The sequence below is a fragment of the Peromyscus eremicus genome, chromosome 2 (assembly GCF_949786415.1).
Source record: "Peromyscus eremicus chromosome 2, PerEre_H2_v1, whole genome shotgun sequence".
NCBI classification, from domain to species: domain Eukaryota; kingdom Metazoa; phylum Chordata; class Mammalia; order Rodentia; family Cricetidae; genus Peromyscus; species Peromyscus eremicus.
Genome location: NC_081417.1, coordinates 12,508,572 through 12,580,660, shown reverse-complemented (window position 1 = coordinate 12,580,660; position 72,089 = coordinate 12,508,572). Strand labels below are relative to the sequence as shown.

At 43.8% G+C, this 72,089-nt stretch overlaps 2 long non-coding RNA genes across 3 annotated transcripts; one reads left to right on the top strand and one right to left on the bottom strand.

Annotated features, from left to right (window-relative positions):
* Window positions 1–13,674: 13,674 nt before the first annotated feature.
* On the bottom strand, window positions 13,675–40,824 carry LOC131903321 (uncharacterized). The gene is made up of 3 exons (XR_009377497.1): window positions 40,699–40,824; window positions 40,289–40,382; window positions 13,675–14,334 (listed from the first exon to the last, which is right to left on the bottom strand). It is a non-coding gene; the product is annotated as an uncharacterized LOC131903321 (long non-coding RNA).
* Window positions 40,456–53,381, top strand: LOC131903322 (uncharacterized). Of its 2 annotated transcripts, XR_009377498.1 has the most exons (4): window positions 40,456–40,746; window positions 42,938–43,107; window positions 47,532–47,737; window positions 52,526–53,381. It is a non-coding gene; the product is annotated as an uncharacterized LOC131903322 (long non-coding RNA). The 2 variants fall into 2 exon arrangements; XR_009377499.1 differs by lacking the exon at window positions 42,938–43,107 and having other exon boundaries at window positions 40,457–40,746.
* Window positions 53,382–72,089: the final 18,708 nt, after the last annotated feature.

The window sequence follows — 72,089 nt, the reverse complement described above, 5'->3', positions numbered from 1 at the left end:
GGTGGCCAGTTACATGAGTGTGAAGCCGGAAGGAGAGAGGGTGGAGGAGACAACCAGACAGACAGGCAGACAGAAGAACAGACCATCACACAGGCACTGGCTGATGTGGAAGAGCCGCCTCAGGCCCGCCCATCCTCCCTTCTGTAGCATCTGTTTAACGGCAAACAAACGAAAGCAACTGTTTTACCTGTAAAACTGATGTGAATAGTAACAGCTACTGCGGGAACAATGGCGCGCTCGTTATCTTGATTGTAGGGATATTTCACAGGTGTATACACATGTCAAAATTTACAAATGCACTCTTTATGGGTGCAGTTTGTTGTATGTTAATTATACTTCAATAAAGCTATCAAAACAATGATGATTGCAATAGCCCAGGCATTATTAAGAAACATGAGGGACAGCGTTAATAAACACTTAGAAGTCCTCATGAAGGAAACTCAGTAAGTACTTGCTGTTATTGGAAGATTTCATCAATGTTTTTCTCCATCCATTCCCTTCCCTTTTTCTTGCCCTCTTTCTTTCTTTCCTCCCTCCTTCCCTCCTCTCCTTCCTCCCTCCTCTCCTTCCTTGCTTCCTTCATTTCCTTTCTCGTCTATTTCAATCAAAAAATATTTTGACTATAAAAATTCTGTTTTCTTTCAGGGCTTGTTAGGTTTGTTGATGAGCAATGGACAAATTAAACTTGCTCTTTTTCAGTTGCACAAACTGATGCTCTGGTGTATGTATACAATGTGAAGTGCTGGCCACCATCAAGTGAATTACATATCCATCCTGTCACTTAAGCATGTAAGTATGCAGTCAGTGCATTTGGCCTGGCCTCTTAGTGAACTTCAAGCACACAATTCAGTACAATTCCTTATAATCACCATGCTGGACATTGCGTTCCAGACTTCATCTTCAATAACTGAAAGTCCACACCCTTTAGCTGGCATAGCCCCAGCACCCACCACCCAGCACCCACCACCCCTGTATCCCAAGCACCTGACAATACCACCCTACTCTCTCATTCTATGGTTTATGGTTCTTTTAGCTTCTACACATGAGTAAGAAAGATCATGTAGTATTTGTCTTTTGGTACCTGTCTTATTTCACTTGACATAAATTTCTTGAAGTTCATCTATGTTATTAGCTGACAGAATTGGGGGCTGGAGAGAGGCCTCAGCAGTTAAGAGCACACACATCTCTTGCAAAAAAAAAAAAAAACCCAAGTTTGATTCTTATCACCTACACTGAGTGACTTACAACCACCTATAACTCCAGCTCCAGAGGAACCAACACTTCTGGCCTTCACAGGCACCTGCACTTACATGCAGATACCCCTATACACACACACACACACACACACACACACACACACACACACACACACACAATTGAAAATGATAAAAACATATACCTTAAAAGTTTAGCAAACATAAATGACAGAAAAGCCTTCTTTTAAGGCAGAATGAGTTTCCATTTTGTAATGTAGCACATCTTGACAGATTCATTTCTTGGTGAACACTTACATTGATTCCACATCTTGCTCTTTGTAAATAATGCTGCCAAGAAAATGAAGGACTAGCTATTTCTTCAAGATGCTGATTTCCTAGTCTCTGATTGTTTGATTATATGGTAGTTCCACTTCTAAGTTCTTGAGGAAACTGCTTCCTGTTTTCCAATGATGCACAGGGCTCCTCTCCACACCCTCACCAAGACTTGTTTTGGTTTTGATGACAGCCATCTGTGTGAGGTGTCTCTTTGTCTAGAGATGTGTACTCCCTGATAATTAGTATTACTGGATACCACTGGCAGTGTTTTTAAAATGTCCCTTTGGAAGAACGTCGACTGAGGTCCTTTGTGCTCTTTCAATCAAGTATTTTTCTTACTATTGAGTTGAGTTCTTCACACATTTTTGAAATGACCTCCTGTCAGATGGATGGCTTACGAGCAGGGCGTCTCTTCATTATGTACACTGTCTCCTTTGCTGTACAGAAACTTCAGATTGAAACTCTCTCATTTGTTTCTCTCTTGCTTACCCGTGAAAGGGATGGTTTTCTTAGTCAAAACACTGCTCAGACCAGCATCAAGAATAGTTTCCCCATACTTTCTTCTCAGCTCTTTTTAATGGCTGGTCTTCGCTTAACTCTTCCACCACTGGAGTTTGTGCTAATGGGTGTAAGACATGGGTCCAGTTTCCTTCTTCTTCACAAGGATATCAACACCTTCCAGCCACCACTGACTTTTCCATCTTCCTCTTCCTATACCGTTGTGTGTGCTTTGCACCATGACCAGCAACATGCAGGTGTATTCCCACGCTTTGTATTTGGTTCATTGACCTACACGTACGTTTTTGTCTGGCACCTCACTGTCGGGTTACTATAGAATCCTGATGTAGATTGAAAGCAGAGATGGAGAGAGCTGCAGCCTTTGTGTTGTTGTCTGGCTTGATTTTTTTTTCCTTCATATTTTGAGTTGGAAATTCTGGGTCTTTTGCAGTTTGATACAAAATCTGGGGCCTTTTTTTCTGTGTCTGTAAAACAGCATTGACATTTTGACAGCAGTTGCCACCTGGGTTAGTAAGGACATTTTACTATACTCTGTCTCCTAATCAAATGTCCACTAAGAAGGACGTTTGTTTCTGTCTCCTGTGCATGGTGTCTATTTCACCTGAGGGGAAGAGAGAGTGGCAGAGGGTCGGGAGATGATTGAGAAGCACAGTCCTTGGGAAAGTAGACTGATACTCAGAGACACTGAGAGTAGAAATACAGGCTTCTCCCTCTGCCCTGCTGCTAACGCTCCTGAGATCAGGCCTGCACAGCTCTCCTGGGCTGTTCTCCTCGGCAGGCAGCCAGGAGGGTCCTCTCCAAGTTGTTTTTGTTTAGTGGTGCTGGTTATTTTGTTTGTTGACTAAATGTGGATTCCTTTGCAGGGTAGGGAATCACAATGGGAAAATAAAGCTAAAAGAGAACAAATGCGTTCTCTTCCCACAAACTGGATGCTGTCACTGTCAGTCAAATGGCTGATTACTATTGATAGCAGTTCTGGAGATACTGTCATCAATAACTGTCATCAACATAAAAGTGAAGGCTAAACTCCAGCTGAGCTGAGAAGTCACTCAAACAGAATCCTTCAGGCTCAGTCGGAGGCTGTCTGTCCTCTGCTCTTTCTCTGAAGCAGCCCAGATGACTGGAGAAGAAGTGGAAATGTGCTGCCCTTGTCCCGCTCACGCATCAAAAGTTCATCTTCAGGAAGGCCAGCCAGTCCTGGGGTCTGCGAAAACTGAAGTCTATGCAGAGAGCAAGGACAAGCAATGTTCCCACAAAATCTCTGAGAAGGCACAGGAAAGCAAGGGGTTCCCTGATGACCCAAAACTCATGCTGAATGAGGACAAAGGTTCCATGTGTCTGCATTCTGGTGTCCTCTGGGTTTTGCTGTGGACATAGCTCACTTTCTGTTGGGCATAGACAAAGTCCCAGAGGCATGTCACATCAGCCATTGTCTGTCTTCCTGGCAATAAATCAAAAGCATGAGGGCCTGATTTTTCTCTAATTGATTTAGGCCTGTGCCTGGACTGCCGCCATTTCATATTCTCAGCAAGCTATTTCATTCGTGACAAATGGCCAGGGTGCCTGGACAGGAAGTGACCTGGTGGGAAGGACTTGATGGTTCTGGAGGCTGAAGAAATAAAAGTGCTTTTCTCTGGTTCAAATGCAATTTGGCTAATGGAGACAACAAGCCATTGTCCAAATCTGCTCACCAGGGAGGAGTCACTCCCCCCCCCCACCATCCTTGCGGCGGCTTCTCTGTAGCAGAGTCTATTCAGCATTGTTTGCCAGTAATACCTCCCTTGTTATGTCCTTGCAGCTTGGAATTAACCATACCAGGCCCAGAACTAGCTAAAGTAAGAGGAGTTAAAGGCAGGTAAGGTAGATTAAGGTAGCAATGGCCCTTGCAGAGAATTCACTCTCCCAGGTAAATAGTTCTGCTCAACCGTTCAGTTGTAAGCATAACCTAGGAACACAGAGCAATGGTTGCTGTGGGATGGTCTGTATGTCAAGTGTGTTGCTGATTGGTCAGTAAATAAATCACTGATTGGCCATTGGCTAGGCAGGAAGTATAGACGGGACAAGGAGAAGAATTCTGGGAAGTGGAAGGCTGAGAGAGAGACACTGCCAGCCGCCACCATGACAAGCCGCATGTAAGCCACGAGCCATGTGGCAAGGTATAGATGAATGGAAATGGATTAATTTAAGATATAAGAACAGTTAGCAAGAAGCCTGCCACGGCCATACAGTTTGTAACTAATATAAGTCTCTGTGTTTACTTGATCGGGTCTGAGTGGCTGTGGGACTGGCAGGTGACAGAGATTTGTCCTGACTCTGGGCTAGGCAGGAAAACTCTAGCTACAAATGGTTCTTATTATCAGCACATCTTCACACACTATTGAATGCCTCTGCATTGTTCTCATCATCTGACATGGTTTTGATGCAGCTTTGGAAGCAGAGTTCTGTCCGTGCTACCTGTCACAGAAGCCAATGAGCAGACAAAGGAGCTGAATGTTAAAGCTGTGATTTATTCAGATGGCTCTCAGCCTGAGAAGGCAAGGGGTGAATATCCTTAAACTATGTCTGATCACTGTGAACTGAAGTTTCACACAAAAATGCTTCTACAAGGGCAATTGGATAGAGATAGAGTGGGAAAGGTACAAGCTGGGAGGCAGAGTTATTATGGCTCTCTTTGGTCCCCTTGACTACCATGTTTGCTCATCCTCTTGTGTGAACTAACATTGAGCCTGTCAGCAAATCCTTTTGGAACGAATAGAGACCCTTAGCTTCCACCAACCCAAAGGCTAAGCGTGCCATCAGGTAATGTCTAGAGCCCTTAACCGAGGTTTTCCGGCCTCACTGTAGCCCCTACCTGATGCTTCCACCAGTGTGTTTGAAAACAGACTTGATTTACAATTCTTTTTTCTGTTCTGTAACTGTAAAAATCTCATGAGTCTGTCACCATCCAGAATATAGGACTGGGACAATCTGAATCTGTCTCCCCTGGCCATGATCATTCTCACTTGTCTCTCTAGAGAACTCCTTCCCTTTGGAGGCAGACCTGTGTTTTCTGTGTTGAGCCCTGTCATCTTCAGCCAAGCAGACTGCATGAGAAGAAAGAGGAAGCAAAGGATGTCAGCCAATACAAGCTTCAGGCTCAGCCCTCTGGTCACATGGTCAGCCATGGTGTCCTTTCCCCGCCATCTCCCTCCTCTCTGCATAGAGGACTTTCCCACAGACCAAGGCCATTGCACTCTGCATTCCTCCGGGGTCCCGTTTGGATTATTCTAGATCAAAAGTTAACTCGGGGGCTGAGGAGATGACCCTGCGGGAAAAGTGCTTGCTGCACAAGAAGAGGACCTGAGTTCAGATCCCTGGAACCCATGTGAAAAGGCCAAGCAAGTGTGGCAGAACAAGCCTGCAATTCCAGTTCTAGGAAGCGGAGACAGGAGGATGCCAGGGGCTTACTGTCTAGCTAGTCTGGTCATCGATGAGTTCTGGGTCAATGAGAGATCCTGTGTCAGAAATAATTCTAAAGTGAAGCTCAACAGAGGAGGGCAGCCAACATGAACCTGCGGCCCCCGCTTGTGCACGCACTGGCACATGCAGCCACACACCACACACACCAACCCGGCACACTCCCACACAAAGGCTAATTCATCACAAACAAACCATTACCAAGGTGTACTAAGGGGGGAGCCTATGGTGATATTTTATTTGTACTGAAATGTGATTTTAATTGTATGTTAATAAATAAAGTTGCCTGCTGTGGGATGGTCTGTATGTCAAGTGCGTTGCTGATTGGTCAGTAAATAAATCACTGATTGGCCATTGGCTAGGCAGGAAGTATAGGCGGGACAAGGAGAAGAATTCTGGGAAGTGGAAGGCTGAGTCAGGGAGACACTGCCAGCCGCCACCATGACAAGCCGCATGGGAAGATCCCGGTAAGCCACGAGCCATGTGGCAAGGTATAGATGAATGGAAATGGATTAATTTAAGATATAAGAACAGTTAGCAAGAAGCCTGCCACGGCCATACAGTTTGTAACTAATATAAGTCTCTGTGTTTACTTGATCGGGTCTGAGTGGCTGTGGGACTGGCGGGTGAGAGAGATTTGTCCTGACCGTGGGCCAGGCAGGAAAACTCTAGCTACAAATGGCGTCCAACGTGTTGGCAAGAGTTTCCACCTAAAACCTGAGTAAAAAGATTCTAAAACAGAGCTAAAAACAGCTCCTAGTTGTCTCTTTCAAGCTAGCGGCAGCCTGCGTGTTTGAGCTACTATGGCGGGTTCCTGGCGTGCATGCTCGACCTGCAGTATGGCGGGAATGAGGCCTCTGCAAGTGGCACATTAAGCTATGTGGTGGATTTAGCCTTTGCTAGTACAAAAAAAAAAAAAAGAGATTTCTGGGCTACACGCTGCTTTGATAGAAGCATAGACCCACTATTTCTGAGAGTTGATGGCTCCCAGAACTGGTGGAAAACGTACCACCACCATGTTGGGAAGCTGAAGTGGGCGGAGCCAGCAGCCATAGCGCCAGCGCCCTTTCAGGCTTAAAAGGCTGCAGTTTAAAGCAATAGGCTCAAGATAATATAAAAAAATAAGCCACGTAAAGATGGCTACCACACAGAGAATCTGGATTATGTTCTCTTTGATATTCGTAACTGAAGAAAAACATTTGATTACAAAAGCTGTTGAGTTATGCCAAAATGTATATTTTAAAGGTACCTTGACTTCAAAATTTGGATGTAAGGATATGTTGCTTTGGAAAGGAGGCTCTGATTTTGTTTCCACAGAAAGCCAGAGGCTATGGATTTGTTCAAGATTAAGATACATCAGGTTTGACCAGCCAAGACCCCCTGAAAGGTCTCCGATGACACCATGGCCCTGATGATCCAACATCCAGAACCGTTTCAAGGCAACTGGCTCAGACGACATACCCTCATGGACTATTCCATAATTCTAAAATTTTCTTTGTATCCCCATAAGATACAGCCCCCCCTCCAGCAGGAAGTAGTAAGAGAAACTACGCCCAAATTCCCAAATATACCAAGCTGACTTTGGAGATATGTAAAGGTTAAAACCTTCCTTTTTAAGAAAAGAAAAGGGGAAGTGCTGTGGGATGGTCTGTATGTCAAGTGTGTTGCTAATTGGTCAGTAAATAAATCACTGATTGGCCATTGGCTAGGCAGGAAGTATAGGCGGGACAAGGAGAAGAATTCTGGGAAGTGGAAGGCTGAGTCAGGGAGACACTGCCAGCCGCCACCATGACAAGCCGCATGGGAAGATCCCGGTAAGCCACGAGCCATGTGGCAAGGTATAGATGAATGGAAATGGATTAATTTAAGATATAAGAACAGTTAGCAAGAAGCCTGCCACAGCCATACAGTTTGTAACTAATATAAGTCTCTGTGTTTACTTGATCGGGTCTGAGTGGCTGTGGGACTGGCGGGTGAGAGAGATTTGCCCTGACCGTGGGCCATGCAGGAAAACTCTAGTTACAGTTGCCCGGGGGTTAGAGCTATTAGAGCCATAGCAAGAGCATAGCAGTGGTGGCGCACGCCTTTAATCCCAGCACTTGGTAGGCAGAGCTAGGTAGATCTCTGTGTGTTCAGGGATACAGCCAGCATTGGAGACACATGCCTTTAATATCAATACCAACCATAGAAGACCTGGAAGTCTCTACAGACAGGCAGTGACGAGGCAGTCATGTGGTTGGGTTTACAACCAATGAGAAGGCAGAACAGAAAGACTATATAAAGACAAACACACACAGGAAGTAGCCCTCTTTCGGAGAGGTCTCTTGGCTGAAGAGGCTAGCTGCAGAGTAAGGCTCTTAGCTCTGACCTCTTGGCTTTCTTCTTTGCATTGGTTCTGTGTTTCTTATTTAATAAGACGGTTGGTTACATCCACAGGGGCCTGCTTTACAAAATGTACAAACATGCTCTTACACTGTGGAATACAGAGTGTGCCTATCTGTCCCCTATATCAGCTTATCTTTTCTAAGGTCTCATGTGTTGGAAGCTTGGTCCTCAGTGTGGCAGTGTTGACTTGGTGGAACCTTTAGAAGGGGAGCCCGTTAGAAGGTACAGTCTCCTGAGAATGGACTCATGTAGCTGCTACAGGAGTGGGTTAGTTCCCATGAAGGGTTGTAGATGAAATTCTAAACAGTCTTAGTAAATAAGAAACACAGAGCCAAATAAAGAGGAAATAGTCAAAGAGATCAGAGAAATAGCCATGACTAACTTTAGCTTACCACCAGAAGTAGCTTCCCCCAAAGAGAGCTTTTAATGTCTGACTTGTCTTTTTATTGCCTTTCTGTTCTGCCTTCTCATTGGCTCTAAACCCAACTACATGACTTCCTCATCACTGCTGTCTGTACAGACCTCCAGGTCTCTATGGTTGGTACTGGGATTAAAGGTTCTTGTCACCACGCTTGGCTGTGTCCTTGACCACACAGAGACTCTGCCTGCCATGTGATTGGATTAAAGGCGTGGGCCACCACTGCCCGACTTCTGCTTAATGGCTTGCTATGACCTCTGATCTCCAGGCAACTTTACTTATCAACATACAAATAAAATCACATTTCAGCACAAATAAAATATCACCATGAGGGGCTGTTTTAAGTTTCATCACCCAATACTTGGCTGCCTCTGCTTCTCTCCATTCCCATCCACTTTCCTAACTTGTTGCGATGTATCCAGAGGGCACTAATGAGCCAGCATGCCGGTTCTTGCCGTTTAGAACTCCGGCCACCCGAATTATGTCACACAAGCCCTTTTATAAGTTGCACAGCCTCCTGTGTTTTATTATAGCAACCTGACACAGATCAAGAAAGCATCATCACTCTCTCTTCCAAATCTATTTCACATGGCCATGCTGTATCTTTGCTTATCCCTGACAAAAACCCATTCGACTCCGCACTGCCCTGTAGCCAGGCCATCTGTCTACACTCCTTCTGTGTACATAGCCTTCCGCAGAAGCACTTCAAACGCATTCTTTACTAACAATGGCCATTTAGCTTCCTTCTGCCAGGCTTTTTATTGTCCTTTTACTGAGGCTGAACTTACTCACAGTAGAAGGCTTGCATCTCAAGTCTTCTGGGTCTTAACAAGCGCTATGAGAGCGTGCAGCACTCCCATCGCCCTGGAGTCCCTGCCCCTTCCGCTTGCTCCTCGTGACCCCGCCCCTGACCTGCTTTCCATCACAGAAGCAATCTCTTCTCAGGTAGAATGTTACATAGGTGGAATTGCCAGTATAAAGAAGAATGAGAAATTCAGTTTCCTTCACTTGGCACAATTTTTGCTTCTTTCCTTTGTTTTTGTTTGTGTGGTTGTTTTTGTTGTGGTTCTTTAGGTGGTTGACTGCTTGGTTGTACCGAGGACTTAACCCAGACCTCTCGACAAGAACTTCAGCTCTGACCTACAGCCTCACCCTTCTTCACTTTTCATTTTGGGACCAGAGATCCTTAAGTCATCCAGGCTGACCTTGAACTTGTGATCCTTCTGCTTCAGCATCCCAAGTATCGGATTACAGACCAGCACCACCAGGCCAGGCTTCAGCTGCCTTTGAGATGAACAGTTTGTCCCTTTTCGTTAGTGAGTAACATTTCATTCTGTACAGCTCTTTATTCATTCCGCTGATGGGCACACACGTTTTGGGTTGGGGACTCTGTATAAAGCTGCTACAGACACTCTATTTCCCTTCCTTTCAGATGAACATTTAGATCACAGGTTAGACACGTGTGGTGTTAAACTTTTACCAATGTGTTAAACGCGCCAAGTGCGTCGGCTCGTGCTTGCAATCCTAGCATTCAGAAGGAGAATGGATTTGTGAGTTTGAGGCTAGGCTGAGCTATATAAAGGGACCCTTTCTCATAAAAGCATACAAGCCAGCAAACAAGAAGTGGAGAAGGAGGAGGATGGGGAGGAGGAAGAGGATTGGGGAAAAGGAAAGGGCTAAGCTCGCCGGCCCCATAGCAAGAATGCCGGGCGCCCAGAGTTCTCTGGTGTAGCCTCCTAGAGCTAGAGCATGTGTGGGGTCTATCGTGTGGCTTTCCTGAAGGACACTGTGTGGCTTGCCATGTGCCTGCTGCTGCACACTCGCTTCCCAGAAGCCTTTGGGCCATCTGCCCGTTGTTGTTGTTGTTCCACTTTATCGTTATATTGTAATTGTTTGTACACCAAGTGACAAACATTTGTCACTATGCGAGTTGTGGGTTATTTTTCCAATCTTTACATTTCCTATATCAATTTTATACTGTTTTTAATTCACTTTTTTTATTTTGACAGCTTAATTTATCCATATTTGTTCTCTGGTGATTTGTGGGACCTATGTCCTGTACAGGAAATATGTGTCTTATAATAAAATGACTCTATGTTAAGACCAGTGGCGTTACCATCTTACTACTTTATTTTACATCCCAACTGCAGCTTTCCCTCCCGCCTCTTTTTCTGTTCCCTCCCCCGACCTCCTCTCGGCCTGCCCTATCCAGTCCTCCTCTGTTTCTGTTCAGAAAGAGGCAGGCCTCCTCATCAACAAAAATGGCACGTCAGGTTGCAGTAGGACTAAGCTCCTCCCCTTGTATTAAGGCCGGGCAAGGCAACCCAGCATGAGGACTAGCTTCTCAAAAGCCAGTAAAAGAGTTGGAGACAGTCTCCGCTCCCACTGAGTCATGCAAGAAGATCAAGGTACACAACTCTCACATATATGCCGAGGGCCTAGGTCAGTCCCACGCAGGCTCCCTGGGTGTTGGTGCAGACTCTGTGAGCACCTATGAGCCCCGGTTACTTGATTCTGTGGGTTTTCTTGTGACGTCCTTGACCCCCCTGGCTCCTACAATCCTTCTCCCCTCTCCTCAGCAGGATTCCCCGAGGTTGGCCTAATGTTTGGCTGTGGGTCTGCATCTGTTTCCATCCATTACTGGATGAAACCTCTGTGGTGACAAAAAAGTCAGTGTGATGATGCCTAATGATGTTCCACTATGCTCGTAGATTGGTGCATACTTCAGCATCACCAGAGAGTGTAGACGAATTTCTAAATGGTCTTATTAAATAAAAAACACGGAGCCAAATAGAGGGGTGAAAGCCTTAGAGACACCAAGAAAATAGGGAAAACCACCAGGATATCATGTTGTTGCCTGTGTGTAGATGTAACCAACTGTCTTATTAAATAAGAAACACAGAACCAATGCAAAGAAGAAAGCCAAGAGGTCAGAGATAAGAGCTAAAACCTTACCCTTCCTCCTACAGTGGTCCTACCTCTCCGAAAGAGAGCTACTTCCTGTGTTAAAGTCTTTATAAAGACTTTCGGTTCTTTCTTCTCATTGGTTGTAAACCCAACCACATGACTGCCTCGTCACTGCCTGTCTGTACAGACCTCCAGGTCTTCTGTGGTTGGTATTGAGATTAAAGGCGGGTGTCTCCAATGCTGGCTGTATCCCTGAACACACAGAGATCTACCCAGCTCTGCCTACCAAGTGCTGGGATTAAAGGCGTGTGCCACCACCACCCAGCTTTCCTATAGCTTGCTAATAGCTCTGACCCCCGGGCAACTTTATTAACATACAAATAACATTTTAGTACAAAATAAAATATCACCACACCTGTGTTGTGGAGATCCTGCCTCTTTGGGTCTGCAGGTCAGGTTCCTTCATGTGCTCCAGCAGATCATAGATGGAGTGGATGACGGGGAGAGCCAGGTCATATCCTTGGGTCTGGGCCTGGGCAGCTTTGGGTTGGTCCACCAGATGTGAAATGAGGACTGCTCTCTCGTGCTTACAACTTCAGGACTGGCTCACCCACACCTGCACCTCCAACTCTTACGATCACAGGGCCAACTCTCCCATTTGCCCAAGACATTGGTGGGGGGAGGCAACTCTCCCCTGCCCATGCCACCACAAGACAGATGGGTAATCGGGACAGCTCTCTCATGCTCACAATTTCAGACCTGGCTTGCCTACGCGTGTGCTAACAAGGTGAGCTCTATTGTGCTTCCCTGGCGAGGTGCAGGGCCTGCTCTGCTGGGTTTTGCAGCCGGTAGGGGTTGGGGATAGTTCTCCCACTCTTATGATCACAGGGCCAGCTCTCCCAGCTGTCACAGGTCATGCTGCCACAAGACAGGTGAGAAATGGGACCATCTCTTCCATGCTGTCAACTTAGGGGCTGCTCCCCCACACCTCCGCTGAAAGGCTTTATTGTGCTGCCTTGGCAAGTGCAGGGCCTGCTCTCTCTAGTGTTACAGGTTGTGGGGAGCAGGGGCAGCTCTCCCATTCTTGTTACCTCAGGGTCAACTCTCCCACCTGCCTTAGACATTGATGGGCAGGGGTGGAGTGAGGGCATCCCTCCCCAGCCCATGCCAGTGTGTGGGAGATGAGGGAAGGGGCTGGGTCTCCCACAGTCACTTTCTCAGGGTTGGCTCAACTGTTCTCTCATTAACAGGGTGATCTCTGCTGTGCTCCCCAGACAAAGAGCAGGGCAAGCTTTTCCGTGTGTTGCTAGTCAAGTGTTCAACTCCCTCACCATCTCAGCCCGTTCCCTTCCTCTCTCATCTCTTCAGATATGCCTCTGTCCAAAGGACCTGAACCATTCCCTCTCTCTCTCTCTCTCTTTCTCTCTCTCTCTTTCTCTCTCTCTCTCTCTCTCTCTCTCTCTCTCTCTCTCTCTCTCTCTCTCTCTCTCTCTCTCTCACCACCATACCATAACCTCTGCTCATGCCAATAGTATCCAGTACTGCGAGGTACCAGGTAGGCCCATGTTCTCCTCCTCTAACCCCCTGCCTAGCCTGGAGTGGACAGCTCCAGACATGCAAATAGGTCTCCTTGTCACACTCAGGTAGCCCTGGTGATGTGCTGGACCATGTTTCCTCATCACAAAGAGATCACCATAGTGCCCGGTCTCTGGGCACAAAAGGCTCCAGGTTGGTGTATTAGGCTGCATGGCCCTGAGTGGGGGATTTCTCTGGAATCTGACCAAAGGCTGGGGGTTAGGATGCCCCCATCTGGTGGCTAGGTAGGTCATGCCAACCCAGGCCACATGCCTTGCAGGATGAGGTGTTTCTCTGGAGTCCAGTAAGGGGCTGAGGGTTAGGATGCCCCCAGCGCATGGATTGAAAGCCTCATTGTAAGATGGGAACCTGTTCTCCATTAAGTTTCAGGACAGTCACATAAGCCATGGGGGGTACTGAGAGGCCTATCCTAGAGCCTCAGAGGGTGTCACTGAGGGAGGAGGATCTTCCTAGTGTCACCTTCAGATGTGGCAGGACTGAGTGATAGTTTGGGGGACTGGGAGACAGGAGGACTGTATGTGAGTTGGTCAGTTTTATTGTGGGGGATTCACCACAGTACAGAGAGTCCTGCAATGGAAGGATAGTTCCTGCAGCCACTTGCAAAGGACCAAGACGAGGAGTCGGTGCGATGTCCATCTTCCCACAAGATCTGGAGGTTTTTCTGAAGTGGCACTCCATAATACCTACCTAGTCTGAAGTACTACTCCAAGTAGGGTTTGTACAAAACCTATTTACATTTCTGACAGCTTCTGAGTGATCCTGCCTAGCCTGAGGTTCTCAAGCCTTCAAGGTACTTGAGCAATGTTGTGTGTGAAAGCAAATGCACAAGCATACAAACACACTCATACACCGAGAAGGGCAGGGAGTGGGCACTTTTAATGGCTTGAAGAATAATTCTCATGAGCTGGACTGGATGGCCCACCCTTTCTCTGGTTTCTGCATTCTTTCTTCTTCCAGAACTGGCTTTCCAAGGAGATGGTGAACAAAGACATTTGAGATTTGTTGGGCACGGACGCTGTGCCAGGACTTCACAGTGCTATGGTTGTCACAGTTCTTAAAGAAAGAGTTCCTGAGTTCTCACAGCCATCCAGAAAAGAGGACCCTGGAGGGAGATGAAGGACAGCCCCCAGCAAACACAGGGGGAGCTTGTTCATAGCTGTGGAGTGAATCAAGGGACTGCCAGACTTGCAGGTTTGCTGGGATCCTGCAGTCTGGACTCCAGAGCAAACTCTGGACTCTGACCTTAGGTCTTCCTTCCTCCGAGTCCTTTACCCAGATCAAACCACAAGTTAAAGCAGAGGTGTCCCCTCCTCTTTACCCCTCCTGCAAAAACAATACAGCATCTCCAAAAGCTGCAGAGCTACACGTTTAAGGCAGGACTGAGGTCGGGTCATCATTCCTGGTGTTTAAGTTGGAACGTTTTTGAAAATGTGTTACCTCCAGTGAATTTGATTTTGTGGTTGAAGAGTACCTCTTCCATTTTATCTTCATGCGGAGTAGACAAAATCAATTTCTGTCTATCTGAAAAAAAAAAAAAAAACCAAGTTCCTTTGGGAAACAAAAGTATAAAAAAACAAAACTCATCTGTGGTTTCATGTTAATATCACCAGCAGAGTCGACCACCAAAGGAAGGAAATCCCAACTGTGGGGAAGAGCAGAAAATACTGAAGCAAAGCTGCCGGGCCCCTGCACTCCCTGGCTCCCTTTGTCTTTTTGGCTTTCTTTTCTTTGTGGGAAGAAGGAAGTTGCATCTGATTTATAGATTTGTTTTCTGGCTCCCAGGAGAAAAGAAAGGAAAAAAGACAGACTTCTGAAATGCCTAGAAAGCTCTAGCTCTGCCTCTTCTGTGAGCCCCCTTCTCACAGGTATTGGTGCAGTTTTGCAGGACCAGTCTCATGACCCTGCCAGGTGGCCCGAATGCATCCCTCCTCCCACCATCCTTGAGAGTAACCCGAATCACAGACGAGCTAGGAAACCATCGAATTACAGGGACAGATGGATGATGAATGCGGCAGGCAGCACTCAGTTTCCAGGCAACCTCAGGCTTTTTTCCAAAGCCCCAAGGCCACGGGGCACCTTCATGAGGGATGCTGGGAGCTCTGAGCACCTGCAGCATCTTGGCCCAGGCTCTCAGTTTCTCCGTTGTGGCAAACCTGTTCTGTTTGCTTTTCTTCCTGTTAAGTACAGATTTTATTTTTCCGTCTACCTCACCAGCTGCCCAAACTCAACCAAATAGCACTCCTGGTTTTCCTCACACCTTTGACCCTGGAGAAATGCCTCACATGCAGCCACCATCTGGGCGAGCCATTTCCTTCATCTGGCTTTCAAACATTGTCGGGAGGCCTCTGAAGACAGCCATTGACACAGCACTGGGACAGCTTTTCTGCAAACACTGAGATTTTACGTTTTCATTGTGGCTCCTTGATTTGGGATCAGAAATTCACTTTGAACATCCAACCTGGCAATTCTGAAATGCAAACCTGTCTATTTCAGGGGCTTATCTGGGATAGTCCAAATGCTGAATTTGTCAATGCTCATTTGAAATTGCTCACACTTTGAAGAGGGCTGCAACATGGATGGTTCGTCTTGATTTCCTGTGTTTCCAGTCACCTATATAGACTAACTCGGTCTCCCTAAAGTTAATCAGAGAAGGCCTGCCCGCAGTGTGATGTGTGTGAGGGTGGCGCCCATGCGGGCTGCTGCAGATGTTTGTGCCTCAAAATTCCCTTGGAAACGTCATCCCAATGCCCCCCTTCTGGGGACAATTGGCTTGTGCACTTCGAATAGCTCCTCATGAAAGGGTGGAGTCATCCCATTTCCCACCATGTGAGGACTGAGTACTCTCCTTCTGCCTGTGAGGACTGAGGTAAAAACAGAACCACCCTCAGCACACACCCTGAGTTCTCTGGGTCCTCCAGAATTGTGAGACGAGTTCTTATTGTTTATAATTACCTGTTCTGTGGTGTTTTATTATGGAGGCACAGGAGTGATTAAATTTAGATGAGGCTTTAAGTTTGAAGCCTTCAGAACAGAATTAGCACCCTTAGAAGGAAAAAGAGGCCCGACCCTCCCTCCCTTCCTCCCTCCCTCCTTCTCTCCCTCTCCCCTCCCTTCTTCCCTCCTCCTCTCTCAGAAGGCTGCAGTCCACAGCCAGGAAGCAGGCTCTCACGGCTTGCACAACCTGCTCATAGCTTAAAGGACTTGTCTCCAAAACTTTGAGAAATAAATGCTTTCAGTTCAAGTCATGTGGTCTATGACACTTTGTTGTCTCAGCTGAAGCAACTAAGGGGTGTTAGCAATCCTATCCCACACTGGTCTGTAGAAAAAGAAGAAACAGAAAAGCATACAAAGGGGAGTGTGATGAAACAGCCCCCACCTGCAGCCACGATCTCCCTGTCCCTAGTCCTCTGGAGTATAAGGATCCTTCTAATTCCGACACTCCAACCAGTTCCCTCATCCTTTGAACTAGGAAGCTAATGATCTCAGCTCTGAAAACTGGTCAGCAAAGGGCCTTGTGCTCACCTGGCTCACCCTGGTGAGGGAAAAATCACAGGAGCTGGAAGCTACTGATTTCAGTAAACAAATAGACTTCAGGAGGCCCTAGGCCAGCCACCAGAGGGCCTCAAACCCAGGGTATCCAGAACTGGGTCCATCCCCTCCCTTCTCCCCTGTGGGAGTCACCCAGGCCTTAGGGTCACCCCTTTTCTCCCATCTCACATCTCTTCTGGGTGTGGTGCGACATGCATCTAATCCTGACACTGAAGAGGTGGAGAAGAATGGACCAGGGGTTCATAATCCTCCTCAGCTATACAGTAAATCCAAGGCCAGCCTGGGTACCTAAGAACCCATATCAAACAAACAAATGTCTGAGCAAACACGCCTCTGTTTTTTTCTAGCCGTGGGATCATGGATGTGCAACATCCATCCATTAAGCCTCAGTGTTTTCAATCACTAAAATAGGGATGAATATCAACTTCTGAAGTTTGCAAGCAGTTTTACAGAGATAATGTAGCAGTTAGCTCAGGCTCGGACAGGAACTAGTCTGTATATACTGGTCTCATCATTCTCACTTTTCCTTTGTGCTAGTCAGCTCTTCATTGCTGTGACAAAACACTGCAAATAAGCAGTTTAAAAAGAGCAAAGTCTTTAGGCTCACAGTTTTGGAGGTATCAGTGCGTGGCTGCTTGGCTCTGTTCTGGGCGTGGGCTGCACAGCACATCCAGGTGAAGGATGTGGTGGGGATGGATGATCTCCTGTGACAGCCAAAATCAAGACAAAGGCACTCGAGTCCCATTAGCCCCTTCAAGGGCACACACCAAAGACCTAACTTCCAAAGGTTCCATACATCCCAAAAGCATCAACAGCTGGTGGCCATGCCCTTAGCACATGGGCATTTGGGGGACATTTCAGACCTGAAGACCAGTTACTCTAGTTACTCAGCATCTTCTGGTCAGCCTCCCACCACCCAGTCAAAGCAGCTGTTTTCTAATCTGCCAGAGCTACCAAGGGTTCCTTTAGAAACTGCTTCTCGCTTCCCTTTGCTTTGTCGCCAGCCTCCTGTCATCTACGTAAGCACTCAGGAGCTCGTCCCTGCCACCACCAGCAACCAACGCATTCACCATCAGGGTTCCTCTCTCCAGAGACAGCTCTCTCTAATGGCTCCAACACCATCTGGGAAGGCAGAGAGTCTCACAGCTGAGGTTATGTCTTGACTAACGCAGGGCACTCCTCACATCAGCCATGGGCTCTGCCTCTATTTCTTGGTTCTGACTTCCTTTGTGAACTGGCCTTCTTCTCCTGCTGCAGGCAACTTATTGCTGATGGTCAGAAAAGAAAGCTTCTAGAAGCCCCAGATTCGTGTCCTCCCAGCACAGCGACCTCCATACAAAGAGAAACTGTCACCCTCACAGTCTACATGTCAGCTTGACATAAACGTAGACAAACATATCTGTCTGTCTACACTGTCAGAATTTATTAACAATAAAAACTTCCCGAGGTAAGGCACCTTCATTGGCAGCGGTTTGCCAGACACTTTCCTTGACCATCCTGACTGAGGCAAACACAGGTTTATTTAATTCAATCTTAATTGCTAATATTAATTCTCAGATTACACATTACACACCACATTTTATATATATATATATATATATATATATATATATATATATATATATATTCACACACACATCATATATTATATGGCAGGGTGGGTTATAAAGGGTTAAAGAGGCAGAGTTAAAGGAGCCTCATGGAAGTCTGAGGGGTAAGATGACAAAGCCAACCCACTGGAGAAACCCTGTAGTCAGACTACGGAGTTGAGCTGACCTACAGGAGTGGAGTAAAGCAAAGTACAGCACTGGGTCCAAGCTGATGATGGGAGTGTGGATGGACGGCTGACTGACAGGCAGACAAGCAGTGGACAGCAGGTCCAGACAAGCAAACACGAGGACTGACAGATAATTCAAGAGGGTCCCTCCAACAGCAGGAGCCCAGCGGTGAGCCTCGGGGACAGTCTGGAGTTCCCTAGCTGGCCGCCCCTTGATGCACACACCGGGAGGTCAGATAACAGGTCAGTGAGGCCATTGTCATCACGCTGTTAGGGGCCCAGATGAAGGAGCTGCCCCCTTCCTCTGCCTACATGCCTGCCAAGTTCTCAGGCCTGCTTTTCCTGACACGATTTTAATATACATTCGTGCCCTACAGTCTCAGTTCTCCCACAAAATTCATGGGACCCTTTCTACTCCCAGGAGTAAGCCATTTATCAGTCTGTGCTGTGTGTTGACAAACGGATGGTACCCTTCACATGTCCACCCAGATGAAGTTCTCCATCCTCAAAATGGAGTCAAATGGTGCTTGTAAAAGGTGGTCTCTTGGGGCAAGGCACATTCTGAAAAGTCACTGTTTTACTCAATGTGGAGTCACTCGGAGACAGTATAATCTCCACACAGCCTTCAGAGTGTCTCTGATTGGCACAGGCCGAGCCACTTCTGTGTGGGCCTCTGTGGTGAAGGGACTTCCGGTGGTACCACAGGAGAAGAAGGAGCAATCGTGACATCCCAGAGGGCAGGTGTCACCTAGGCAAGAGAACACGCGCCAGAGCCAGCATAGACCCCTAGCCACAGCTACGCACAGCCTCACAACGACAGCACCGAGGAGGCCTGCTGCCCGCGATCTGCAGTGAGAAACAACGGGCAGCTCCTGCTTCTCACTGGGAAGAGAACCACTGCCCGCTTCCCACGTGCTCCACACAAAGTGTGGGCCACTGAAGTGGACAGAGGCAGCACCCGGCCCGGGGGGATGCAACAGAGAGAAATGTGGAGCTACAGCTAAGCCACCAAAAGCCATTGGAAGGCCGGGTCAGCCACGTGAAGGCTTAAGCACCGTGACTCTGGTCCTTTCTGCCATTTTCTGCGCAACGCAAGGGCTTCTCCAGTCCAAACGCAGCTCGGGGGTTCCATGAGGAGAAGTGGAAAGCCGGGCCCTCGGCCACATATTCCAAGAATCTCCCCCTCACCAGCCGGGTACCCTGGCTTCCACCCTCACTCCTCCTCCGGTGCCTCTTTCTCTTTGCCCATAGGCACGCACACCACACACAGACACACACTCGTTGCCAAGTGCTATGGTGGGGACGGTTATCACAGGTGTGAAAGAGAATGCCAGGGTTATACAGGCATTTTGTTTTGAGATGTCTCACACCGTAGCCCTGAAGGGTCTGTTTCTCATTGGAGGCCCAGGCTGGGTTGGCCTTAAGCTCATGGCAGTCCTCCTGCCTTAGCCTTCTGAGCACCATGACTCCAGGCATGCACCTCCATAGCCAGCTTCAGAGTATTTGAGCTTTAATAAAAGGTCTTTTATCGTGGATCACAGGGGTACTTGCAAAATATTTAATTAGCTCTCAAAATGTGTCTGCAAGGAAGATGCTTGTGTTTTCATCCATAAAATGTGAACTAAACAAAAGGGTAAAAAGACTTTCCCAAAGCTCCTGAGAAAGAGTTATTGGCAGTGTGGCAGCCACAGGTCCTGAACCTGTCCTGCCTCTCCCCCACCTGCAAGCCCACGTCCACGAAGCTTCTGTTGATAAGGCTCCCATGCACTGAGGCATGTTGAATCCTACAGAGAAAGAGAAATGTAAAACATGGAATACGGCTTAACCCCAAGGTTACAATAAACTGTAGAGCTGCTTTGGTCCACCTCTCAGTCTAGTCTCAAACTACAACATTCTCTTGTACTATGGCCAGCTGGAAAGTGCTGCCACCAAGCCAGTCAGATGCCTGGAGTACCAGCACTAGGAACGTTGATGAAGGACCCCAAACTACATAATGAGATCCTGTCTCAAAAGATAAGCCAAACACAGCAGAAAGGAGAGTTTCTGGAAAGTACTGACTCCAACACCGTCAGGATCCATGCATATCTGCCTCCCCCCCTCTCCTCCTGCCTTCCTTCTTCGTAAAATATTTTGAAAACAGAATTTCTTTTCTTTTTTTTTTTAACACTGGATTTCTGAATATACTCCTCTGTATACCATGACCAGCCCCTTCACCATGGCTCAGGTGACAGTTTCCTTCTCGGTCCTTTCTGACCACCAGGGATTGCCCCTTTTGACCTGCACTAGACTCGTGATAACAGTAACAATGGTGCTTCTCTGACTTCTGAGACGTAGAACCGCTTATCAAACACGTAAAAAGCCTGTCGGCAACCAAGTCCTACCGGAGTGAAATTTTCAGATGTGCTATGGTGGTCTAAAGTCCTTGCTCATACTTAAAGCTTTCCCCACACTAGTTCAGAGAATTTCACTGAAAACACAATTCCCTTCTAGTCTTAGGCTGAGAACTCCAGCCTGCACTTATAATGTGCTTTCTGTTTTTATGCTGTCTGATAAGGTCTCCATCTTATAGAGGGTCCACTCGAATAAAAAGAGGTTCTACTTCCAGTATGTGTTAGGTAAGGACTCCTGTGAACATGGCCCCATCACCCCAAGGGTAACCTTACATGTGAGTTGAGTCTATCTAGTTCAAAAACTAAGATATGCTCATCTCTGGACTCCACAGTCATACTGATGGTTAGAAATGAGTTCCACGGGGTGTCAGGACATATGTGAAGTCTATATCTCACAATGAAAGCATTTATTACATATGTGCTTTTGTAGACAGTCACAGACCACAACTCACCTTCTACCTACTGAAGCTGTGGCCCTTCAAGGACAATTTTTCTCACTCAAGTATGAATATAGCACATGTTTCACCATGCTGTGTAGAGTTTCTTCTTTTTTTGTTTTCTTTTGCCATTTTGAATATTTTGCATCTCCCACATATTATACATGAACTCTATCATTGAGTTACATTCCTAGTTCTGTTTTTAATTTTATTTTGAGACAGGATACACTAAATTACCCAAATGGCCTTGATTTTGCTGGACACAGGGTGGGCTATATTAAATAGGTTCCTGTTGCTGTGATAAAGTCCATGACTATCAAACTTATGGGGGACGGTGGGGGGGTGGGGGGGACAGAATTGAGTGCTCAGAATTAATGGGCTCTTCTTTGGGAGCTTGCAAGAGGGTACTGAGAACAAGGAAGTAAGCAGCATCCCCATGACCTCTGCACCGGTTCCAGCTCCCAGATTCCTGCCTTGAGTTCCTGGAATGACTTCCCTGGATGATGGACTGCAAACTGTGAGAGGAAATAAACCCTTTCCTCCCAAAGCTGATTTTGGTAATGATTTTTTGTCACAGCAACAGAAACATAAGACACAAGCCTTCCTTGGGCTCATAACTCTCCTACCTCTGTCTGCTGAGTAACTGATATTAAAGGTCTATGCCACCAGACTGCTGTGGAGTTCTCTTAAATGCTGCACACAAATCTCTGGTTTCCTGGTTGGGAATGTGTGTCTTCTCTAACAAGAAGAGTGCCCAAGGTGTTTTTTTTATGTGTGTGAGGAGTAGGGGTGGGGGCATAGATAACTCACGTTTCCACCAACTTTCTCTCCCATGACAAGGGTTACTCGAAACTCTTTCTTGGAGGTTTGAAGACTACCTCACACTATCAATTTGAAGTGGAAAGATAGAGTCTGTGATCGTGATTCATAGGAAAGTTAACTTTGGGAGCCAGCAACTGAGAAAGACTTTCCTTTGGACTAGCCTAGGCTACCACAGGATTTGTGAACTCCTTCCCAAGAAACAGAAAAAATCCTCCAAGCCCAAGAAAGGCCCCCTGTAGCACAAATTGTTAGAAGGTCTTATTAATAAAAACAAACCTGGAGCCAGGATTTGGGGTGAATGCTGAAAGATCAGAGAGACAAAATAAGCCACAGCTTCCTCACCTTGCCAGTTCTTCAGCTGATCCTGTTTCCTCAGACTGGAAACCTCTGAGTCCTTATCCAAATGGATCTCAGCTGAACTGCTGCTCAGAAGCCTAAAAGCCTTACAGACTCTATCCTGGTTCTCATACCTTAAATATCTTTCTGCTTCCTGCCATCACTTCTTGGGATTAAAGGTGTTTGTCACCATGCCTGGCTGTTTCCAGTGTGGCCTTAAACTCACAGAGATCTGGATGGATCTCTGCCTCCGGAATGCTAGGATTAAAGGTGTGTGTGCCACCATTTTCTAGCCTCTATATCTAGCAGCTACTCTATTCTCTGACCCCAGATAAGTTTATTAAGGTGCACAATATATTGGGGAATACAATATCACCACAGCCCCTACCTTCAGAGAACCCCTCATTTCCTTGGGCTTGCTCTGCCCCACCCCGTGGGGTGTGCTCCCTGCTTTCACTCTCATTCCACACTTCACCACACTGTGTGTGTCTTGTTTGGTTCTCCATTTGAGACACGAAGACCCAGGCGGGACACAGTCTTGCAGAAGATGCCCTCCTGTAACCAAATGGCCCTTCCTTCTCCAGAGCAACGCTGAAACTTTACATTACAAACAAGGCAACAGGAATTTTAAATTCACAATAGTATCAGCGGATCTCAGGAAACTGAGTGAGGTCGGATGGACTTACATTAAAAGCCCTTCCTACCAACCCTGGCAGGCAGTTCAGGAATTATTGGGTTTTCTGCCTCAATTCCCTCGAAAGCACAGCAGTGTGGATAACTACTAGAAAGGGATAACAGGGGATCAAAAGGAATAAAGAAGGGGCTCCTCAGCCGGGCGGTGGTGGCGCACGCCTTTAATCCCAGCACTCGGGAGGCAGAGCCAGGTGGATCTCTGTGAGTTCGAGGCCAGCCTGGGCTACCAAGTGAGTTTCAGGACAGGTGCAAAGCTACACAGAGAAACCCTGTCTCGAAAAACCAAAAAAAAAAAAAAAAAAAAAATCTTTGCCGGGCGGTGGTGGCGCACGCCTTTAATCCCAGCACTCGGGAGGCAGAGCCAGGTGGATCTCTGTGAGTTCGAGGCCAGCCTGGGCTACCAAGTGAGTTCCAGGAAAAGGCACAAAGCTGCACAGAGAAACCCTGTCTCGAAAAACCAAAAAAAAAAAAAAAAAAAAAAAAAAAGAAGGGGCTCCTCAGTGGGCTGTACTAGACTCAGTGAGGTGTCCCACCTTGGAAAGTGTCAGGACATTAACCACATCTACTAACCATTTTTCTAGGAGTTAGGGGTACTTAGTGCACTGTTTAGATATGGTGGGAGTGGTAACGGGTGAAGGGACAAGCAGGACATTGCCCTAGGGACCCGGCCTGGCCACTGACACACTAGCAAGTCAAGGACCCTTCTCTGTATTCTCCAAAGGTGTTGAAAGCTGTGAACTTTGAAATATGAAGAGTTGATGAGATTTGGTACTCACCAAATTTGAAGCACAGCTTCCCATTATTTTAGAAAACCAACTGCATGTTAATGGATTTTTTTTATTTAATTTAAATATGTATTTTATATATATATATATATATATGTATGTATATACTATTAAATATTGAAATGGTGGCTTCAAGTTTGTCCTGATGAGTGCAGTCGGGTTTTTTCCTTATCTCTGCTTTAGGATTTCAGGCAGCTGGAATCTGGAGCTCATGATCCCCATGCAAAGTCAGGCTGAGGGTGACTGAGAGGCTGGAACCTGGAGCTCATGATCCCCATGCAAAGTCAGGCTGAGGGTGACTGAGAGGCTGAAAGAAAAATTAGCTTGACTAGTTAGGTATTCACACCAAGAAGGTAACTGATTTGGGTCTTTCAGCAAAATGTTTCAGTGTTCTGTTACTATGCACACTTGAACAGACTGTCTCATGTTCTCATTTTAATAACAAGTGTGTCCATTCAAAAATGTCTGTGACCTAAACTGCTATGCAATAATCCTCTTGTACACTGTGAAGATTTGTCACTCAAATTGGTTTAATAAAATGCTGATTGGCCAGTAGCCAGGCAGGAAATATGGGTGGGGTGACCAAACTAAGGATGATGGAAAGAAAAAGGACAGAGTCAGGAGTCACCAGCCAGATGCAGAGGGAGCAGGAGGTGGATGTGCTGTGCTAATAAAGGTACCACCATGTGGCAAAGCATAAATAGAAATATGGGTTAATTTAAAATGTAAGCACTAGTTAATAATAAGCTTGAGCTATTGACTGAGCATTTTGTAATTAATACAAGCTTTTGCATGTTTATTAGGAACCAGGTGGTCAAAACAGAAAAACTCCACCTCCATTTACATACGGTGTTTCAATGTGTGGCCAAAATTTCCACATGAAACCTGACAAAGCTTAAAAAAGGATTCTGGACACATAAGAGGGAACTTCTTGGTAGTTGCCTTTTCTCCAGTGAACTGTTTGCTGGTGGTAAACAGATTCACAGCTCCTTTAAGAGATGGCTTCCTAGCTCTGTCCTAGTGGTAAAAATGGGTGGCTCTTTTAAGAGGTCCTGCTGCCAAACACTTATATATTTATGAGCAGCCAGCAGCATACTACTCAGTGGAGGCATGGACCTAGAAACTTCCCAGAGATGGGGCAGTAAACATGGCTCTCAAAGCTGATGGTAAACATGCCTTCACCATAAGACTAGACTCTCAAGGAACTGAGTGGGAGGAGCCAGCACCAGCACACCATGATCTAAGTTACACAGCAGTTTTTTTGCTCATGTGAACAGAAATGGTTACAGGTGTGCAATAAGGACTGATTCAGACAAAAAGAAACCTCTAAACAGGTCACCGTGTGTTTAAAAATATATGTAGGCTTGGGAGAGAAAAGAAAAAGGGTAAAGAAAGTCCTTAGAAAAGAAATAGAGTAATAAAAAAAGTATAATAAGCCACATAAAGATGGAAAATACACAGAGAGTCTGGATTGCATATATTATTGTGTTGTCTTTAAAAGTTTTGGCTGCTAAAAGACCTTGGATTATGAAAACTGCTATACTAAACCAACTTATAGACTTCAAAATTTAAGTCAAAAGATATGTTACTCTGGGGAAGAGGTTCTGCTTTTCTTTCCACTGGAAATGAGAGGCTGTGAATTCATTTCAGGTTAAGAAAAATCAGATTTGATCAAGAAAGACCCCCTAAAAATCTCCAATAAGAACAGATAGGACAGATGATCCAATGTTTCAGAGCACCTCTGTTGAAGTTTCCTGAGTTCTACTTCCAGAACAGCTCCAAAGTTTGCTGCCTGAGATGATCCAGCCTCACCCCAATGGCCAGGAAGTAGTCTAGAAAACTATGCCCACATCCTCAAAAAATGAGTTATGGATATTTATTATCATTTAAGGGGTGTTGGTTACAAGTTGTTACTGGCAATGGCCAGGAAAAAAAGCTGAACAAAGGAGATTAGATTCAGTGATCTTGTTCTGAAAGAAAAATAGGGATATAGGAATGATAGGATAAAAGGGTAGATTATTGAATCTACTTTTAAACAACAAAAAAAGCAACTATTAGTCTTAAATACTTTTCATTAATATGGTTTTTTTAAATTGATACAAATTTAAAGTTAATTTTGTTACACTATATGTTTATTTCTACTCTTGTTTAGGGTATTATGTTTATGCAGCTCATTTAAAAATGTAATATATAATTAAGAAATACAGATTAATAGTCATCTATAATATCAAACTTATAGTCATGTTAGTTAGGTTTTCAAAGTCATACAGAGATATATTTCAGATAGATAGGCAATCTTCAAATACTTCAAAGGCCTATAGAATATGGCATTTAAAATGTTTTAAGAACTTAGACTTTTCTCAACAGTGAGACACATCTGCTCCTGGCACCATGAATCTACTTCAGAGAAGATGATGGACATCAAGGAAATTACATATGGAGTTTGTTTTCTTTATGGCAAAAGCTAGCCATGTGGGCAAAGAAACTGCCCTTGCCTCAATTACTGACAAATACTGTCCAAACTGGACCAACAGGATGCAAGAAAGGTGACTGCCAAACTTTACCAAGACAAGGCAGGACCTTCAAAATTCTCTGCTTCACAGGAAAGTCTATCAGATATTCTAGCCCTATAGGCCAGAATTGGATGCCCCAACATTGCAGAGGAACTTTAGGCGACTGTCCAGGCAGCTTGAAGTCCCTGTCATTAGGTAACATTTCACCCTTCTGGAGCCTTTGATGGAGTTGAAGACTAGATAGTTATAGTTTTCTTTGGTTATGATAAAAGATAAATTAGATACAAAACTTGGACTCACAAAGATAAGATAGCTAATAGAGTATTTTCTCTAATTTTGTCAAAACCAAATAGACTGGATATTATAACTGTAATTCTTACTTGAAAACTGCTGTTGTTGTATATAATCTTACTATGTTAAAATTAAAACATTCCTTTTTAATTAGACAAAAAGGGGGAAATGCTGTGAAATAATCCTCTTGTACACTATAAAGATTTGTCACTCAAATTGGTTTAATAAAATGCTAACTGGCCAGCAGCCAAGCAGGAAGTATAGGAAGGGTGACCAAACTAAGGATGATGGGGAAGGAGAAGGGCAGAGTCAGGAGCTGCCAGCCAGATGTAGAGGGAGCAGGAGATTAACATGCCATGCTAATAAAGGTATCACCACATAGCAAAGCATAAATATAATTATGGGTTAACTTAAAATGTAACAGCTAGTTAGTAACAAGCCTGATTGGCCAAGCATTTTGTAATTAATATAAACTTTTGTGTGTTTATTTGGGACCAGGCAGTCAGGACAGAAAAACTCTGCCTCTGTTTACACTAAACAATAAATCCACTTGATTTGTGAAAGTATTGCTATATCCAAACATGCAGAGAGAAGCAAGTCTTCCCGGCTTAAAATTAGATATCTGCCCCTACTTCACCTCTCATGCAAGTTCTATTTTCATAATTTGAAAGTGAGAAGGCAGAAGGGACCAGAGAGGTGGCTGCTTCTATCTAGTTCCATACCTCCGGCAAGGCCAGGACCAGAAATAATCCATAGGCAGGAGGATATGACGCAGTAACTTAGTGGTCTAACTACCTCTCATTTGCCAGGCAGGAGACAGGCACTTTTTCCATCCTTTCTTTCCTGTGATGACCCTCAGTCCATAAATGATTCTTCACAGCACCCTTTACTCATGGCAAGCTTATGTCCTGGCCACTGCGAAAACTGAAATGAAAGAGCACACAAGTCTATGATCCAGAGGAGAACTGTACCCATGAGAAGCTGGACACATGTGTCCTGTGACAAGCCCCAAAATATAAAAAGTTATGGCTAATGAAATGAAGACTAAAATAAGATGGCTGCCTTCAGATCCTGGAGTACTCCAGAAAGTGAGCTCCAAAAAAATAAAAATAAATAATAATAATAATAATAATAATAATAATAATAATAATAATCACACAGTGGCTGAACTATGCAATTGCAGCAGCAGCAGACTTCCATCCACTATGGAGGGAAGGCAAGAACCAAATAGATTTGCTTTTAATTATCAAATCAGATGTGGAAAGAAGTGAGAGCAAAGTCTCCTAGAACCCTGATACCATGTACAAATAGAAAAACAAAGGTGAGTATGTCAGTGTTCATTACAACCTGGGCTTCCCAAAGAGCTTTGCAAGTGTGGGTAGTACCCAGCTTACATGACACCCATTACTGCATGCTTATTTCTGAGGGTGTGGAGGAAGAAAAAGAGAGTGTGAGTTGCTCTGTATGTGTGTCTGTGTGCATACGCATGCATGCATGCACAGTGCATGTGTGTGTACATGTCAATATCCACCCCACAAATAAATACAGAAATAAAATATAAAAAATGGAAATATCTTTGATGCTTTTCTTGATTGCCCTGACCTTTCTTAAGTAAATCAATATACAAGAGAGGACAAGGCTCCGCTGGTGTCAATATTTCCTACCTCAGTGTCGCAGTGAAATTACTTGACTGCATGAAAGGGAGAGACCGAGGAAGAAAGGGGAGAGAAAAAGGGGGTAAGTGGAGTAAGGCTAGCACTGTGGGGGACCATTAGGCTGCAGGTGTTTTATATGCATTTTATTTCATATACATTTGTATCCATTTGAAACATTATTATTCCCGTTGGAAGAATTCGAATGAGCTCAAAGCTGTGAACCCTAGTTAAGAAGCACCGCTGTACTTTATAAACCCAGGCTGTTTCCTCGGTGACAAGGAGGGTGGCACCTGGCTCACCAGATAACCCCAGGCTGCAGTGAGCCACTTCAGACACATTTTAAAACAGAAATATTTTTAGCTATTCTGATTCAAAGAAAAAAAATCAAGGTGAATATTTCCTAAATACAGGTTGGGCACCTAGACAAGTTACAAGCATTTCCTTCACAGGTGCCAATCCAGCAAAATGTATCACTTCTCGTAGGGCAGACGAAACACATGACTTCCTATCCAAATCACCCCGCTATAGGCACTTTGTTGTAATCATGATTATTGCCCAAGAGGACTTTCATTTACACTGGCCCAGGAGCGATCGTCTAGAGAGAAAAATCAATACTGTCTGTAGAGAAATAAATCGCACTGGGATTTAAAAAAAAAAAAAAAATGTTTATGTGGCAGCCAGAGCTTCGCAGGGAAGGCCTACACCCAGCTCTTTTAGCTCAGATGGCTGCCCTCTTCAGGTTTCTCCAAAGCACCCTTTTGACAGCCTGGGCCCGGAGTGAACACTGCTGTCTCAAAAGCCACTCTGTGGAAACACAGAATATGAAAACCAAAAAGCTCGTTTCCTCCCTCCGGCCACGCAGGAAAGGAGCAGGGCCAGTCTCAGCTTTCAGCTATTTCAGGGGAATCTGCTCCAGCACAGGGGCCACGGGGGAGATGATGCAGGTCCATCGATTTGACAAAGGACAAGATCCACCGCTCAGCATCACTCCTGATGCTCCTGACAAACAGAAGCGGTGCAGAGGAGCCTTCTGCGACCAGCAGGCTCTCCCGCCGTCCTCACCCCCCCCCCCCCCACCCGACTCTCAGTTCTTTTCAATATGCTGTGAGCTGACTAGCTGTCCGCCTGGCCACAGCCTTGCTGGAGATGAACCTGCTTCCTCGGCATCCTTATCCAAGACAACTGCATCCCTGGCCCGCTTCACAGGTCCCAGATTCCAGGCCCTTGGCCTGGAGGCTCAGCCTTCGCCTTGGACCCCTGCCGCTGCTGGCGCCCCCCCCCGCCCCCGCGCGTGTGGTTCTTAGGATTTATTGGCGCTTTCACAAAATCCTTCTGAAGCTGGAAGAATGTGTCATCGGCTGATAAAAATGCTAAATGACAACTCATTTTCATTTTGCAGAACAGAATTGTTTAATATTTCATTTCTATCACCTGCTCATTTTAGGGCAGCCCACACATGACAGGAAGGGCTCCCCCGAGAATTGCTTAAAAGGTTAAAGCTTCCGACAGGCAACCGTCCTGAGGCTCTGCTTCCTGGCTGACGAGCGCCTAAATTCGCCTTGGTTGATGTCTCAAGGCTGCCCTCTGCTGGCGGATGGCGCACCGGCATAGCCTGGAAATGAGACATCGTCCTGCAAGCAGGCAGGAGCTGAACCCAGAGTAGCTGTGTGAAAGGTTTCACAAATGAAGTTCACCACCTCCTCTGGGGGCATCCTGACCTCTGGAGAGGGTCGTTCAGCTGCTCTTTCGCCAGCATGGATTTCTCGATTTCTCTACCAATTTTCAAGTTGTTTGAGAGCCAACAATGGGGAGAAGCCGTGTGGCCAAAGACTTTCCTCCCTAAAGGACAGATAGATGTATGTCAAAAAAAAAAAAAAATGCCTGACAGGCGCAAATGAGGCCAAGTAAGAAGGGCGAAGCCGCACAGGGTAGAGAGGCTAGACACGGAGAAATGATACACACTTGTGACACCAGCCACCAGCCCTATAAAATCCTTGAAGCAGGGACTCAACCCTCCACTCCAGCTGGTGCAGCCCACAGCTCTCTGGGTTTCAGTTCTCTGCCCTCAGCCACATTCTGGAAATGCTAAGTGGAAATTCGAGTCATAAGAAAGTGGTTAGTCTTGAATTGCGTGCTGTTCTAAGCGGTGCAGTGAAATTTCACAGCATAGAGTCCCATCCCACCTGGAATATGAATCATGCCTTTGTTCTGCGTATCCACACTGTATGTGCTACCTTCACACTAGTCACTAAGCTACCAGATTTACTGCTGCAGTATCACAGAGTTTGTGCTCAGGGAGACCCGCTCTGAGCAAGAGTGATGATGCTAGAAATTTGGGCATGCCAAATGCAAGCTGTAGAGCGCTTTTTATAAGTGAAAAGGCACACATTCTTGACTTAATAAGAAAAGAAAAAATATCTAGTAACATTGTTAAGATCTACACTTACAGTAAAACATTTTGAAAAAAGTGAAAGTGACTTTATTAAAGTTGGTTATAAATTTCTATAATTTTCTATTATAATTTCTATTTATTATTGCTGTTTTTAACCTTTTACTAAACCTAATTTATAAATTAGACATTGTTGTGGGTATGTACATGTAGAACTATAGTAAGTCTATGTAAGTATGATGCATGGTTCCAGGCATCCTCTGGGAGTCTTGGAATATTCTCTCCACATATAAGGGGATTAACTCAACACTCCATGCCTGCACTGGAGCTGGTGCTGGGAAAATCTCAGCTCCTCCTCCCTTGCATTCCCTATCCAATCACAGCCACCTCAAATGGTGCCCCCACCTCCGGTCCGGCCCTTCTCAGGCCCATCCTCCATGTTACATCAGAGATCTGCACTAAACAAGGGAATTAATGTGATGTTCGTAACATGACCCTGAAGAAAGGTTAGCCTTGCACATTTGACTGAATCTGGTTACCCAGCAGATACTTTTAAAGATTCCTAACCCACTGAATAAAATCAGCAGATGTCCACAGGGCATGGTGGCACATGCCTCAACTCCAGAACTTGGGTGGTAGAGGCCAGAGGACCAGAAACTCAAGCTCATCTCAATTTGGAGGCCAGCCTGGGCTACTTGTGAACCTGTCTCAACAAGAAGAAAACAATTAAAAATGAAAATCACGAGTCTGGGTGACAATGAGCCTCACTCTTTAAAACACTCTTCCAAAAGCGACCAGTCAGCTGTCTCACTTACTTCCCTTGTCGTGTTTTATGTTTTGTTTTGTTTGGCAAGGTCTCACTGTGTAGCCCTAGCTTGCCTAGAACTTGCTTTATAGACCAGGCTGGCCTCGAGCTCACAGAGAGCTGCCTGCCTCTGACTCCCATGTGCTGGGATTAAAGATATGAGCCACACTCGTTCTGTTGCTGTGATAAAACACCATGACCAAAACATCTGATGAGAGAAAAGACTGATTTTGGTTTACAATGCCAGGGGGATGTGAGTCCATCATCGTGGAGAGACAGGGTAGCAAAGAGCCAGCATCCTGGATAGATCACATCCTCAACCACAAACATGAACCAGAGGACGTGAACTGCAAGTGGGGCAAGACTATAAACACTCAACACCCACCCCCAGTGACATACTTCCTCCAGCAAGGCCATACCACCTAAACCTCCCTAAACAGCATTGTCAACTGGAGACCAAATATCCTAGCCTACAAGGAAATTTTCATTCAAAGCAGCAGGCCAGAATTACAGTTTTCTGAGTTTCCAGATACGCCTGGGTCTTACTGTCTGTGGATAGTAACGCTGCCTTTGCATCGAACTGGCCTTCTCTTATCTCACATATTAATTCATCTTTGAGGACTCAAACTTTCCCAATAGATCTTCTCTATTGGTCATATTGATTTGGATGCCCTATTCTTTATGTCTGCAACACCCTACGCTTCATATAACTTTGCAGAGTTGCTTAATAGAGTGTTTCTGTATTCATCTGTCCTCCTTTACTGAATTCTGGAGTCTCAGGACCATCTGATTCACCATCATATCTCCTGTAACTAGCACAGATCATAAGTCATACACTTGAGACTCCCTATATCTTCATCAGTGGAGTAAATGGGGGGAATGCTTCATAAGAGGAAGTTTCAGATACACCCGCTTTCCCCAGCCATCTCTTTCCACTTGCCAGTTGGATCATCTTGGAGCTCACTCTGCTCCTTTGGGAGCTTGAAGGAGCAAAGCAATTACACTTGGAAGGCTCTGGCCTCTCAGGTTCACCTGGAGCATCAGATTCTAATTAGATGACAGGGTAGCATGGAGCTTAGCCTTGGAAAAGAAGACTACGATTGGTGGAGAGGGAAGAGCAGTTGCCGAGGCCGGAGACATAGCAGAGATCCAGCCCGACAGGAGCACAATATGTAAGACCCGGGAGAGCCACAGCAATGCACAGGGCACACGAGAAAAGGAGATTGCAGAAGTTAGTAGACAGCTTAGGAAGGGGGAAATCACTGAGTGTATTTTAGGCAGTAACTTCCTGCGGTCTGCTTCAGACTAGTTTTGTTGCTATGACAGAATAAGACAGAGTGGGTAACTGATAAACAGCAAGAAACTATTTCCAAAGTTCTGGAAGCTAGGAAGCCCAGGCAAAGGGCCAGCATTTGCTAAGGGCTGCCTTGCTTCTTCATCATGTGGTAGAGAACATCACAAGGCAAGAGTGCAATCCCGTGCAAAGGGTCTTCTCTCCATAGACCCCTCACATCATTCCTTCCTCTGGTTCCTCCCCAGCATCCAAAGAATGTCAGCATATGAATTTAGGAAGTGCGCTTCCCACACATGAACTATTAGAAGACAAAGTCAACCTAGAATGTATTCTTTCCAAGGCCTCATGACGAACAAGAAAGACAGACAGGGCCCACACAAGCTAAGTGTGACCACAGCGGCTCAGATGAATCTCATTCTGTGTCTGAGGTCTCACAGCTGTGAACACTCCCATGATTCAAATGCAGCCTCTGGTGTCTACGCTCATGTTTTTTCTCTAGAAAGCTCCCTCTGCTGTGGAAAGAAAACCAAAGATGGCAGAAGTAGGGGTGTGGCTACCTCTGGATGAAGAAGCTTGCACTTCCTCAGAGAAGTTCACCGGCATCTGCACCTTACTCGGGGGTTCGGGTGGACTCTTCCCTCTCTCAAATATGTTGCATTAATACTGAGATTCACCTATAATCCAGATCCCTTAGAGCTCCCAGCCTCTGGGGTCATCATCAGAATGGGGAGAGGTATGGCTTCGTTTCTCTCCTACACAGAAGACACCCACCCTTGCCTGCCGTCTACTTGCACAAGAGGGACAGGCTTCATCATCATGTTCTGTCCCACAGTGCCACAGTGTCCCACAGTGATTAGGGAGACCCGATAGACAATTATAGTTTCTAGTAAAAAGGGGAGGGGTGTATCCTAACCCACATTACAGAGTCATGTTCCAATTGCAGGATGAAGGGAGCACTGGGAACTATGAGTTCAAGTGTTTGCCGTTTTCAGTAGAGAGCACATCTCAACTCCACCTTGCCCTCAAGATCTACTGGATTCCACATGCATCCAGTAAAATCTTTTGAATAGTACTGTATCTGGCAATAGTCAGAAACAGCAGCCCAGAGCCATGGTTCTCAAGCTGTCCAGCACGCCACGGCACAGACGCCTGGCTAAAACCACAGACCTCTGTGTCTCATGACAAGACTTCTCACTTCAGAGCAGTTCCCAAGTGATGAAAGGCTGCTGGTTCGGGGCTCCAGATTTTCAAGCCATTTCTCTCTTCTTCACATATTTCACAACTAGCCATGAGATCCTGTTGTTTGTATCTCTCAAGGGTGATTATCACAGACCCATGGCCAGAACTCTAATCCTGCTTTTCGACAGGACTGGCCTCTGAGGTGACTCCTAAAACCAGCCTTGCAAGTTGCAATCTCTGTATTTCCAATCCTTCCGACCCACTCTGTAGCACTACTGCAGGTCTGGTGGAGACTGTCCTTTACCTTGCTGCCCTCCAGGTAGTGTGTCCAGCTGCTTAGCAGGGCACCGAAGTCCCGCAGGACCAGGCCACTGCCTGGCTGTCCAGCGCCTACAGCTCCCTCCCACCTCGCAGTCTATGACTGGTTATATGGGTTGTTCTCTATATGCACAGGCGGTTAGCACCAGGACATCGACAAATACCACACCTGCAGGTGCTCCTACCTCCTGTGTAAAACTGTGTAGTGTTTGCAAATGACCTACACACATCTTCCCGCAGACTTTCAATCATCTCTAAACTATGTTTACTGTTTAATACAGCACAAATGCACTGTAAATAGTTATTGTACTGTGCTGTTTAAGGAGGAGAACGTCAGTATTACTCAGTATACATGCAAGTTTTAAAGTATTTTTTGACCTGGTAGTTGAGTCCAGGCATGTGGAACTGTGGATGTGAAGGGGCCATGGCACCCACGACTTCAGGACAAGCATTACTGTACCATGTCCTTCGTTATCTACACCGTGGCTTCTTCCTGGGCTTTAGCAAATAATTGCCTATGTGGCTAGTCTGTGCTCATTCTTCAAGATCCTGTGGAGGAGGCTGTGGATACAGCTCAGTGGTAGAGCTCTTATCTGGCATTCATGAGGCCCTAGGTTCACTGGCTGGCTCCACAAAAACAAAACAGTATGGGACATGTCCCAGGTCCTGGCTCCTTTCCAGACAGAATTGATATTCCCATCGTGTGTGTGTGTGTGTGTGTGTGTGTGTGTCTGTCTGTCTGTCTGTCTTTCTGTGTTGCAGTTATATGATTTATGTATTATAGCTTTGTGTTTAGCTCCATTGAAATGGTTTTCTCTACTGTCTGTCTTCAGTCTTGAGAACAATGTGTGGTGGCTGTCCCAAGGTCATCAGAAACCTGCCCTTGGTCATTGCTTCTCTGATATCTGTTGACGCTTTAAGTTTTGGGCTCACAGAAGTGTCCCCAACAGGGTCAGGGAAGGACTGGGGTTCTTGCATGCCTCAGACACCAGGAGAGTGTTCCTCCCTTCAGAACCCTGCTGCTTTACATTATGAAGAGACTGCTGGTGGCGAGGTTTGCAGAGAAGGGAAGACCTGCCCTGTGGGGTCTTCCTCATAAAAGGCTTTGCATCGTCCGTGCCTGGTTACACTGGAGCAGCAGGCTGATGCCTGGGTCCTGTCAGACAGATGAAACCAAACACCCTGTGTCACCTTACACGATGACATGCTGTGTGCATTCCGAGCCAGCTCTTTGGTATCGTTTACTTGTGGACTTGGACATAGGGTCCCAGCAGGGACATCAGAGTCCCTGTCACTCGTCAGCTAAACTAGCCCACACCCTGTTCTCAGGGCATCTGGGGTTCTTGCTGGTTGAACAGCTTGGAGCTTCAGGGCAGCTCTGAGTCAGCCACACAAGGCTCATTACTCACTGATCCCGGGAGACAGAATGTTCCCCTAAGAAAAAAGACAGAAAGCCTGAACTCTAAAATACAGAGGAGTAAATGCTGCCAGAGTTGAAACCTATGACTGAAGGAAGGACATAAAACAGAGTTCTTCCAATTTTGTGAAATTTTGGGGTTGTGTCTTAGGGGCAGATGACTAACAGCCCGGAAGGACCATTCTGTCGCCCAGGCTTAGCCTTCAGGTGGCCTCCCTCAGCCTCAGCCTATGTGACCCTCAGTATCATACTTCTCCTGGCCAAGAGATGTCTTGGAAATCCCTCCGAGCCCTGTTTGTTGTCAACAACTCCTGTATCTTCTCTGGTTTCCAGGTGACCTACTCTTGTGCCTGGTGGCAGTGTCCCTCACCTCCAGCATCTCCTTCCTGGCCAAGTTCCAAGCCCACCCCTCCCCAAAAAGGAATATTAGGTAAAATTGGACCAGATTAAGGCTTTTATGTATTGGTCTTGTTGATTTAAAAAAGGTTGCAATAAATCTTCCTATTAGTTAAAGGATCACAACGATGTCCTAAGGGTGAGTTTACTGGGCCAAGTCTGACTGGCCTTTCTTTGTACAGCAGCTGTTAGCATACTGGGGGGAAATGCAATGCTTCTTCACAAGGGTCCAGATTGCTTGGTATCTAGGACATGCTAGCAATACCTTCACCTAGTCACTGTGACAATCCCATGACCCTTCATTTCCCCAGGGGCCCCGTGGAGTACTAGGGGGAGGTCCCCTTCCCTAGTAGTGAAGCCCATGTGGTTTTGAAACCTCCAGGTCTTACTCACATGCATTTCTTCTAGCTGAGCAAAATCTCATCTACCATGAAAAGGAAACTCTTCATGTCCTGCCTTCCTTTGTTCTCACCAGCTAAACCCTTGATCTGGTTCTGATAGCCAGGGCCACATCATTTTTGTAAAGTCCCTCCACTTTGAATGAACTGTGACAATTCCCAAAGCTAAAGTAATTTGGTTTTTATAACTAAAGTAACTTTTTTCTCTTGATTATTGTCCTTTCTCTGTTTCAACAGCCAGCAATGACAGCCAGAGATGATGCTTACACACCAGCCGACATGCTTTAACTCACCTCTCCTTGGTTGTCTCCAACAACAGGCAACTGCACACTTTTCAACTCCCTTCTACTACCACTCACATTCTGCACTAGAAGTACCCTGGCCTGTGAGCAGATGGCATGCTCTGATTCTTCCATCAGAGACCAAATTGGCAGGATTTTCCCCCAAATAAAAGTGTGTATTGTAGTTAAATCACTCATTTTCTAAATACTGGGACCAGGAAAGACTATCTAACTAATACGCCAACACCAGGTCTGAGAAGCCCTCTTTTGAGTTATTGGTGGGTTGTCTAGGAGAGTCCCGAATCATGAACTATTGCTGTTGCCCTTGGTTGTCCCAGAGGTGCAAGGTAAGTCCTATCGCTGAAGACACCATGCACCTCAGAAGCAGGGGATCCGACCTAAAGTCATCCGCTCAGAGAACTAGCGTTCATGGCACCAGAAGGCACCATGCAAGCTTCCAAATGAGGGAAGCAACCAAGTCCTTCCCAGTTGTGATGCCTGTGAACCATAACAACAACCAGCATGGCACAATAACCCTGAAGGTGCAGCAGAGGCATGTGTACCTTGGTGATATCCAACTGAACTTAAGACCTGTTCAAGGAGAGGGAAATCATGGCTGGTACTGAAACTTAATCAACTACCCAGGGCTAGTGAAGGTTGGATCTTGAAGGAGAATCTACAACCACCACTTCACTAAATCAGCATAATCCCTAACTACATTGCAAATTTTTGTCCTTATACTTCTCTTTGCAACTGACAAAGACCATTACAGAACACCATAACCAATCAAAATGCAGAGTTGTGGACCCTAGTCCCAATGAATACATCTACAAAACACTCCCATACCAGGGAATATTCTGGAAGTGAAGATGCAAAGTTTGTAAGAGCCAGAGAATCAGGGAATTTTCTGAGATTGTGTCTCTTAATAATTCTAGAAGCTACCCCCATAAAGTCTCCCCAGTATAACTGCCCAAATATGAGCTGATCAAGGACGACAGCAATACTCATGCTAACTCAGATAGGTGAACAACCACAAGGCCTCAACCCTACACTTTTTTCCCAGGATACTCTTGAGGAATAAGGAATAAGAAATTTCAATAGAAATATAGAGGGAAGAGAAAAAGACAGAAACACAGGATAGCCTCGGGAGGGCCTGGATCCTTATCCACCAGCCCAGAACTTTATTCAAAAGGGATTTTTATAACAATGCCAGGGGGTGAAGCAAAAGACCTCCCCCTTACTAGATACAACCAAGTGTAGATCCTTCCAAACACCTGGTACTCAGGCCCATGGTCCAATTATACTCTTATGCAGTCCTTTTGGTAAAGCAAGCTCAGATTTCACTAGGAAATCTCTGTGGGCTCCCACACACAACAGCAACTAACTAAAAAAGAGCAGTAAAAAGCAGCCATGAATTTGAAAGAGCAATGAGGGGTATACGGGAGGGTTTGGAAGGAAGAAGGAAATGATATAATTATATTAGAAGCTAAAAAAAATAAAAGAAATAACTTTTGAAGAGCCAGGATCAGGTAAGGTGGAGCACACCTTTAATTCCAGCACTTGTGAGGCAGAGGTAATAGGATCTTTGTGTGCTCGAAGCCAGCCTAGTCTACATGATGAGTTCGAGGCCAGCAATTGCTACACAGTGAGACCCTGTCTTTAAAAAAAAAAAAAAAATCTACACATCTAAACAAGTATCACTCCCTCAATTCTTGCTACCCAAGGAACAGTGGTTAGACACAAATTCTTCTCAGATCTGCTGAAAAGAAAGTTCTTTGCAGTGAACAAACAACCTTGTGACCCTCAGTTTCTTCTCTGTCAATAATAAAAGTTGAATGTAACCCTTTGGTCTCTCCCAAACTAAGCCCTGTCATTCCTCATCTCATATTGCTTTCAATGGGCCACACTCTGACCCACCCAGAGAGAAATACCCTCAAATACAAGTTGTCTCCCCACCTAACACTGTCTCTTGACCTCAAGGAATTTATATAATTTCACATTTGTCCTAGAAGCTTATGTATGTGCACTTCTGGCCACCTGCATGACCAATGCCACCTGGATGAGATTATCGTGACTCCACCTGGAGTTACAACGTACCATGCCCCCACCCCCATCTCCAAGCTTTCCCCACTGCTTCTGGAGACATTTCCCTGAAATGCACACACACATGCTCAGGTCAAACATCTTTGATGGAACATCTTTGCATACATAGGGCCACAGCTGGAAAGATGTCCCTAAAGAACAATGTTGGGTGCCATCAGACAGGGACATAATGGTAAAGACTAGCTGTTGGGATTCCAGGAAGGACTCTTGCATACATAGAGCATTCCCAGGTGTGCCACTTGGCAATCCCAGGAGTAACCTCAGTGTAGACTAGAACCCAGGACATTGATGTGTAAACGGAGGCCAGACTCAAATGATCCTCTAAAACTTCTTTGAACCTTGGGTCAATGAGAATAGTACAATATTATATGTCTAGAAATTTAATAACCTACTCCTCCTACAGGGTCCCCTTGCTCAGCCTTGATACAAGGGGAGGTGCTTAGTCTTACTACAACTAGATATGCTAGGCTTTGTTGATACCCAGGGGAGGCCTGCCCCTTTCTGAACAGAAATAAAGGAGCAGTAGATTGGGGCGGGGGTGGGGACAGATGGGGTGGGGGATGGAATGGGAGGAGAGGAGGAAGGGGAAAATGTGGTCAGGATGTAAAATAAATAAATAAATAAAAATTAAACTGAATAACTTCTTAGTCCTCTACTTCTGGCATCACTTTTGCAGGGAAGGATGAAGCCCATGGTGAAGCCCATGAAGCCTACAATATTAGCAGTATTTCCACCTTACCCCCTTCACAGTGAGTGGGTTGCTCCTGCACACCACAGACACTTGCCAGGCAGCCTCCAAATGCTCTTCAGGAACCATTCCCTACACTTGTGTCTCTCATCAAATCAGACAGTTACTTGAATATATACAACTGCTTTTAACTAAATTATATATACAAATAAAACAAAACAAAGTAAAACAAACACTATACTAATTATGTTTTAGAAACATATTTATTTCCTCACCCAACATGCCAAGTTATAATTCATTCTGTTGGCTTCTAGTCTATTTGGCTTAAAAGCTCCTTTGATTGATGGCAGATATGTGAACTAATTCATTATGTATTCATTTGTTCATTCTGTCACTCTTCACTAACTGTCCACAGAGTGTCTGACATGAATGGGGCCCATTTGATATATTCACAAAGGATCCGTGCTACTCATGCTCTGCCCTGATCCCCCAACCTGCAATGGAACCTTATAGTGAGCATGTGCTTTTTTATTTTTAACTCTTTAAATCAACTGATCCAATGGGATTTTTTTAAAGGAGGGGCTGCAGACATTTAGTCTAAAATGAAAAAAAATAATTTAAAAAAAAAAATAAAATGTCTCAGCCAGTGCAGAGGCATGTGAGTGCAAGCCTGATGACCTGCGTTCGATCCCTGGATCCCACAAGGTGGCAGGAGAGAACAGAGTCTCCAGAGTTCTCCTCTGACCTCCACACATGCACCCTGGCCACAGGTGCTTTCACCAACACAGACACAGCACACACACACACACAAGCACACACACACACACACACACACACACACACACACACACTCTCTCTCTAAATAATTAAATTAAAATATAAGATGTGTTAACGTTGTGTTAGAGAAGTGAGGTACTTTTAAAATATCTTTGCAGACTCTTTCAGAGACAAGCACTGACCTTAGAAGTTTCCTCTACAACCTGATGCAATCTTGGCTTGCATGGCTGGCTGACCAACGAGGTATGACAGAAACATCACTATGGATCCGGAAGGCTATGTCATAGAGAGCAAAGTGAGTTTTAGGTATGGCAGAGACATCACTATGGACCCGGAAGGCTATGTCATAGAGAGCAAAGTGAGTTCTAGCTGATCCCTAGAGCACAAATGGATAGTAATCCCATCTAGTAATTCCAGCAGCCAAAGCCACTGTGCTATGAGGGACCCAAGCTGGCCTATATAGGAAGTCAAAGAGAGAGGCTGCCTGAAGAGACAAAAGAGATCTGCTCTGGCAGCCCCCACCTTTCAGCTCCCCACTGTTCTAGCTCCAGCTTTTGTCTCCCTGGGGCTATGGGGCCCTGGGCAGATTTACCTGAGTCATCCTGGACCTCGACCTTCACACCCCAACACTGCTTATAAGGTGATTGTTGTCAGAAGTCATTAAGTTGGGAGTGGCTCCTCACAGTTTGGGAGTGGTTGTTACAGGAAGTCTGTAATAGAGAACAGGAGAGGGGGCAGGGCTAACTATGACTCTTTCTTGCAATCATCAGGATTGATCCAGAAAGTGTTTTCTCTTAACTCCAACAAAATCTGACACTTTTCTAATATTTCCCCAATTCTTTTCTGAGTAATGTTTTTGCTCCTTGGGTGACACAGGGCCTCTATTTGTTCTGGAAGCTAAGAAAACTATTCACAGCAGGGAGAGACTCTGCTAAGGTCTGAATGCCTCTGTCATCCCAAATTCATATGCTGAAACTCCATCCCTGAAATGGCACTAAGAAGAGGTAGGGCCTTCAGAAAGTGAGGTCACAGGGGTGGGGGGGGAACCCTCAGGCCCCAGAGTTAATACCCCATAGTTGGTGCCCTGATCTTGGACTTCAGCATCCAGAATTGGGAGCCAAATATTTCTGTTTCTGTATACGCCACTCAATTCTGAGTCTGGAAGGTTATTGTAGCAACAAATTGGACTCAGGCAGACTCCAATTTGCTTGCATTTTAAGAAGGGACAGGTTGGGAGGAGGAAGCAGTAACTGCAATCCTGGCCAGTGAGTCTCTAAGGGACCAAACAGAGAGCCTGGAGTGCTTTGTCCTCCACAGAACAGCTGCACTGCAGGCGTCCAGATCAATGCTCCCTAATCACCAATCACCGCCCAACCTGCACGGCCAACCTTCAGTCTCTTTCCCCCACAGGAACACTCTGCTCTGCCTCTCCTTTTCAAAGACAGAGTGATGACTGACAAATGACTGCTAAGGTGTCTGGGCAGCAGCAACCATGAGTTACTATCAGGGTATGTAGCGAGCACATACCCCGGTTACGGGGGAGGAATAATCACTCTTGATTCAGACTTGGTATAACACTCATTTATTCACACAGTGAGATTACAAGCAATATTCATCCTGTCTTCCAAATGGAAGCAGGAGTATCTCTCCGGGTGTACAAGTCCGGACTCGCCACGTCTGTTCCTCTGGATCTTGGGTCAGCCTTCCTCAGATCAGCCACGTCTGCACTGGGGACAGGATCTCACATCTCTGGCAGAGAAGAGTCATCTCCGAGGGCCTGACGAGCTCTGTTGGCTGGGTCAGAGGCTTCATCTTTTATATTCTTTCCTGGCTGAGTTTCTAGTCTTATCCCTATTTCCACACATAGCTTATAGCTTATCACTACTCCATTTGTGGTTTACTTACATCATTCTATTGCTTATCACTCCTGACCAGGGTTGTTCACCCTAGGCCTTACATGTGTTCCTTACATTATAGTTCCATTTAGCTGGAGACAATTCCCTCTCACTATGTGACTTGCCTGTGGTGTGCATCCCAACAAATGAATCAGCTGAGGGCCATCATTGTTAGGAAGCCTCATGGGCTTCAGAAATGGGAACTTCTTGGTAAAGAAACACAAGTGGATGAACAGTGTCCTGAAAAATACCAATAACAACCAAGAAGACCAATGGGGAGAGCTGTGGGCTTGGTCTCTTTAAAGAATGAGGTGTGGGGAGACTAAAGACTTGTCTTCTAAACCTGCAATGTTCTAGAAGCAGACCAACTTCCACTGATAAACAAATGAGCCCACTGAACAGTTGGACAGAAAAGGTACTAATTTGACATTGCAATTTTCAGTGGTTGGGCTGGAGAGTGAAGAGAAAGGTCCATGCTGCAGAAACTCAAAGCGGATTCATATCTAAGTGAAGTCACTGGATGTCCAGCCTAACCTAAGCACCGGGACAAAGGCTGAGAAGCACAGGTGGAGTCAGCTGCTTGGCCCTGCCCTGGTACCAAGCCTGTGCCCCCCTTCTCCAGAGCCCAGGGTTTCATGCTATGTTATATAACTTACTAATCGGGGCTTCCCACCGCAGGAGCCTGCAACAGCCTGTAACAATAGCTAAGGAAAAGGGATACAGAAATGTAGCCTCCAAGTGGGGAAAAGATTTTCAGGGAAAATAAAAAGCAGAGTTGGTGAAGTTGAACTGAAGCAACACAGCTAAAAAATCAGTTCTGACTACAAGACATTATAAAATACAGATGGTTCCTCACATGTGATAGTTCAACACACAATTTTTCTACTCTTACGTGATATAACAACACACCCATACAGCCATTCTTCTCACTTTCAGTCCAACAATCAATTGCTTAAGATAGTCACACTTCATTATGACAGAAGCTCTGTGTCACATGATTCTGCCCAGCTATTGGCTAGCAAAACTGTTCTGAGAGTGTTTGAACAGGCAAGATGAAGCCAAGATGTGCATTTGGCTAAGCATACTAAACATATTTTCTTTTCAAGGTAAGATATCTTCATTTCCCAATGGGTTTATTGGGATGGGACCTCATCATAAATCCAGGAGCACAAGAGACACTAAGAAACATGGAAAGGAAACAGGGGTGTACGATAGAAGAGAGGAAATACCATGTGATAGGATATAGATTAATATAAATGGGTTAATTTAAGTTATAAGCACCAGTTAGGAACAAGCCTAAGCTGTAGGCTGAGCTTTCATAATAGGAAGTCTCCATGTCATTATTTGGGAGCTGGCTGGTGGGACAGAAAAAGACTCATTACATGTGGTGCCCAATGTGAGGTATAACCACACAGATGGAGAAGTTAAGCCAGCCAGCCTTTTGGAGATCTGCTCACAGGACTCTGAAAAGCGAACTTACACTTGAAAATCATGGGAGAGGTTCAAGCCCACCACTGATGGTGCTGTTGCTGTGAACAAACTGAGAAGTCAGCAAATTTGGTAAGACATGTTGGAAGTCCTTAAGAATAGAGTAAAATAATATTAAAAAGAAAAATCTTTCTCATGTTAAGAATCAGAAATATTATAATACAGGAAGTTAGGACTCTGTATAGTGCTTCTATAGATGGATTGAAAATGAAAAAAAAAATGAATGAGGGATAAACCACTTAGCTGGGATTGACATATTGTCAATTGTAATTATCAGTTTTGGTCATTCATATTTATCCTTAAAAAGGTGGTTTGATAATTGCACCAAATATGAAAATTTGACTGATAAGATACAAGCTTTAGGAAGACTTACTATTGATAAGATACAAGCTTTAGGAAGACTTACTATTGATAAGCCTTAGAAAGACTTACTAATGAAAATAATAAAAAATTTGGTTGATAAAATACAAGTCTTAGAAGTACTTAATATTGATATGGTGTCCAATGCCTAACAAGCTTTAGGAAGACTAACTGCTAATAATATACAAGCCTTAGAAAGACCTACGAATGAAAATAATAAAAGTGCTTAGACACAGACAGAGGAATTTAGAGCAGAACCTATCTCAGCACTGCATTATGAAACTGAAGAGGAATGGCCTAAGGTAAATAGAAAGCCAACAGTTACCATACAAGAATGACCATCAGATGATAGTCTCCTCAAAGGCTATGCAGAAATTAACTGGGATCCTGTAGAAATGTTGGATTTGAAGAGATTTAAGGAAGCAGTCATTTTATATGGTATGCATTCACCCCTTATGAAGCAGATGTTAAATTCATGGGCTACTTGGAACAGAATTATTCCACAAGACTGGAAAGATTTAACAATATCAGAGGCTGGCTCTCAGTTACAATAGAAAACATGGTGGAGAGAGGAAGCTAGGGTCATAGAAAAATGAAGTAGGGCTAGAGGTATTGAATGTTCAGCTTCTAGGGAACTTCATTTCAGGTAAAACAAAGTGCAAAGGGTTGACTGAAAAAGGACAGAAGGACAGACAGGAAAATTAAAACCTTATGTGGCTAATGTAGGAATGAAATTACGGGGATATCATTTGTTGCAGCAATGGAAAACACAGATTAATTCCTCCAGTCTCATAAACAAACCATAAAATAAAAAATACTTCTGAGAGAAATATTAAAAGGCATATATCAACAACAGTCACAGAGAGTTCAGGTTGTATATAAGCAGGGCACAACAGATGTTGGTCTTTCAAAAGTACCAATAGCCTTACCTTTAAAATAGCTAACTGACAAATCTGTCTGGGTGGAACAATGACCTTTGACATCAGAAAAATTGCAGACAATAGAACAGCTGGTATAGGAGCAGCTAAATGCTCAACATAATGAAGAATCAACTAGTCCTTAGAATTCTCCTATATTGCTCATTAAAAAGAAATCTGGAAAATGGAGGATTTTAACAGATTTAAGAGCCATAAATAAATCAGCCCCAAAGTTGTGAGCATAGAAGGGCTGCCCCCATTACTCATCTGTCATGTGGTGGCATGGGTAGAGAGAGATGCCCTCTCCCACCCCCTTCCATCAATGCCTGTGGCAAGTGGGAGAGCTGGCCCTGAGGTCATAAGAGCAAGAGAGCTGTCCCAGCTCCCCTCATCAGCTGCAGCACTCTGGAGAGTGGCCCCTATGCCACACCCACCAACACAGTAGAGCTGGCCCTGTAAGTGTGGGAGAGCCGACCCTGAGGACATGAAAGCAGGAAGACTGGCCCTCCCACTTACTCATTGCTGCCAGGGATGAACTAGCCATGGCAATATAGGAAATCTCACCCTGGTAGTGAGGACAAAGGAGAGCTGGCGGGCTGACGAACCCTGCAACTACTCAGGCCCAGGACCAGGGTTATGAGTTGGCCCACTCCAATATCCACCCCATCTGTGATCTGCTGGAGCATGTGAAGGGACCAGTCTTTGGAGCTGTAGGATCTCCATTACATGGGGCAACAACAGGATAACCAAGAGGAGTTTCAGTGAGGACCCAGCATCAATAATGTAGCAGAAACCAGAGGCCTCAAACCAGACCAATGACTCTGTGCAATGAACACTTGCAAGATATATGGATAAAAGGGTTTACTGTGACTCACTGTGCCACACTACAGTCTCCATGACGAGATTCACTTTTCTTTTTTGCTTATTTTTTCTTTTCTTTTCTTTTTCTCTTAAATTTTATTTTATTTTATTTGGGGGGATTGCAAGGGCAGAGGGTGGATATGAAGGGACAGGGAAATAAATGAGATAGAGAAAAATGATGTGAAAGACACAAAGAATAAATAAAAAGTTTAAAAAAAAGGATCACTATGTTAATAGCAAAGGTGTAAAGAAAGATTTTTCTATCACCTGGCAACAAGCCAAGGAAAGTATAAGGAAATGTCCTGTTTGTTCTTTGTATAATCAGACTCCATTACCTGCAGGAAGTAACCCAAAGGGTACCCAAAGAAATGAAATTTGGCAAATGGATGTGTTTCATTTTGCAGATTTTGGAGAATTAAAATACATACACCAGACCAAAGATACATCAGGATTTCAATGGGCAATTGCTTTGAATTCTGAAAAGTCTGATTCTGTAATAACACATTTATTAGAAGTCAAGGCCATCATGGGAATACCTGTACCAATTAAGACTGACAATGCTCCAGCATATGTCTCTAGTAAAATGAAACAGTTTTAGTATATTACAACATAAAGCATATTACAGGTATACCACATAATCCTATGGGACAAGCAGTTACAGAAAGATCTAATCACACTTGAAAAGATATGCCTAATAAACAGAAAGGGGTAATAAAGGACCCCCCCAACAATAGATTACACAGTGTTTTATTAACTTTAAATTTTATATGCTAATGAGAAAGGAACAACAGCTGGGGAGAGACATTGGATAATAGAAAAAACTGCTGATTTAAATCAGCCTGTACACTTTAAAGATGTGTTGACCTCAGAATGGAAAACAGGCTATATGTTACATTGGAAAGAGGTTTGCTTTTGTTTCCACAGGAGAAGAAAAGATATGGATACTATCAAGATTGATAATGATTAGAATTGAACAGTAGAGACTTCTTGATTAAGAGAGACAATAGTTTATCAAGCAGCTTGGTCATTCAATCTAAACTAACTAGTAAGACTAACAAATACCTTTAATTTTATCAGGTATGAAAAAATTAATTTTTATTATTAAGAGATAATACTTTTTCTTTTGCCAAAAAAATGTGTCTTGACAATGATACAACTTGCCAAAAAAGGGACTACCCAAAGTTAGGGTTGGGGTAGGGTTTTGTTTTTGTCTTTCCAGGAGAATGAAAGCATTCTGCTAAGGAATCTGAAGACCACTGGATAAATGAGACATCTGAAGAAGGACAAACCAGGAAGAGAATAGGTCCCAAGAAAAAGAGTAAATTGGTCTAATGGCATAGCACAACTCCAAGAGGATAAATTTTCATGTCTTCCCAAATATTTGTTTCTGCTGCTCTCTTCAAACATAAAAGGCAAATGGCGTTTTTTTGTCGTCCCAATTCTATTAAAAATCAAAGCTGGCTTTGGAGTTGGAGCATGGCTCTCTCCTTCTCTAAACCCAAGCATGTTGTTAAAGGAAAATCCAAAATCTGTCTTATGTCAGAAAAGCCACCTGGTATGGAATAGAAAAAAAAAAAATTAAGGGACTTTACTGTTGTCACTAATCTCGTAATCTTTTGGTTTTATTTTGACTCTTTAAATTTTTTCTTAAGGTATAAATATTAGCTCTAAACTTTCAAGTTGCTATATATTTAAACCTTCTGTTATGATATTAATGGTCATATAAAGTACTAATTCTAGAAATAGGCTTCATCTAACTTCCTGTATATGATTTCAGGCTTGAGTCTGAAGCAGACAACTAAGAATTAAGTTTGTATACCCCAGATACATTTAACAGATTATAGTCCTTTAACCTGTCCAAGATCTGCTGCACATGACATTTAAAATGTTTAAATTTTCTGCAGTAAACCATAACCATTCCTAACAATGACCTTTGAAGTCTCCAAAAAGATGATGGAGCCTCACAAGGATTTCACTTGGATCATGGTAATGGCACTAAGCTGGCAAATACCACCAAAGATCAGCTTTGGACTACAAACTGCTCAGGACAACTTCCAAGCAGTTAGCTAAGGAGGTGCAGCCTCATAGACTACTCTAGCCAGGACTTCAGGTAAGCCCTGCACTTTTCCATTATACAGAGACTGGACAACAAATGATATAGCTAGCTCTCCCTGGACTTTACTGTTATCTCAATGTTTCAGGGTCCCTTAAAGATGTCATTGCCCCTAGGCAACAGGAAGTAATTTTAGGAACATGTTGCCCACATTCTCAGGAGGTGGGGTGGTAGTAGTTTTTGGTCATTTGGTGGGTTATAGATATTTGTCATAATTTAGGGGGTTTGGTTGCAAATTGTTATTGATTAGAGGAAACTAAGCAAGGGAGGTTGGATTAAAGGATCTTTCTGAAAAGAAAAAGGGGGATATAGAAATGATAGGATAAAAGAGTAGATTGTTGAATCTACTTTTAGACTAAAAAGCAATTACTAGTCTCAAATATTTTACATTAATATGAATTTTTGTATATTGATACAAATTTAATGTTATTTTGTTAAAACATACTGTATATATGTTTCTACTGTTTTTTAAGATATTTTTGAATATTGATACAAATTTAATGTTATTTTTGTTACAACATACTACATATGTATGTATATATGCATGTGTGTGTGTGTTTCTACTCTTATTTAAGGTATTATACCTTAAAGACATAATATAAAGTTCTAGTCCTTGAAAACTATTAATATAAACTGTTTAGGATAATTAAGAAATTCAGGTTAGTAGTTAGTCATCTATAACAATCAAACTTGTAGTCATGTTAGGTATGTTTTCCAGATCATACAGAGATATATTTTAGGTAGATTATCTTCAAACACTTTAGAGACCTACAGAATTTGACATTTAAGATGTTTTAATAACATAAGACTTTTCATGACAATGAGATGTGTTTGCCCCTGGAAGCACTAATCTACTTCAAAAAAGGATGATGGGCATCAAAGAACCTCTATATGGAGTTTGCTTTTATTATGGCAAAGTTATCCACTGGGCCAGAAACTGCCCTTGCCTCGACTGCTGACAGTATGATGTCCAAATTGGACAAGCAGGACATAAAAGAAATTTACTGTCAAGCTTTGCCAAGATAAGGTAGGATAGTCCTTCAAAATTCCTGCTTTACAGAAAAGTCTGTCAGATATTCTAGGTCTGCAGAGGAACCTTGGGTGACTGTCCAGGCAGCCAGCTGTTTCTGTCATTTCTATAGTTTTGGAAGTTGCTTGCTCTGCACTTCATGTTTCCTCAGGTAATATTATATCCTTCTCAGGTCTTTGATAGGGTTGAAGACTAGATAGTTATAGTTTTACAGTTTTCCTTGTTATCAAATTTAGAAAAGAAACTTACATAAAAGATGTAAAGTTTATAAGATTAAGATACATAAACACATAAGTTGTTTATCTAAGAAGATGTTTTAAGGTCTAAAAAGATATTTTTAGGGTGGTAATACAAGTTACCATAGAAAATGTTTAGGTATAAAATTTTGGACTTGCTAAGACAGGATAGATAATACAATACTTTCTCTGAAATTTGCCAAATACAAATGGACTGGATATTGTGAATATAACTCTTACCTGATAATTGTTCTTATTGTATATAGTTTTACTATGTTATAGTTAAAACCTTTCCTTTTTACTTAGACAAAAAGAGAGAAATGTTGTGGGATATTTGTACACTGTGTGAAAATGTATTGCTGTGATTGGTGTAATAAAAAGCTGAACAGCCAATAGCTAGGCAGGAGGTATAGGTGGCACTTCCAGGGAGAGAAGGAAGAGGAGGAGAATCTAGGCACACAAGTGATCCCTTGGCTGATGTGTAAAATTAAATTAAATTATAAAATTTTAAAAAATAATTTATAAAAAGAGAAAAAGCATTTTGTTTCACTTTACTTCACAAATAACTTTTTATCCTAAAGCAGGTCAGTCTGAGGCTTAATTCTAAATCGAATCCATTTATGAAGAATACTGGTGGAGAAAACTCTCCTGGGTACAGTCAGCTCTGTAGCCAATGCACTTGACATCCTCTTTCTTGGTTCCTATGGAGAGAACCTCTGCTGTGGCAAAATCATTGCTAACCAATTCAGGACCACCAGCAACCCCACACCCTCCCTCAGGAGGATGGAGGCCATAGCTGATGTCAGAGCCATGCTCAAGATGCAGGGTTGTTTCAGTGTGGACTTGTGACTTCAGTTAATCACTCTCTACACCACTAGGAAGTTGCATTTTCTCCTGTTGAATCCAGGTAGTACAGCTGTCAGCCTAAGATTGTTCAGCAATGTAGAGAGAGGGTAAGGAGAACATGAAAGCATACATGCTTTCATGATGTATGCTTTCATGATGTCACTGCCTTAACCACTGGAATCAGACAAATAAAAGAATAAACCTTTCTCTGGCTTCAAGTTAGAGCAATCAGTAAGGCCTCTGTTATGATGAAGTTGGTTTAAGCTGTGTTTCTGGCTATTATACTACAAAAAAGTCAATATAGCTTGGATGATCATTCTACTTCACTGCTTCTGAGAACTGTCAACTTCACTACACACAAAACTAGTATCATCTATGACCTCAATATTGTAAAAGAAATGCTTATATAACAATTTGGACAATATTGATAATTTATTGACTATTTGCTATATGTTGGTAATGTGTACTCTCATAAGAAAGAAGGAGAAAGAGAAAGAAAAGGAGAGAGAACAGAGGTAGAGAGATAGAAAGAGAAGAGATGAAAATGTAGGATAGTCTCTGCCAGTGTGGGAATGCATACCTCCATAGGATTTACAAAAGCGTCAATTCAGGTAATTCCTAATTTCGTATATATTTACTGAAGTTCATGGCTGAATCTTAATCTGCATTACATTTGGAATCAGAGAAGAATAAAAAAAAAAAAACACTAATGCCCTTGAAAAAGACATTGTTTCATTTATCAAGCCAATAGGCTTGATATTTTTCATTAATTGTTGTTTTAATATTAATTAAGAACATTTATATAATAACGTTGAAAATTCAAACTGAAATATATTATCTGTCACCATATTTCATTTCGTGTGTCTTGTAGCCAGGTCTTCCTATTAATCTTCCACTGTATTTGCATGGACCCTGTTAAGAGTCCCTCATAGCAAGCCTTGTGGGTACTAAGTAGGAACATGCTCTGACCCTGAAATCAAATAGTGGAGCAGTGACATCTTTTCCATTAGAAAACGCCCTCTGGACTAAGTTAAACAGCTGCTGGAAGTTCTGTTGACTGTTTATTTTAGATCCTCCAAGAGAGAGAGACTTTGCCTCAATTTTGTGACCTGCTGTACCTGGGATCTCGGACTTTTAAAGGGATTGGTGAGAAAAGCTTGGTGATGTCTTCTTCAGCTAGAAGTTAGTGAGGATAGTAGATTATCTGGAAAAAACAAGCCCAAATATGGGATTAAACCAATACTCTTTCTACCTCTGGGTTTAAATACCCCTTGCTGCGTAAGGCTGTGTAGGACAGCTGCCAGTTCACATCCTGCTTCCTCTCTGTCCCCAGCACCCCTGACAACCCCAAGGATCACTTCCATACTGAAGAAACACTGCTCGGAAAGGGGAAGGCAACAGGGGTGCCCTGGAAAGAAGAGAGCCCTCCCTTTCTATTGTCCCGGGGGTCCTTTGGCTCTGTGACCCTGAGAAGGTTATTTCATCTCTGTAGGCTTCCTCATCCACTTCCTCAATTTGGAGACGTAATATTAGTTGCCACGAGGCACATTGAAGAGCTGAGATGCAGTGCTCCACACACTGCTCACTGTCCACACACTGCTCGCTGTCCACACACTGCTCGCTGACCACACACTGCTCGCTGTCCACACACTGCTCGCTATCCACACACTGCTCGCTGTCCACACACTGCTCGCTGTCCACACACTGCTCGCTGTCCACACACTGCTCGCTGTCCACACTGCTCACTGTCCACACACTGCTTGCTCTCCACACACTGCTCCCTCTCCACACACTGTTTGCTATCTGTCACAGCAGGCCAGCATTTCACCCACATCTTCCACTCTCTGCTATTACCATTTATGGAAGCCCCACTTGTCTCTCATTTTCATTTACTGGGGGGAGGGGCATTTCATGTGCCAGAGTCTGGTTGTTCTTGGAAGTATCTAGAGAAATAAAATTAATTCACTGTAGTTTGCTACTGTGGTTAATACATTGTGCACCCTAATAAACTTATCTGGGAGCCAGAGAACAGCACAGCCACAATATTAAACATAGAGGTTAGGCAGTGGTAACACATGCCTTTAATCCTAGCATTCCAGAGGCAGAGATCTATCTGGAGCTCTGTGAGTTCAAGGCCACACTGGAAACAGACAGGCATGGTGACTCATGCCTTTAATCCCAGGAAGTGATAGCAGGAAGCAGAAAGGTACTTAAGGCGTGAGGACCAGGAACTAGGGCCTGGTTAAGCTTTTAGGCTTTTGAGCAGCAGTTCAGCTGAGATTCATTCTGGATGAGGACTCAGAGGCTTCCAGTCTGAGGAAATAGGATCAGCTGAGGAATTGGCAAGGTGAGGTAGCTGTGGCTTGTTCTGCTTCTCTGATCTTCCAGCTTTAACCCAATACCTGATTTTATTAATAAGACCTTCTAAGATTCCTGCTACATGCTACCATAGAGAAAACAGACAAATTTAAGAAGAAAAAAAAAAGATCAGCTATCAAAACTAATGATTTTTTAAAGATAAAAAGAATTAAGTTTGATCAGTAGGTGACCATAGCATGCTTGTTTACAGCAAGGATGAGTCTGTTTAGACGTGCACAGGTCGTCTTTAAGACATAGAAAAGCAGTCAAGCCCACTCAGACAAGGACTACCAGTCATGGTTTATTCTGTTCCAGGCAACATCAGCAACGGATCCTGTAATCTCCTAAGAAGTGCTCTGAATGCAAACGCTGTCATGTGACTGTATATTCAGTGCTTACATTAGAATTTCTGTTTTAAACCTTAGTTGGTGACTCTGGATTTTCCAGTGTTCTTCTTTTACAAAGATTTAAATATGGAAGCATAGCCAACAGAGGAAAGCCATCCTGCTTGCTAATGCCATGGAGATATTTTTACAGACGTAGTCTTTTTTAATGATTGACTTGAATCCATTTCTTTTAAGATAAGCAATTTTTGCATTGAAGGTAAGTCTTTTCCTCTCTTTGTTTTTGTTCTGTCAGAACAAGATGTTTAAAAACCATCTGAGAAACTGAAGTCCATTCTCTCTTCTTCTTATGTTTGGAACAAAAAAAGAAAGGCACTGTTGTCCTTCCCGGGTTGCCCTGCTCCAACTCACTTTTTGTCTGGTGTGATCACGGGGCCACTCCAGCACCAGGGAAAAGCTGCAGTGTAAACACAGATCAAAAGGCTAGAATCCCAGGGTGGCCAGCACATGGCTGTGGTTGCTGCCATGCACAGGGCTGTTCTCCACAGGGCTTAATCCCTGGACATCATCAGATCCAGAGGACCAGGAAGTCTGCCGTGAGATTGTGCCTCCTAGAAATGATGGGGAAGCTTCCCTGGTGATACCTCAACAATATGGCTGCATAAACAAGACTTGAAGAATAATACTATCAACATACAGGCTAACTGCAAGGGAGAAATCTCACAGTGTCTCACCCCTAGACAAAGAACTATAGGCAGCAGCAAAGGACTGGAGAGAGGGAGAATTAGCCTCTCCCTGGGACAAGCTCCCTAAACAGGTTATCCACAGTCAGTGAGTCATGAAACCATACACATGCAAACCACACAGATTTAGCAGGTCATATTTATATATTTATGCACATATATGTAACAATAATAATCAAAAAGAGGCCATTGGTTTGATGGGGATGTAAGGGGGCAGGGGAAGGATTGGAGGGAGAACAGGGATCAAGTGAAATAATATAATTACACAATTTTTTTAAGAAAAATGAAAACATAAAGCCCATAAAACTCTACAAAAGAATGATCAACTCACCCTGACAGACACTTTCCCAATTTGGGGAAGCAAAATTTCCTGTTAAACTAATAATAAAGGACTATTTCCAGCAACTTTGAAACCATTAAATCTTAATTTTTTTCTTTTCATTAGAAATGAAACTTTGAGGGATAATTTAAAACATTACTATTTATACTTTTTTGTTTATTATAAAATGTATTTGTTGTAAGTTTTCTGGTCATAAAATGTCACAGTGACTTTCACTCTAAATCAGGAATGAGACTTAAGGTAGTTACAAAATCAGTGGTGGGATTAACCTGTTTTTTTCTAGACAAAGAGGTCTGAATTATAAACTTTTTAAAGCATCATGTATCTCTCTGGTTTTTACTAATGTATGAAAAACAGACAAACCTGTAAAAATGGAAGAAACCACAAACAGTGACACAGAAGACAGAGCTACATTTTCGGTACTTAGAGTCATCAGTCAGACATTCCTTTCAGAGAAGGTGCCTTGGCCTTTATGACTAACAGCATCTGGTCATGTTCTTTCTGAAGTGTCCCTTCCTCTGGTGGTGAAGGCTGATCACTTTCGGAGCCTTCTGAGAAGTCATAAGATCAAACTCTTCACTCTTACATCGTCTTTCATTTCTTGGTCTGCGGTTCTTTGTTCCTCTTTTCTCCAGGGTATCATTCTGCAGCTCAAGCCGTCCTGAGGTCCGCAGCAGCCATCCGGGAACAGACTTCTGAGGGCTGAGATTACAGGTGAGAGCCAGTACCCCTGACTTGTCCCTACTCCATATAGGTCAATATTTTTCACTTGTAAGAAAGCCACAAATAGGATTCGGGAGACAAGGGAGCCAAACGCAGCATTTGAAAAGCTTACCACTAAGCTGCCAGAGAAATAAATGCATTTGGTAGGCAAGTTCTACTACCAGCCTCAGCACCCAGAAATAATCTGAATTTTGTCATAACCATAAGGACTCTGAGCCCAGGCCTTACTTAGTCCCCTGCACAACCATGACAGTGACCGCATCACTTATGAGGCTGTCACGGTGTGCTGCACCTGAGTGGTTTTAAGTGGGAGGAACTTATGACAGAGTCCTCATGATCTTTCCCACAGTCTTTCTTCACTCTGCTCTGTACTTAGTAGGAGGAGACACAGATCGGCTCAAATCGTCTCCCTTCACCTGGGTCATCTCTGTAACTTGGTTCACTCCTCATAGAGCAGGATATGGACACTGTAAAGTACCCCCGGAGCCTGTCCTTCAGCCTGTGGCACTGTTGGGAGGTGGCAGAACTGTTAAGAGTGGGGCCTAGTGGACTTCAGCTCACTGAGGATGTGAACCCCTTACCTTCTCACACTAGTTTCTCAGCCGTGAGAGGACCCATTTAGTTCGCCACATGCTTCTACATACTGGGGAGAGAGGGACCCCAAACAACAAGACCAACTGGCCATGGACAGAGACCTTCAAAATTATGATCCAAAAAGAACCTTTCTCTTTAAAAGCGCTCCCAAGCCTGGCTAACTACAACACTGTTAGGGATGGCTTTGGATTCTAAGGGTCTTACCATCAAATCCAGAAGAGACCTGCACCAAGCATCAGTTCTGGCTTCTCATGGGAACTGCCATATCTTAGCTCCAATTCCTAACCTTTCTGACCACTCATTACTATTACTGCTGCATTTCGATATCTTTATGTTCCTAGATTTATTGCAAAAGGCAGCTTTTCCAATCTGAGTACATTCCATATATTTGTGCATATTTATTTCACTATAAACCTCAAAAAAGTCCATGCTGTGCTACCTCAAACAAGCATAAGCCAGAGAATGTACATCCAACTGTATTAATGTCTGTGGGTGGGTGGGTTTGGTTTCTGCTTGGATCTGCTCTGCTGTTTTTGTGTGTCGTTTGCTTTGACAGTCAGCAAAGAATATACTTGAAATGCTCAGCACCTTTCTCTGATTTCACAGGCCACAGTGTCTGTTCAGTCACATTTTGACTCCTCCACACAAATCAGGAAGTCTTTATGAGAGTTTTGCTTATGAGAATGGCTCCATATTTGTTTGAGAAGTTTCACACTTCAAAGATTCTTTATGGAACATATATCAACACACATATGAATTTACACACAGAGAGAGAGAGACACACATGCACATACACACATGCATGGACACACAATCCAATAGTCAAAATAGAGCTGCCATTTTTATCCTTACCGAGACCAGACATTTTACTAATTGTCTTTCATATGATCTCTCATTTTGTTTAATAGTGTTTGTGAAGGATAACTACCAGCCTCATTTTACTTGTGAGAACACCGTGGTATAATTTGTCCAAACACATAAGTGTTACGTGTCAGAATTGAGTATTCAGGTAAAGGCTCTGCCCAGCCAGCCTCTGTGTCCTTATGCCTTAATCCCTTTCCTCTTAATGGTTGGGCCTCTTCCAAAATTGTCTACTGGGGAAAATGTGCAGCCCTGTTGGCAGGTCATAGCTGTCCAGATTCTCCTGCGCCATCAGTGATTGCAAGTGACAATCCAGAAGACTGCGTGACACTTTTCGCCACTCAAAGAGCACTTCCTGGCTTCTCAGTACCATCTATACTCACATAAAAGCACAGGAAGTCTGTTCTTTCATTTTTGTTTTTTTTTAATGACTTAAAAGTATAACTAACTCTCAAAGTACAGAGGTAAGAGATGGTTCTTCATTTGAGAAGGCTAAAAGGTTACTCAGTTTCTTTAAATGTTTCTAAGATGTTCTCTATGCCAGGAATTCTTTTGACAATTCATAGACCTCTTGGTAAATATGTTTCTTTTACAACTATTTCTTAAGACTTCAGGATGATACACAAGATGATCACCATCTTTCTCAAAGAAAAAGAAATGTTGTTTAGCAACTAGCTTGCTAATGAATACTACTTCATCAGTACACAGGGCTGCTGAGAGCTGGTGTAGCTCAGTGGTAGCCATATAAGGCTTAGGGTTTGATCCCCAACACTACAAAACCAAACCAAAAGGTGACTGGTGTTTTTTGTTTGTTTGTTTGTTTTGTTGTTTTTGCTTTTTGTTTTGTTTTCTCTCTTGGACCATTAACTGACTGCAAAGTGGTTTGGGCATTTGTCATTTCTGTTGAAAGTCATTCCTTGAGAGCAACTGTGTAAAAGGTTCATTTGGCTCAAAGCATGGAAGATTTCTGGGCAACTTGCATCACTGATGCTTTGCTGAATTTGCGTCAAGCTCTTCTGCCATTGAGTGCTACATCTGTGAGTACGGTTGATTCTACCAAAGAAGTGAATAGTGGCTTGTAAAGCAAGGGTCAACAAGACTATGTTCCAACATCTATTATTGCATGGCCTGCAATCTTCAAATGGCCTTTGACCCCTTTTATAATGATTGAAAGAGACATGTCATATTTCATGACATGTGAAAATTATCCAGAATTCTCCTTCCAGTATCCATAAAGTTTATTGGGAATGCAGCCAATCATTCATTTCTGTATAGCACATGGTGACTTCCACAGCCTGAAAACAGTGGTATGTTGTGGGATTTTGTACACTGTGTGAAGATGTGTCACTATGATTGGTTTAATAAAGAGCTGAATGTCCAATAGCTAGGCAGAAAGAGGTCAGACAGGAATTCCAGGGACAGAGAGGACTCTGGAAAGAAGAAGGCAGAATCTCCAGCCAGATGGAGAGGAAGCAGGATGGGCAGTACAGACGAAAGATAACTGAGCCATGTAAAAGAACACAGATTAAAAGATATGGGTTAATTTAAGTTATAAGAACTAGTTAGGAACAAGCCTAAGCTAAGGCCAAGTTTTCATAATTAATAAGTCTTGTGTTGTTTTTTTGTGAGCTGGAGGCCCAAAGAAAAATCTGTTTATAGTGATAATTGTCTCCTAATGGTCACAAAACCAAATATATTTACTACTTGGCCCTTTTCATACAGAGTTAACTGACTCCTGGTGTAAAGAACACACACACACACACACACACACACACACACACACACACACGTGTTTATGTGTATCCTGTGCTTTGTGCTTTAGTATCTTTCAACAAAGGGCTGATCTAGTTCAAAATTTTCTTCAGTGATCTGTGTATATACATGCACACAGTTATATTAGCACTTCTTTCATAATCTGAGGCCTTCAATTATTTGTACAGGTCCCCAAAGTCTCTTGCTTGAGAACTTTTAAGAATTTGTCTATCATTTTGCATGTATGTGTGTGTACCTGAGTGTGTATATATGTGCTCCATTATGTGCAGGTGTCTGTGGGGCCAGAAGAGGGCATAATTTCTCCTAGAACTAGAGTTAGAAGCAGTTGAGAGCCACTGGATGTGACAGGTCCCCTTTATAAACAGCAAGTGTTCTTAACCACTGAGCCATCAAAGCATGCGCTTTAGCATAGCTTAGCTTTTTCTAAGGATACTATTTCAGGATACTAACTGTTGTACAAACTATAGAGAAGTAAATTCCAAGACTGGAGAAGACTCTAAGAATGACCTCTTGTCATACAATACACCACATGCTTTCCTGTCTTCAGTCTTAGTTTACTGTGATAAAACACTGATCAAAAGGAAGCCTGGCCTCAGCAGTTAAGAGCACTTCTTGTTCTTGCAGAAGACTCAGGTTCAGTTCCCACCACCCAGTCAGTGGTTGCAACCATCCATAGTTCCAGCTCCAGGATGTCCAATGCCCCTTCTGACCTCAGTGGACTCCAGGCACAGTGCACAGATGAGCACACAAGCCAAAGAAACATTCATGCACATAAAAATGAAATCTTTAAAAGAAAAAAAATTAAAGATAAACAAATAAAAAGCAACCAGGGAGGAAAGGGTCTGTTTGGCTGCTTATCTCAGGTCACAGTTCATCACGGAAGGAAGCCAGGGCAGGAAGTCACTGGGGGTGGTGGGAGGCAGGGACCTGGAAGCAGAGACTGAAGCAGAAGCCAGGTGAGAACACTGCTCACTGGCCTGCTCCCTGTGGCTTACTCAACCTGCTTTTTTACACACTCCAGGACCACCTGCCCGGGGTGGTCACAGTGTGCTGGGCCATCCCATGTCAATCATCAATCAAGAAAATGTCCTACAGATGTGCCTACTGGTTAATCTTACGGAGGCTTTCTTCAGTTAGGATTTCCCCTTCCTGGATAGTCTAGGTTTGTGTTGAGTGGACAACCAGCATGTCTCCCAACGCCAAATTTGCTGGATACCTTTGCCTGCTGCCTGGGACCTTTGTGCCAGTTATTGTCTAAGATGAGAATGGAGTCAGGCCTTGACAGGAGCCCTGGTCTGGGCTGTCCCTGCCAGGGGACACTCTGCACATGGCGTTTTACTTTCTGGAAAAACTTCCCAGCCCCGACATGTTTTAGGTCCTTTGCTTGTTTTTCACAATGGAGTGACCTATGGACAGTGGAGTGACCTATGGACAGTGGAGTGACCTATGGACAGTGGAGTGACCTATGGGCAGTGGAGTGACCTATGGGCATTGGAGTGACCTGTGGGCATTGGAGTGACCTGTGGGCATTGGAGTGACCTATGGGCATTGGAGTGACCTATGGGCATTGGAGTGACCTATGGGCATTGGAGTGACCTATGGGCATTGGAGTGACCTATGGACAGTGGAGTGACCTATGGACAGCAGAGCGACTCCACCCCACCCCCAGGCAATGCATCAAGAAACTGTCCTCCTTCTCACAGATGGAATTAGAAAACTTGAAGCAGAGTCCTCTCACATAGCTCTGCCCAACCACCACCCTAGAAAATATCTGTACCACTCAAAACATGTCTGTTTCACCATAGCAAACTCAGACACCATGCTCCAGAGCTGAGTAGCCTGTGGATAAAAACAAAGTCACTTTTTTCTACATTTGCCCAAATTCCCTACTTTTTAAATCTTTTATTTTTTGAGATTATAATGTAATAACAATTCTTCCTTCCCTTTCCTCCCTTCAAACCTTACCAAATAACCCTCGTTGTTCTCTTTCAAACCATGGCCTCCTTTTTCATTAATTATTAATACACATATATATGCATATTCATACACATACACACATACATGTATTATATGCATATATTCCTAAATATAACCTGCTCAGTCTGGATAATGGTTCTTGTATGTTTGTTTGGTTGCTTAAAAAGGTCTCTGGTTCACCTAATATTTCTACTGTTTCCCCAAATATATTAGTACAAGGCCCCAATGATGTCCCCAGATACTCAAGGGTCAAACTGTGTGCCTGGTCACCCAGGAGTACCCACCTCATTCCCCTAACACTCTGCTCCTCACATTAGAAACCATAGGCTTCCCCTGTAAGGTGGTATCTGGGGGGCTGCTCCTGCAGCCCAGAGCGGCTAGCAAAGTGTCTAGTGCTCTCGATGCCACAGCAGAAGAGTTCAGGGACAAGAATCTTCCTAAACAGATGTTTCAAGGTGTACCAGATGCCCGAACTTACCAATGACGGCGTCTGAAGTCTCCCAGAGACGGCCAGATAAACAGCTTGTTCAGATGGGACTGGTACATTTTCATTTAGGGATGTGGCCCCTGGCAGGTCCCACGGCTGCAGCGGACAGCCACACACCCAAGAGTGCACAGGCAGCACACAGAGTTAGGTGGCTACAGAATGGGAGGTGGGTCTGGGAGGAGATAGAGGAAGGAATGAAAGTGATCAAAATACAATGCGTGAAATTCTCAAAGAATTAATAAAAACATTTTTTTAAAACCAGCTTGCTTGGTTATTACTTAGTTGTATGTGTTTCCTCCACACCTCCCAGGCCTGGTGCCTGCATTTGCTAGGTGAATGCTACCCACTGACAGTACTGCCCACTCAGCCATGTGTGAGGCTTCCACAATCATCCCCCCTTTATAGATTAAAATGAGATCTTCACAAAGGTGAACCAAGTCATCTGGTGGCAGGAGACTCCAATGTGCCTCCAGAGCTCGCCAGGCTCCCGAGCTCACTGGCTCCAGAGCGCGCCAGTTCTGCTTCCTCCCCGGTCTCAGATGTTTTCTTTCAAGTTTATGAGAAGCTCATCTATGCCCCGAATCTTTTAATAAGGTGAGGCAGCCAGGGTCTTGGTTCTAACTTACAACCTGCGTGTGCTGTGTTATCTACAGGGCTTCACTTGGCTGAGGATTTCAAGCCTTTAAGGAAAATACAGTCTGATCTCTCTGCCTACTTGAATTATTCCAAAGCGTTCAAAAGGATAGAAATGTTCATTACTGTGTGATCAACACAGCAAAACTAACAAAATATCTCACAGATACCAAGAGAACGACAATAGGCTGGCTCTTACCTGCAACAGAAATGAAGAAATTGCACATGGTGCTAGCAAATATAACTGTGAAATGTAGCAAATTTAATAAAGCGTGAAGCAATGAACCTAATTGGGTTTTGTCTGGAAACTCCCTTATGATTGGAGCAGAAACATACTAGTGTGTGTTTGGAAACAGTGTTTGAATCTGCAAGTGTGAGTGTGTGTGTGAGGGTGAGTGAGAGACAGAGACAGAGACAGAGACAGAGACAGAGACAGAGACAGAGACAGACAGAGACAGAGAGACAGAGAGACAGACAGAGAGAGACAGAGAGAGAGAGAGAGAGAGAGAGAGAGAGAGAGAGAGAGAGAGAGAGAGAGAGAGGGGCACTCTAAACGGTGGTCATCTCATCATGGCAATAAGATTGTACAATATCATTTTTTTTTCTTGTTCCCTGAAAACAGTAATTTGAAATAGAATGAGAAGATTCCAATAATAAGAAGGAAGAGAGAGCTAGGCACACTGGTGTACTCCTGTATTCCCAGCATGTGGGAGTCAGAGGTAAAAGGATTAGGAGTTCAAGGCCAAACTCAGCTACACAGGAGTTTGACACCAGTCTAGTTTGCATGAGATCCTACCTCAAAAGAAAAAGAGCAAAGAAGGCTGGCCAGCAGGTGTAAGGCCCTGGGTTTAGTCCCCAACATGGTGGGGAGGGAAGAGGAATCAAAAACGGAAAACGCCTAGATTATACTGAACAAGAAATCTTCAGGGCTGACCTCAAGGGACTCCTGAAGTAACTTATAGCAAATTCATTACCAAGACTCTTTTAAAGTCTATAAATTTAATGTAACTTCAATCAAAATTCCATATAAATATTTTAATAGCTATAATATCTTATGGTTCTACTTATGCAAGGCTCTTAGAGTCGCCAAGTTCCTAAAGACGCAAAGTAGAGGATGATTGCCAGCACATGGGAGAGGCAGGAAATAGAGTCTTGCCTAATTGGTTCGGAGGAGCTGTTTTGCAAGATGAAAACCGTCTAGACACTGGTTGCACAACACTGCCAATACGTGTAACACAACTGAACTTTACACTTAAATGGTTAACTAGGAATTTTTTTGCTGCGTTGTTTTAACTTTTGTAAATTAAAAAATAGTAATACTATTTATGGTTTTTAGACCTCAGAATTTTTTAATCACAGGAAGGGGGATTCCACCTTCATTGATAGTTGGGTTTAGTTGGCTTTCAAGGAAAATTAAAGCTTGACATGGGGATGCAGAAGTAGTTGGGAGGAAGTTGTCTTAGTTGGGTGTGCTGGCAGCCTGGGCATTGGTAGGTCAGGGTAGCTGACCAATTGTGCCCATATTAGTCTCTCCTGGATGCCCTTTATGAATTCTGCCAGTCAGGGCCTCTGCCTGCCCCAATGGTCATGTAATGGTGGGAGGAGGGATTCATTCCAAGTGAGTGATTTCCTCTTCCTTGACGGTCAGAGAGAAAGGAGCACCTGGGAGGCACTAGAGCAACCCCTGTCCTAGGGCAGAGAATGCAGTGAAGTGGGGCAGGTTCTAGTGTCGTTTGAAATGTAGATTTCAAGTGAACAAAGAAGCAATGTTTGTAGAAGTATGTCCCCATGCAATATTTATATTAAAACATTTACACTTATATAGATATGCCCTTTATATTCTATTTTACAGTCTATGATCTATTTATGATACATTTATGTACAACTAAAAAGTACTTGTTGCTCATCTAACATTGTAACTTCAGTTGATGTTAGATTCTTGGGTTCTAAAGTAGGTGGGGGCCTATAGTCATCCACTACAATCATTCCCCAGTGCCAGGCACTTTTAAGGAAATATCTTAAGTTAGAGCTTTAAAGCAGTATTTTCATTATGTTACAAAGGAGAATAGCAAAGAGTTTTACAGATGTAGCTAAAAGAAGTAGGATGAAACTCAGTTATGATCTTCACTCCCCCCCATCATAGCTGTTCCTCAGCTCAGCCAGGAGAAGAGATCCCAAATGGAAAATGATGTATGTGAATCCTAGGGAGGCAGAGGGAAATTCCTCCTCGCTCCCTCCTGTCCTCCTTCTGGAATCTGGTGGAGAAGAATGTTCTCTGCATTTATAGAAGCTCTGTGATCCTGCTTAAGGCAACATAGACCCAACAGAGATGAGCATTCTGAACTAGGAAGCTGACCTGGGAGCATGCTCAGCCCCAGAATCAATGGTACTTCCTGCCCACTGAAAAAGAAAAGGATTTCTAATGTAGGAAGTCTAGATTTCCGAACTAAGATGTGTAATAAACAGACAGACAGGGACATATCTGCCTGAAAAGGTTACAAATAGGAAGAAGGGAACAATAAAGTCAGGATAAAATCTTATCCTAGGATGAAGATTTGTATTTAATCTGGTTAAATCTTTAATATCTCTGAAGTTCTAATGGCTTCATTAGGCTCACACATGAAAGTATAATAACTGATGTCCCTTTCATCCTTTCTTCCAAATACTTGTAGTAAGGTACATGTCATCTGATGATAGACAGATGATGAGGACAGAAGGGGAGGATGCAGACACTAAGACAGACAGAAAAGAGACTGAAATATGTTGCAATAGAAATCTGTGAAGCCATCTTATACTATAACTACAAAATCAACAATAATGAACGACACAGAAAAGCTTCAAGCGGACATCAATCCTTTCTTTGGAAAGAAGTTTAGCTGCAGTCTATTTTCAGCTATCATTATAAATTTTGTTTTAAATATTGAGCCGAGAGACTTTCTCTGTGATGTTCCCTGATGAATTCTGATTGCTGAGAATAGATCCTCAATGACTATTCATTGAATGACTTAAATTTCAGCTTATAAAGCAAGAGAACATAAGACACGTCAATTTGCAACTCTGCTCCATTCAAAGGAACAAGCTAAGGAGCTAAACTCTGAGCCTGCAAAGAATGGGAAGAAGCTGCAAAGATGTTCAAGTAACATTCCAGCTCAGTTCATTGGCTAAAATTTCCCACCAAATCATGTCATTTGAAGAATGGGGATTGCAGGCAAAGAAACGGTATACTTGTCTTCAAAGAAAACAACCCGTCATCCCCGGGTTAGCCTTCGCTATTCCCTGTATGCTTTCATGCCTCCAAACTGATGCATTGAAGTTAGGCCCCAAGGCAATGGCACTTTGGAAACTTATTAGATCAAGCAGAGGCAGCTGTCCCGAACCTGGTTAGTGCCATTCCAAAAGAAGCCGGAGAGACCCCACCCCTTCCACCATGTGAAAGGGTCTGAGTGTGAGCCTCCTTCAGACACAGAGACTGCCAGCATCTTTATCTAGGACTTCCCAGACTCCCAACTTTGTGAGCAACAAGTTCTGATGTTTATAAATTACCCAGCAAAGATATTTTGTGTAAGCATCCCAAAGCAACTGAGAATCTTCACAGACTAAGAACCAAGGGATTACATTTGGTATGGAAGTAAAAGAAAGAAAAAAGTTTCTGACAATTCTGTCTAGTTTTTAGACTCCAATATGCCAGGCAGTGCTTTGGGTTTCAAGTTGTCCTGGTTTTTATCTGGACTGTTTTATGGAAATAATAGGAACATAGAATTAGTGGAAGCACCTAAAGTCCATAGGGACAGTTTCTAGGAGGAGACATTTCCACGTGATTTCAGCTGCCACCCGAGGCCACATTCTCTGAAATTTGGGTCAGTCCTGGCCTGAGTGTTCCTGTTTTGGTGTGCTGTCACAGGTAACCATGCAGCCAAACTCCAGTTTCCTCACCTGTTCCCTCAGAGAAGCCCTGGGAACCGGACCCACTGCGCCCCAACAGCCTTCCAAACGAAAAGCTTGTCTTTTCTTCTCGCTGTAATGGAGAAGCCTGGGGGCCGGGGCGGGGTGGGAGCGGCTGATGATGAGGCTATCTGTGAGCTCCACAGTACCTGTAGTGTTAGCCAAGAAAACTTCCATGGTCGTGTTTCTAAAGAATGAAGAGGGACGAAATCCAGCTGTTCCTGTGGGTTTCTGTCCTGGGCTGCTTATCAAGCTGCCCCTGGCTGGGATCTACCACCATGCACCGCCTACTCAGAGGTACCGGCAGCTGCTTCTTGGTCTACTGAACAGGCCTGAACTCTGGGCTCATTGTCCAGGTGTCTAATCCTCCCCCATTAATACTCTTTGTAGGCTTCCAAACCACACTTCAGCTTCCTTCTTAAGCCCTTTCTAAATATTGTGTTCTCTTTCCTGGGATCCATCTTTTCAGTTTTATCAGCGATCTTTCTCTTGGCTGTTAAAGCACCAGCCACCCACTACAGCGGTGCTTCCAGATTGTTGGCAATCTATTACATTTTCCAGAGAGTGCTATTTATGCCCCATTCTTGCTATTTTTCAGTCTTGGTAGCAGCTTCGTGTTTTAACACAGTTCAACACCAAACAAGCCCTAACCAATCAAGAACCCACGAAGTGGCCGGGCGGTGGTGGCGCACGTCTTGAATCCCAGCACTCGGGAGGCAGAGCCAGGTGGATCTCTGTGAGTTCGAGGCCAGCCTGGGCTACCAAGTGAGTGCCAGGAAAAGGCACAAAGCTACACAGAGAAACCCTGTCTCGAAAAACCAAAAAAAAGAACCCACGAAGTGGCCTCTCCAGTACCAATTCTTCTGTTCAGCTCCTAAAAGGGGGGGGGGGGGGGCTATAAAGGGAGGAGAGGCAGACAAATAATCCTGGCATATAACAATACTGTAGGGCACATGGGCACAGGGTGCTGCTGGCACAAGAGAAGGACCAGCTCACCTGGATGAAGTTGGGAGGGTTCCTGGACCCCGCACAGACCATTAGCTGAAGACAAGAGGTGGAAGGAGCTAAAACTTGAACTGGAGAGACTGAGTTTGATGGGTCTGGAGGCCAGGCTGTGCGGCTGTGGGTCATGCGTCATGGCTGCAGTTTGCAGTTTGTACTACAGAGTCCTGTAGTTGCTGATCCCTTGGTGTTTGGAATTTAAAGATTTCTCTCTCTCTCTTCTGGGACCTTCTACATGAAAATGGTTGTTTTTAATATTAAGAAAATGCATTTAAAAATAAATAAAATGGGGCCTAGAGAGCTGGTTCACTGGTTAAGAGCGCATACTGCTCTTAAAGAGGACCCAAATTCAATTCCCAGCAGTTCACAACCACCTGTAACTCCAGCTCCAGGGGATCTGACACCTTCTTCTGGCCTTCAAAGGCATATGCAGTTGGTCACAGATAGACAGAAAGACACACACACACACACACACACACACACACACATCACATACACACACATACACACACATCACATACACACACATACACACAATAAATTTTTTTTGTTTTGTTATTTTATTTTATTTGAAATAGGGTCTCATTATACAACTTGGCTGATCTGGAACTTTCTATGTAGAGAAGGCTTGTCTCAAACTCACCGAAATCTGCCTGCTTTTGCCTCCCAAATACTGGGATTAAATGCATTTGTTTATTTAGGAATACACACACACACACACACACACACACACACAACAACAACAACAACAACAGAAGAAAGAGGCCATGAATTTGGCAGAGAATGGGATGGGAGGCTATATGGAAGGGTTTAGAGGAAGGAAGGGGGAAATGGTGTAATTATATTACAATCCAAAAAATTTTAAAAAGTAGTCATACATTTTTATTGAAATGGCAGTGAAAATTTAAAGCTCTACTACAAAATAAATAATCATACATTTCCAAACAGTGTTCACTGCTAAGAGACCCTACAGGAGTTACCTAGAATCCCTGTTTTACTGAATAGACATTTACCCAAGGTAATAGAACAATATATCTATAATACTTTCTCATTTTTCACAGTTCTGATGTTATTGTGTCTGAAAATGTATATAGTTTGGGAATCTTGCATCCTCTGGAATATAATAAACTGATATTCTACTCTTAACTCTTTCTTGTAAATGCTTAAAAGAAGAAGAATCCAAATGTGATTTTTTTCCCGAATGCACTCATGTTTCAAATACAGTTTAAAAGTTCAGCACTAAATGTTTTATATCGAGGAAGGAAGGCATATGCCAGCACACCTGGCAAATACATCATTTTTAAGATAAAATTAAATATGCCTTGAAACATGTTTTAATTTATCACTTGGAAGTTGCATTCTCTACAAGCCTGGCACTTGATGTCTTGAAGGGTCATGTGCTTGACCATGCATGGTCACCTTGGTCCCCCTCCCCCACTCCTACTGCCTAAAATGCTGGGGCTACAATCCAGGCTCTTTCCCTTGCTGAGATTTTAATTCAGGCAGAAATCAGATATGCCTTCTGCCTTAGGAGTTCTTCTTGTCAGGTATGAAAAATGGCAGAGTGAGAAAGGGCCTGAGGACAGAGAAGTCAGTTTGGAAGCCACTTAAAGTCCCATGAAGCACCTGTCTGCAAAGCCTGCTGGTAGGCATAAGACACACACAGCAGCTCTGTGTGTGCTAAGTGGTACAAGGTTCTGTTTCATTCCTTCCCATAAGTACTGACAGAAGCGTTTTTAAAAACATACTTTTAAAATATATCTATTACACTAAATCTTTTACTACAAAACAATTAAAGTCTTGTCTAATCTTTTAAAAAAACCTCACATGCTATTGGCTTGTTTTTTTTTTTTTTTCAATGTATTCTGTTGGGCAAGTTAAGTGTCCAGATGGTAATCTGAAGGTGCATCATGATTCAACAAGACTGCTGGAGCTAACAACATTAAACAATGTGGGTCCTTTGAAATCTAGGTGTGATTTTTATTCTATGACAATCACATCTACGTGAGTCAAGGACTGCATGACATTCCCTAGAGTTTCCCATCACTCCTGCCCAAAGCCAAAGATGTGCACACTGCCTGCGTACCTTTGAAGTACATCAGTTTAAACCTGTCGGAACAACTGTTTAACCCTCTTTTCAGCTCAGAGGCTTTGAAGTTGGCCAAATGACGAATCCGGTCTGACTTCTTTTTTTCTGTGGACCAGGTTTCTCCCTTACGCGGCCTGCAGCCTGGGTTTTTATTATCTATACTAAGAAGTTTTCAGAAAAGAAGACATTGTGCAGGGATGAGTTTGTTCTTCAAGAACAATAAGCTAATTTTGTTGATGTTCATGCCTTCTGACACCCGTGTCCAGTAGACTGTTAATGCAAAGTGAGAAGTGGATAAAAGTATCAGATTTTATGATATATGTCAATTGTCTATTGTGTCCTGACCCTGGATATAAATAGCCTGAAGACTTTGTAGTTGGTGTTTTGTTGAGCTTCTGGAAGGGGTGCAGATGAAGGATGACATAAGGAGACCTCCTCTCCACCCACAACCCCACCCAGCAGCAAGAATAGACCCCTGAGGTTTGCATTCTTTCAGCCAGCCCTTGCCTAAAGTTCACCCCTTCCTGCAGTTCGGCTCAACTGTTTAGCACATGTCGACCCTGCAGTAATGAATCGGCAGAAGCCTAATTCTCACGATGATTAATGGAGCTCCTCAGATGCAGCCCATTATTTCATCTGAAGTTAAAAGAGTGATTCATCATTAATCACTGAAAGAAATGGGCTCCGTGATTCATAATTCTGAGCCAGCCCATTTCCTTAAGGGTCCTTCTTGCCTTTTGTTATTCCAGAAGTAACACAGTCCACAGCCTCATGCTGCCTGCATTCAGACATACTCATTTGCTGATTAATTTTCTTTAGAAGTCATATACCTCAAGGATACTTACTTGAAGTGCAAATCCTCTGAAGAATCATTCTTCTTTCAGATACCAGGATCCCACTGGCCTCAGTTCATCCAAGTGAAAATAAGCACACCCAGGCAGAGACTGACAAATTCATGCCAAGTCAGTAGTCCTCCTGGCTGAGTTATGGCCCCACCACACCACAGCATTGGAGGTGGGCCACTGAAATGGACTCCAGCCCCTTGCTTATCTCTGCACTCCCACCCCTCATCCCACTCGCACCTCCCCAAGAATCAGGGAAACCAAGCATTGATATGTTCAATATCATTTCAGGCCCATTGACAAAATGGTGTCACCACTTTTCATGTGGAACTTTACATGGCCAGCGTGATGGTATTTTCTCTGCTGCTGCTTGAAGAAGTTCCTTTCCTTATTGCTGTGACCAAAACCTGACAAGAGGAAACTTCAGGGAGGAAGGCTGTTAACTGTGGCTCAAGGTTTGTGGAGACGTTGTCACTGTGATGGGTCATAGAGGCAAGGACAGTACTGTAGGTGATCAAGAAATAGAGCAGACAGGAAGTCAGGCTGGACTATGAGACATCAAGTCCCAGTGGCATACTACTTTCAGCAAAGTTCCAGCTCCTAAAAGTTCCAGAACCTTCTTAAACAATGCCATCAACTAGGGATGAGGTGTTCAAACCCATGAGCTTGTTGGTACTCTAACCACAGCAAGGCCTCTCCTGAATTAGGAAGATAAAATACTTCAGCCAGCATAAAGGGGATGAAAGCCTTATGTGGTGGTTTGAATAAGAATAGTCCTCATAGGCTCATATATTTGAGTCATCATGGAATGATGCTCTTTGAAAGGATTAAAAGGATTAGGAGATGTGAAGAGTGTCATTGGAGGTGGGCTTTGAGGTTTCAAAGGCCCATGCCAAGCCCAGAGGCTCCCTGTCTCTGCCTATGAATCAGGATTTAGCCCTCAGCTACTGATCCACCACCTGCCTGCATGCCTCCATGCTCCCCACCATGATGATAATGGACTAAATCTCTGAAACTCCAAGCAAAGCCCCTAACTAAATGCTTTCTTTCATAAGGGTTCCCTTGATCATGGTGTCTCTTCACAGCACCAGAAGAGTAACTACACACCTTCACTATGCTGCATCACCATTGCCTCATGCAGCAGCAGGGGCACCATGCAGAAGCTCCTGTGGCAGAGAGGGCACCACACATAAGAACTAAAGCTTCATTGCAGGCATTCCCTCTTTTCATCCTCTTTCTTTTATTTTAGTCCATTCTCCTCTCACTATTCTCGAAACTCTCACTCTCCTCTGTTTATGTCTCCCAGGACTTTACCCCTTAAGAATCTAGCAGTTGGTGCCAGGATTATAGCTTAGCCCATTCACTGGTGACACTGGGAGTGGATGGCTTGGGAGGGGTATGAAGCTTTTCTGAAAGTCTACAACATCTCTCAAGAAGCTATGAATCTTAGCTAGAGTAATTAGGCAAAAACCTGAAATAAAGGCAACTGTGTTGGATTATAGTCTGGCTGGAGCTCAGTTGTGAGTACTGGTCTAGGATGCATGGAAACTCAGGTCCTCAGCTTCAAGACCAACACTATCTTGAAGTACTGAACAAGATATGCATCATAGCAGAGGCGGAGCCTGTGGGGCAGGGTAGACCAGAAGTACAGTTACTTCGAGTACATCTCTGTTCACAGATGCCTTAGCCTGGCATAGAAGCCCCTAAAGAATCCACTTTAACAAAGTTAAAGTTCTATTAGAACTAATAAATGAGTTTAGTAAGGCTTTAGGATTCAAAACATAATATTAAAAAAAAACAGTTGTATCTATATGATATCAACTGAAAAAGGAAATTAATAAAAAAAAGTCACAGGTCAGTAAGATGGCTTTGTGAGTAAAGCGAGGCTGCCAAGCTGACAACTTGAGTTCAGTCTTTAGGATCCACATGGTAGAAGAGAAATTACTCTTCTAAGTTGTCCTCTGACTCCACATGCATGCTGTAGCGCGCGCGCACACACACACACACACACACACACACATGCACACACACTTTTTTAAAAAAGAATTCCACTTACAACAGCACCAACAAAAATAGATGCTTAGAAATATATTTAGCAAGTAACTGTACAAATTTTACTCTGAAAATCATAGTTAAAGATGTTAAAGACTTAAAAAAAATGGTAAGACTTGGTTCACAGACTAGAAGACTTGACTCTGTATATAGTGAGAAAAGACTTCCCCAAATGATCTACTGCATCTTTGTGATCCAGACTCCCAGCTAGCTCACTGCTCTGCAGAAACTGATGATTCAAAAATTCACATGGGAAGTCAAGAAACCCAGAATAGTCAAAACAATCTTGAGAAGAACCAAGTTGGAGGACTCACATATCCCTGTTTCCAAACATATTACAAAGCTGCACTAGTCAAAACAATGTGGCCCTAGTATAAAATAGACATACGATCATTGTGTTTGGGAGCTCCAAAAGAGCCCTTGCTAGTCCAATAACTGACTTTTGACAGAGGCCCCTAAACAGTTAATGATGAAAAGATTGTCATTTCTCAAATGGTACTGAACAAGATATCTACAAGAAAGTAGATGAAGTGAACCACTAGGTTAGAAAAGGTCTCCATGGCTTTGGAAGGCAATGAAGAGAGAGCCCAGTGGGCACACTCTTTTACTCTTGTCATAATGACCCACATTGTTCTACGACAGAGAAGGAAGGCCAGCACTGAAGCTGCTGTTAGTTCAGATTCCATAGCCTCCAGAGCTATGGGAAATGCATGCCCCTTCTTTATAAAGTCACCCAATGTGTGCTATTTTGTTGTAGTAACAGAATACAGACTAAGGGAAGGCCCAAGTCAGTTTCCATGTCTCCCATAAATGTGCCTAACTCTAGAATTCTAATTCATTGTCTTTTTTTCCTCTGGATTTCTATTTTTCTTATTGTGTAAGTTTTAAAGAGGTAATAACTATATGTCAAACTATATTACTACATGTCTTTCTAAGTTTATCCTGCCTTTTTGTAACAGATTATAATTTTCTTGAAGACCAGAAACCATTCCTGAAGGATCTATGTGCTCTAGCCAGAAATAATTTGCTCATACATATTAGAAACATCAGTTCTACTGGTGGGGAATGTATCAATGTGAATGGTTTCTCCAAAAAGACAGTCCTTGAAGTTTAGTCATGATAACCCCCTCAACAGACTCTTCCTTCCTTCAGACATACCCTCAATGACCAAGAATTATCTTTTGGAAGAGTTTACCATGCCATTCAAGCAAATCCACCCTGACTATACTTAGTAAATATTTCTCCAGTTACTAGTCACTTTCTATGATTATTTCCTTGCTGGCTTATCTTTGCTCTTTGGTTGCAAATTGCTGAAGGATGATTATGCTTTTTTGTTCACCTCAGAGTTGTGTTGCACCTAGCCAGTGGCTACATGTCAACATTTGTGGAATAAACAAATCATAAATAAACGCAAATGCCCAAAGAGACTCCCGTCTTCTCAATTGATTTCCTTTCCTGCCTTTTGACCCCACGTGTC